Source organism: Peromyscus maniculatus, chromosome 11 (genome assembly GCF_049852395.1).
Source record: "Peromyscus maniculatus bairdii isolate BWxNUB_F1_BW_parent chromosome 11, HU_Pman_BW_mat_3.1, whole genome shotgun sequence".
Classification (NCBI taxonomy): Eukaryota; Metazoa; Chordata; class Mammalia; order Rodentia; family Cricetidae; genus Peromyscus; species Peromyscus maniculatus.
The window spans coordinates 736849-808937 of NC_134862.1; positions in this window are offsets into that span (position 1 = coordinate 736849).

Here is a 72089-nt window from a genome sequence, read left to right on the forward strand (position 1 = left end):
TTCTCTAAAACTGAGTGTTTTTCTTGCATGGCACACTAGGGTTCAATTAAACTTCCTAAACGGAGTGGAATCACGTTGATATTCAAGTTCTAGCAGCAAGTGTTCATTCAGGCTAAGAACAGCACACTTGTGCTATTCTGGCCATATATAGTGCAAATAGCATTCGCGTCTGTTCCCAGCCAGTACAGTGTATTGGACAAAGAGAAGCTCCTGTTTTACTCAGTTTCCAATACTGAGTTGAACTAGATATGCCCCGTTTGTGTAGGAAGCACAGTTCTTTTGTTCTGAGCTAGCACACTGTACGGGCCCTATAGGACCCAGTAGAGTGCAAGAATGCTGTTTTCTCTAAAACAGAGTGTTTTTCTTGCATGGCACACTAGGGTTCAATTAACCTTCCTAAACGGAGTGGAATCCCGTTGAGATTCAAGTTCTAGCAGCAAGTGTTCATTCAGGCTAAGAACAGCACACTTGTGCTTTTCTTGCCATATACAGTGCAAATAGCATTCGCGTCTGTTCCAAGCCAGTACAGTGTATTGGACTGAAGAGAAGCTCCTGTTTTACTCAGTTTCCAATACTGAGTTGAAGTAGATATGCCCCGTTTGTGTAGGAAGCACAGTTCTTTTGTTCTGAGCTAGCTCACTGTACGGGCCCTATAGGAAACACAGTAGAGTGCAAGAATGCTGTTTTATCTAAAACAGAGTGTTTTTCTTGCATGGCACACTAGGGTTCAATTAAACTTCCTAAACGGAGTTGAAACACGTTGAGTTTCAAGTTCTAGCAGCAAGTGTTCATTCAGGTTAAGAACAGCACACATGTGCTATTCTAACCATATACAGTGCAAATAGCATTCGCGACTGTTCCCAGCCAGTACAGTGTATTGTACTGAAGAGAAGCTCCTGTTTAACTCAGATTCCAATACTGAGTTGAACTAGATATGCCCCGTTTGTGTAGGAAGCACAGTTCATTTGTTCTGAGCTACCTCACTGTACGGGCTCTGTAGGAAACACAGTACAGTGCAAGAATGCAGTTTTCTCTAAAACAGAGTGTTTTTCTTGCATGGCACACTAGGGTTCAATTAAACTTCCGAAACGGATTGGAATCACGTTGAGATTCAAGTTCTAGCAGCAAGTGTTCATTCACACTGAAAACAGCACACTTGTGCTATTCTGGCCTAATACAGTGCAAATAGCATTCGCGTCTGTTCCCAGCCAGTACAGTGCATTGGACTGAATAGAAGCTCCTGTTTTACTCAGTTTCCAATACTGAATTGAACTAGATATGCCCTGTTTGTGTAGGAAGCACAGTTCTTTTGTTCTGAGCTAGCTCACTGTACGGGCCCTATAGGAAACACAGTAGAGTGCAAGAATGCTGTTTTCTCTAAAACAGAGTGTTTTTCTTGCATGGCACACTAGGGTTCAATTAAACTTCCTAAACGGAATGCTATCACGTTGAGATTCAAGTTCTAGCAGCAAGTGTTCATTCAGGCTAAGAACAGCACACTTGTGCTATTCTGGCCATATACAGTGCAAATAGCATTCGCGTCTGTTCCCAGCCAGTACAGTGTATTGGACTGAAGAGAAGCTCCTGTTTTACTCAGTTTCCAATAATGAGTTGAACTAGATATGCCCCGTTTGTGTAGGAAGCACAGTTCTTTTGTTCTGAGCTAGCTCACCGTACGGGCCCTATAGGAAACACAGTAGAGTGCAAGAATGCTGTTTTCTCTAAAACAGAGTGTTTTTCTTGCATGGCACACTAGGGTTCAATTAACCTTCCTAAACGGAGTGGAATCACGTTGAGATTCAAAATCTAGCAGCAAGTGTTCATTAGGGCTCAGAACAGCCCACTATTGCTATTCTGGCCATATACAGTGCAAATAGCATTCGCGTCTGTTCCCAGCCAGTACAGTGTATTCGACTGAAGAGAAGCTCCTGTTTTACTCAGTTTCCAATACTGAGTTGAAGTAGATATGCCCCGTTTGTGTAGGAAGCACAGTTCTTTTGTTCTGAGCTAGCTCACTGTAGGGGACCTATGGTAAACACAGTAGAGTGCAAGAATGCTGTTTTCACTAAAAGAGAGTGTATTTCTTGCATGGCACACTAGGGTTCAATTAAACTTCCTAAACGGAGTGGTATCAGGTTGAGATTCAAGTTCTAGCAGCAAGTGTTCATTCAGGCGAAGAACAGCACACTTGTGCTATTCTGGACATATACAGTACAAATAGCATTCCCGTCTGTTCCAGCTAGTATAGTGTATTGGAATGAAGAGAAGCTCCTGTTTTACTCAGTTTCCAATACTGAGTTGAACTAGATATGCCCCGTTTGTGTAGGTAGCACAGTTCTTTTGTTCTGAGCTAGCTCACTGTACGGGCCCTATAGGAAACACAGTAGATTGCAAGAATGCTGTTTTCTCTAAAACAGAGTGTTTTTCTTGCATGGCACACTAGGGTTCAATTAAACTTCCTAAACTGAGTGGTATCACGTTGAGATTCAAGTTCTAGCAGCAAGTGTTCATTCAGGCTAAGAACAGCACACTTGTGCTTTTCTGGCCATATACAGTGCAAATAGCATTCGCATCTGTTCCCAGCCAGTACAGTGTATTGGACTGAAGAGAAGTTCCTGTTTTACTCAGTTTCCAATACTGAGTTGAACTAGATATGCCCTGTTTGTGTAGGAAGCACAGTTCCTTTGTTCTGAGCTAGCTCACTGTACCGGCCCTATAGGAAACACAGTAGAGTGCAGGAATGCTGTTTTCTCTAAAACAGAGTGTTTTTCTTGCATGGCACACTAGGGTTCAATTAACCTTCCTAAACGGAGTGGAATCACGTTGAGATTCAAGTTCTAGCAGCAAGTGTTCATTCAGGCTAAGAACAGCACACTTGTGCTTTTCTGGCCATATACAGTGCAAATAGCATTCGAGTCTGTTTCCAGCCAGTACAATGTATTGGACTGAAGAGAAGCTCCTGTTTTACTCAGTTTCCAATACTGAGTTGAACTAGATATGCCCCGTTTGTGTAGGAAGCACAGTTCTTTTGTTCTGAGCTAGCACACTGTACGGGCCCTATAGGAAACACAGTAGAGTGCAAGAATGCTGTTTTCCCTAAAACAGAGTGTTTTTCTTGCATGGCCCACTAGTGTTCAATTAAACTTCCTAAACGGAGTGGTATCACTTTGAGATTCAAGTTCTAGCAGCAAGTGTTTTTTCAGCCGAAGAACAGCATACTTGTGCTATTCTGACCATATACAGTGCAAATAGCATTCCCGTCTGTTACCAGGTAGTACACTGTATTGGACTGAAGAGAAGCTCCTGTTTTACTCAGTTTCAAATACTGAGTTGAACTAGATATGCCCCGTTTGTGTAGGAAGCACAGTTCTTTTGTTCTGAGCTAGCTCTCTGTACGGGCCCTATAGGAAACACAGTAGAGTGCAAGAATGTTGTTTTCTCTAATACAGAGTGTTTTTCTTGCATGGCACACTAGGGTTCAATTACACGTCCTAAACAGAGTGGTATCACGTTGAGATTCAAGTTCTAGCAGCAAGTGTTCTTTTAGGCTAAGGACAGCACACTTGTGCTATTCTAACCATATACAGTGCAAATAGCATTCGCGTCTGTTCCCAGCCAGTACAGTGTATTGGACTGAAGAGAAGCTCCTGTTTTACTCAGTTTCCAATATTGAGTTGAACTAGATGTGCTCCGTTTGTGTAGGAAGCACAGTTCTTTTGTTCTGAGCTAGCTCACTGTACGGGACCTATAGGAAACACAGTAGAGTGCAAGAATGCTGTTTTCTCTAAAACAGAGTGTTTTTCTTGCATGGCACTCTAGGGTTCAATTAAACTTCCTAAACAGAGTTAAATCACCTTGAGATTCAAGTTCTAGAAGCAAGTGTTCATTCAGGCTAAGAACAGCACACTTGTGCTATTCTGGCCATATACAGTGCAAATAGCATTAGCGACTGTCCCAGCCAGTACAGTGTATTGGACTGAAGAGAAGCTCCTGTTTTACTCAGTTTCTAATACTGAGTTGAACTAGATATGCCCTGTTTGTGTAGGAAGCACAGTTCTTTTGTTCTGAGCTAGCTCTCTGTACGGGCCCTATAGGAAACACAGTAGAGTGCAAGAATGCTGTTTTCTCTAAAACAGAGTGTTTTTCATTCATGACACACTAGGGTTCAATTAAACTTCATAAATGGAGTGGTATCACGTTGAGATTCAAGTTCTAGCAGCAAGTGTTCTTTCAGCCTAAGAACAGCACACTTGTGCTATTCTGGCCATATACAGTGCAAATAGCATTCGCGTCTGTTCCCAGCCAGTACAGTGTATTCGACTGAAGAGAAGCTCCTGTTTTACTCAGTTTCCAATACTGAGTTGAAGTAGATATGCCCCGTTTGTGTAGGAAGCACAGTTCTTTTGTTCTGAGCTAGCTCACTGTAGGGGACCTATGGTAAACACAGTAGAGTGCAAGAATGCTGTTTTCACTAAAAGAGAGTGTATTTCTTGCATGGCACACTAGGGTTCAATTAAACTTCCTAAACGGAGTGGTATCAGGTTGAGATTCAAGTTCTAGCAGCAAGTGTTCATTCAGGCGAAGAACAGCACACTTGTGCTATTCTGGACATATACAGTACAAATAGCATTCCCGTCTGTTCCAGCTAGTATAGTGTATTGGAATGAAGAGAAGCTCCTGTTTTACTCAGTTTCCAATACTGAGTTGAACTAGATATGCCCCGTTTGTGTAGGTAGCACAGTTCTTTTGTTCTGAGCTAGCTCACTGTACGGGCCCTATAGGAAACACAGTAGATTGCAAGAATGCTGTTTTCTCTAAAACAGAGTGTTTTTCTTGCATGGCACACTAGGGTTCAATTAAACTTCCTAAACTGAGTGGTATCACGTTGAGATTCAAGTTCTAGCAGCAAGTGTTCATTCAGGCTAAGAACAGCACACTTGTGCTTTTCTGGCCATATACAGTGCAAATAGCATTCGCATCTGTTCCCAGCCAGTACAGTGTATTCGACTGAAGAGAAGCTCCTGTTTTACTCAGTTTCCAATACTGAGTTGAACTAGATATGCCCCGTTTGTGTAGGAAGCACAGTTCTTTTGTTCTGAGCTAGCTCACTGTAGGGGACCTATAGTAAACACAGTAGAGTACAAGAATGCTGTTTTCTCTAAAACAGAGTGGTTTTTCTTGCATGGCACACTAGGGTTCAATTAAACTTCCTAAACGGAGTGGTATCACGTTGAGATTCAAGTTCTAGCAGCAAGTGTTCATTCAGGCGAAGAACAGCATACTTGTGCTATTCTGGCGATATACAGTGCAAATAGCATTCCCGTCTGTTACCAGGTAGTACACTGTATTGGACTGAAGAGAAGCTCCTGTTTTACTCAGTTTCAAATACTGAGTTGAACTAGATATGCCCCGTTTGTGTAGGAAGCACAGTTCTTTTGTTCTGAGCTAGCACACTGTACGGGCCCTATAGGAAACACAGTAGAGTGCAAGAATGCTGTTTTCTCTAAAACAGAGTGTTTTTCTTGCATGGCACACTAGGGTTCAATTAACCTTCCTAAACGGAGTGGAATCACGTTGAGATTCAAGTTCTAGCAGCAAGTGTTCATTCAGGCTAAGAACAGCACACTTGTGCTTTTCTGGCCATATACACTGCAAATAGCATTCGCGTTTGTTCCCAGCCAGTACAGTGTATTGGACTGAAGAGAAGCTCCTGTTTTACTCAGTTTCCAATACTGAGTTGAACTAGATATGCCCCGTTTGTGTAGGAAGCACAGTTCTTTTGTTCTGAGCTAGCACACTGTACGGGCCCTATAGGAAACACAGTAGAGTGCAAGAATGCTGTTTTCCCTAAAACAGAGTGTTTTTCTTGCATGGCCCACTAGTGTTCAATTAACCTTCCTAAACGGAGTGGAATCACGTTGAGATTCAAAATCTAGCAGCAAGTGTTCATTAGGGCTCAGAACAGCACACTATTGCTATTCTGGCCATATACAGTGCAAATAGCATTCTCGTCTGTTCCCAGCCAGTACAGTGTATTGGACTGAAGAGAAGCTCCTGTTTTACTCAGTTTCCAATACTGAGTTGAACTATATATGCCCCGTTTGTGTAGGAAGCACAGTTCTTTTGTTCTGAGCTAGCTCACTGTAGGGAACCTATAGTAAACACAGTAGAGTGCAAGAATGCTGTTTTCTCTAAAACAGAGTGTTTTTCTTGCATGGCACACTAGGGTTCAATTAAACTTCCTAAACGGAGTGGTATCACGTTGAGATTCATGTTCTAGCTGCAAGTGTTCATTCAGGCGAAGAACAGCATACTTGTGCTATTCTGGCCATATACAGTGCAAATAGCATTCCCGTCTGTTACCAGGTAGTACACTGTATTTGACTGAAGAGAAGCTCCTGTTTTACTCAGTTTCAAATACTGAGTTGAACTAGATATGCCCCGTTTGTGTAGGAAGCACATTTCTTTTGTTCTGAGCTAGCTCTCTGTACGGGCCCTATAGGAAACACAGTAGAGTGCAAGAATGTTGTTTTCTCTAATACAGAGTGTTTTTCTTGCATGGCACACTAGGGTTCAATTACACGTCCTAAACAGAGTGGTATCACGTTGAGATTCAAGTTCTAGCAGCAAGTGTTCTTTTAGGCTAAGGACAGCACACTTGTGCTATTCTAACCATATACAGTGCAAATAGCATTCGCGTCTGTTCCCAGCCAGTACAGTGTATTGGACTGAAGAGAAGCTCCTGTTTTACTCAGTTTCCAATATTGAGTTGAACTAGATGTGCTCCGTTTGTGTAGGAAGCACAGTTCTTTTGTTCTGAGCTAGCTCACTGTACGGGACCTATAGGAAACACAGTAGAGTGCAAGAATGCTGTTTTCTCTAAAACAGAGTGTTTTTCTTGCATGGCACTCTAGGGTTCAATTAAACTTCCTAAACAGAGTTAAATCACCTTGAGATTCAAGTTCTAGAAGCAAGTGTTCATTCAGGCTAAGAACAGCACACTTGTGCTATTCTGGCCATATACAGTGCAAATAGCATTAGCGACTGTCCCAGCCAGTACAGTGTATTGGACTGAAGAGAAGCTCCTGTTTTACTCAGTTTCTAATACTGAGTTGAACTAGATATGCCCTGTTTGTGTAGGAAGCACAGTTCTTTTGTTCTGAGCTAGCTCTCTGTACGGGCCCTATAGGAAACACAGTAGAGTGCAAGAATGCTGTTTTCTCTAAAACAGAGTGTTTTTCATTCATGACACACTAGGGTTCAATTAAACTTCATAAATGGAGTGGTATCACGTTGAGATTCAAGTTCTAGCAGCAAGTGTTCTTTCAGCCTAAGAACAGCACACTTGTGCTATTCTGGCCATATACAGTGCAAATAGCATTCGCGTCTGTTCCCAGCCAGTACAGTGTATTCGACTGAAGAGAAGCTCCTGTTTTACTCAGTTTCCAATACTGAGTTGAAGTAGATATGCCCCGTTTGTGTAGGAAGCACAGTTCTTTTGTTCTGAGCTAGCTCACTGTAGGGGACCTATGGTAAACACAGTAGAGTGCAAGAATGCTGTTTTCACTAAAAGAGAGTGTATTTCTTGCATGGCACACTAGGGTTCAATTAAACTTCCTAAACGGAGTGGTATCAGGTTGAGATTCAAGTTCTAGCAGCAAGTGTTCATTCAGGCGAAGAACAGCACACTTGTGCTATTCTGGACATATACAGTACAAATAGCATTCCCGTCTGTTCCAGCTAGTATAGTGTATTGGAATGAAGAGAAGCTCCTGTTTTACTCAGTTTCCAATACTGAGTTGAACTAGATATGCCCCGTTTGTGTAGGTAGCACAGTTCTTTTGTTCTGAGCTAGCTCACTGTACGGGCCCTATAGGAAACACAGTAGATTGCAAGAATGCTGTTTTCTCTAAAACAGAGTGTTTTTCTTGCATGGCACACTAGGGTTCAATTAAACTTCCTAAACTGAGTGGTATCACGTTGAGATTCAAGTTCTAGCAGCAAGTGTTCATTCAGGCTAAGAACAGCACACTTGTGCTTTTCTGGCCATATACAGTGCAAATAGCATTCGCATCTGTTCCCAGCCAGTACAGTGTATTCGACTGAAGAGAAGCTCCTGTTTTACTCAGTTTCCAATACTGAGTTGAACTAGATATGCCCCGTTTGTGTAGGAAGCACAGTTCTTTTGTTCTGAGCTAGCTCACTGTAGGGGACCTATAGTAAACACAGTAGAGTACAAGAATGCTGTTTTCTCTAAAACAGAGTGGTTTTTCTTGCATGGCACACTAGGGTTCAATTAAACTTCCTAAACGGAGTGGTATCACGTTGAGATTCAAGTTCTAGCAGCAAGTGTTCATTCAGGCGAAGAACAGCATACTTGTGCTATTCTGGCGATATACAGTGCAAATAGCATTCCCGTCTGTTACCAGGTAGTACACTGTATTGGACTGAAGAGAAGCTCCTGTTTTACTCAGTTTCAAATACTGAGTTGAACTAGATATGCCCCGTTTGTGTAGGAAGCACAGTTCTTTTGTTCTGAGCTAGCACACTGTACGGGCCCTATAGGAAACACAGTAGAGTGCAAGAATGCTGTTTTCTCTAAAACAGAGTGTTTTTCTTGCATGGCACACTAGGGTTCAATTAACCTTCCTAAACGGAGTGGAATCACGTTGAGATTCAAGTTCTAGCAGCAAGTGTTCATTCAGGCTAAGAACAGCACACTTGTGCTTTTCTGGCCATATACAGTGCAAATAGCATTCGCGTTTGTTCCCAGCCAGTACAGTGTATTGGACTGAAGAGAAGCTCCTGTTTTACTCAGTTTCCAATACTGAGTTGAACTAGATATGCCCCGTTTGTGTAGGAAGCACAGTTCTTTTGTTCTGAGCTAGCACACTGTACGGGCCCTATAGGAAACACAGTAGAGTGCAAGAATGCTGTTTTCCCTAAAACAGAGTGTTTTTCTTGCATGGCCCACTAGTGTTCAATTAACCTTCCTAAACGGAGTGGAATCACGTTGAGATTCAAAATCTAGCAGCAAGTGTTCATTAGGGCTCAGAACAGCACACTATTGCTATTCTGGCCATATACAGTGCAAATAGCATTCTCGTCTGTTCCCAGCCAGTACAGTGTATTGGACTGAAGAGAAGCTCCTGTTTTACTCAGTTTCCAATACTGAGTTGAACTATATATGCCCCGTTTGTGTAGGAAGCACAGTTCTTTTGTTCTGAGCTAGCTCACTGTAGGGAACCTATAGTAAACACAGTAGAGTGCAAGAATGCTGTTTTCTCTAAAACAGAGTGTTTTTCTTGCATGGCACACTAGGGTTCAATTAAACTTCCTAAACGGAGTGGTATCACGTTGAGATTCATGTTCTAGCAGCAAGTGTTCATTCAGGCGAAGAACAGCATACTTGTGCTATTCTGGCCATATACAGTGCAAATAGCATTCCCGTCTGTTACCAGGTAGTACACTGTATTTGACTGAAGAGAAGCTCCTGTTTTACTCAGTTTCAAATACTGAGTTGAACTAGATATGCCCCGTTTGTGTAGGAAGCACAGTTCTTTTGTTCTGAGCTAGCTCACTGTACGGGCCCTATAGGAAACACAGTAGAGTGCAAGAATGCTGTTTTCTCTAAAACAGAGTGTTTTTCTTGCATGGCACACTAGGGTTCAATTAAACTTCCTAAACGGAGTGGAATCACGTTGAGATTCTAGTTCTAGCAGCAAGTGTTCATTCAGGCTAAGAACAGCACACTTGTGCTTTTCTGGCCATATACAGTGCAAATAGCATTCGCGTCTGTTCCCAGCCAGTACAGTGTATTGGACTGAAGAGAAGCTCCTGTTTTACTGAGTTTCCAATACTGAGTTGAACTAGATATGCCCCGTTTGTGTAGGAAGCACAGTTCTTTTGTGCTGAGCTAGCTCACTGTAGGAGCCCTATAGGAAAGACAGTAGAGTGCAAGAATGCTGTTTTCTCTAAAACAAAGTGTTTATCTTGCATGGCACACAGGGTTCAATTAAACTTCCTTAAAGGAGTGGTATCACGTTGAGATTCAAGTTCTAGCAGCAAGTGTTCATTCAGGTTAAGAACTGCACACTTGTGCTATTCTAACCATAAAAGTGCAAATAGCATTCGCGACTGTTCCCAGCCAGTACAGTGTATTGGACTGAAGAGAAGCTCCTGTTTAACTCAGTTTCCAATACTGAGTTGAACTACATATGCCCCGTTTTTGTAGGAAGCACAGTTCTTTTGTTCTGAGCTACCTCAGTGTACGGGCTCTGTAGGAAACACAGTAGAGTGCAAGAATGCTGTTTTCTCTAAAACAGAGTGTTTTTCTTGCATGGCACACTAGGGTTCAATTAAACTTCCTAAACGGAGTTGAATCACGTTGAGATTCAAGTTCTAGCAGCAAGTGTTCATTCAGGCTAAGAACAGCACACTTGTGCTATTCTGGACATATACAGTACAAATAGCATTCCCGTCTGTTCCAGCTAGTATAGTGTATTGGACTGAAGAGAAGCTCCTGTTTAACTCAGTTTCCAATACTGAGTTGAACTAGATATGCCCCGTTTGTGTAGGTAGCACAGTTCTTTTGTTCTGAGCTAGCTCACTGTACGGGCCCTATAGGAAACACAGTAGATTGCAAGAATGCTGTTTTCTCTAAAACAGAGTGATTTTCTTGCATGGCACACTAGGGTTCAATTAAACTTCCTAAACTGAGTGGTATCACGTTGAGATTCAAGTTCTAGCAGCAAGTGTTCATTCAGGCTAAGAACAGCACACTTGTGCTTTTCTGGCCATATACAGTGCAAATAGCATTCGCATCTGTTCCCAGCCAGTACAGTGTATTGGACTGAAGAGAAGCTCCTGTTTTACTCAGTTTCCAATACTGAGTTGAACTAGATATGCCCCGTTTGTGTAGGAAGCACAGTTCTTTTGTTCTGAGCTAGCTCACTGTAGGGGACCTATAGTAAACACAGTAGAGTACAAGAATGCTGTTTTCTCTAAAACAGAGTGGTTTTTCTTGCATGGCACACTAGGGTTCAATTAAACTTCCTAAACGGAGTGGTATCACGTTGAGATTCAAGTTCTAGCAGCAAGTGTTCATTCAGGCGAAGAACAGCATACTTGTGCTATTCTGGCGATATACAGTGCAAATAGCATTCCCGTCTGTTACCAGGTAGTACACTGTATTGGACTGAAGAGAAGCTCCTGTTTTACTCAGTTTCAAATACTGAGTTGAACTAGATATGCCCCGTTTGTGTAGGAAGCACAGTTCTTTTGTTCTGAGCTAGCACACTGTACGGGCCCTATAGGAAACACAGTAGAGTGCAAGAATGCTGTTTTCTCTAAAACAGAGTGTTTTTCTTGCATGGCACACTAGGGTTCAATTAACCTTCCTAAACGGAGTGGAATCACGTTGAGATTCAAGTTCTAGCAGCAAGTGTTCATTCAGGCTAAGAACAGCACACTTGTGCTTTTCTGGCCATATACACTGCAAATAGCATTCGCGTTTGTTCCCAGCCAGTACAGTGTATTGGACTGAAGAGAAGCTCCTGTTTTACTCAGTTTCCAATACTGAGTTGAACTAGATATGCCCCGTTTGTGTAGGAAGCACAGTTCTTTTGTTCTGAGCTAGCACACTGTACGGGCCCTATAGGAAACCCAGTAGAGTGCAAGAATGCTGTTTTCCCTAAAACAGAGTGTTTTTATTGCATGGCCCACTAGTGTTCAATTAACCTTCCTAAACGGAGTGGAATCACGTTGAGATTCAAAATCTAGCAGCAAGTGTTCATTAGGGCTCAGAACAGCACACTATTGCTATTCTGGCCATATACAGTGCAAATAGCATTCTCGTCTGTTCCCAGCCAGTACAGTGTATTGGACTGAAGAGAAGCTCCTGTTTTACTCAGTTTCCAATACTGAGTTGAACTATATATGCCCCGTTTGTGTAGGAAGCACAGTTCTTTTGTTCTGAGCTAGCTCACTGTAGGGAACCTATAGTAAACACAGTAGAGTGCATGAATGCTGTTTTCTCTAAAACAGAGTGTTTTTCTTGCATGGCACACTAGGGTTCAATTAAACTTCCTAAACGGAGTGGTATCACGTTGAGATTCATGTTCTAGCAGCAAGTGTTCATTCAGGCGAAGAACAGCATACTTGTGCTATTCTGGCCATATACAGTGCAAATAGCATTCCCGTCTGTTACCAGGTAGTACACTGTATTTCACTGAAGAGAAGCTCCTGTTTTACTCAGTTTCAAATACTGAGTTGAACTAGATATGCCCCGTTTGTGTAGGAAGCACAGTTCTTTTGTTCTGAGCTAGCTCACTGTACGGGTCCTATAGGAAAGACAATAGAGTGCAAGAATGCTGTTTTCTCTAATACAGAGTGTTTTTCTTGCATGGCACACTAGGGTTCAATTAAACTTCGTAAACAGAGTGGTATCACGTTGAGATTCAAGTTCTAGCAGCAAGTGTTCATTCAGGCTAAGAACAGCACACTTGTGCTATTCTGGACATATACAGTACAAATAGCATTCCCGTCTGTTCCAGCTAGTATAGTGTATTGGAATGAAGAGAAGCTCCTGTTTTACTCAGTTTCCAATACTGAGTTGAACTAGATATGCCCCGTTTGTGTAGGTAGCACAGTTCTTTTGTTCTGAGCTAGCTCACTCTACGGGCCCTATAGGAAACACAGTAGATTGCAAGAATGCTGTTTTCTCTAAAACAGAGTGTTTTTCTTGCATGGCACACTAGGGTTCAATTAAACTTCCTAAACTGAGTGGTATCACGTTGAGATTCAAGTTCTAGCAGCAAGTGTTCATTCAGGCTAAGAACAGCACACTTGTGCTGTTCTGGCCATATACAGTGCAAATAGCATTCGCATCTGTTCCCAGCCAGTACAGTGTATTGGACTGAAGAGAAATTCCTGTTTTACTCAGTTTCCAATACTGAGTTGAACTAGATATGCCCCGTTTGTGTAGGAAGCACAGTTCTTTTGTTCTGAGCTAGCTCACTGTAGGGGACCTATAGTAAACACAGTAGAGTACAAGAATGCTGTTTTCTCTAAAACAGAGTGGTTTTTCTTGCATGGCACACTAGGGTTCAATTAAACTTCCTAAACGGAGTGGTATCACGTTGAGATTCAAGTTCTAGCAGCAAGTGTTCATTCATGCGAAGAACAGCATACTTGTGCTATTCTGGCCATATACAGTGCAAATAGCATTCCCGTCTGTTACCAGGTAGTACACTGTATTGGACTTAAGAGATGCTCCTGTTTTACTCAGTTTCCAATACTGAGTTGAACTAGATATGCCCCGTTTGTGTAGGAAGCACAGTTGCTTTGTTCTGAGCTAGCTCACTGTACCGGCCCTATAGGAAACACAGTAGAGTGCAGGAATGCTGTTTTCTCTAAAACAGAGTGTTTTTCTTGCATGTTACACTAGGGTTCAATTAACCTTCCTAAACGGAGTGGAATCACGTTGAGATTCAAGTTCTAGCAGCAAGTGTTCATTCAGGCTAAGAACAGCACACTTGTGCTTTTCTGGCCATATACAGTGCAAATAGCATTCGCGTCTGTTCCCAGCCAGTACAATGTATTGGACTGAAGAGAAGCTCCTGTTTTACTCAGTTTCCAATACTGAGTTGAACTAGATATGCCCCGTTTGTGTAGGAAGCACAGTTCTTTTGTTCTGAGCTAGCACACTGTACGGGCCCTATAGGAAACACAGTAGAGTGCAAGAATGCTGTTTTCCCTAAAACAGAGTGTTTTTCTTGCATGGCCCACTAGTGTTCAATTAAACTTCCTAAACGGAGTGGTATCACTTTGAGATTCAAGTTCTAGCAGCAAGTGTTTTTTCAGCCGAAGAACAGCATACTTGTGCTATTCTGACCATATACAGTGCAAATAGCATTCCCGTCTGTTACCAGGTAGTACACTGTATTGGACTGAAGAGAAGCTCCTGTTTTACTCAGTTTCAAATACTGAGTTGAACTAGATATGCCCCGTTTGTGTAGGAAGCACAGTTCTTTTGTTCTGAGCTAGCTCTCTGTACGGGCCCTATAGGAAACACAGTAGAGTGCAAGAATGTTGTTTTCTCTAATACAGAGTGTTTTTCTTGCATGGCACACTAGGGTTCAATTACACGTCCTAAACAGAGTGGTATCACGTTGAGATTCAAGTTCTAGCAGCAAGTGTTCTTTTAGGCTAAGGACAGCACACTTGTGCTATTCTAACCATATACAGTGCAAATAGCATTCGCGTCTGTTCCCAGCCAGTACAGTGTATTGGACTGAAGAGAAGCTCCTGTTTTACTCAGTTTCCAATATTGAGTTGAACTAGATATGCTCCGTTTGTGTAGGAAGCACAGTTCTTTTGTTCTGAGCTAGCTCACTGTACGGGACCTATAGGAAACACAGTAGAGTGCAAGAATGCTGTTTTCTCTAAAACAGAGTGTTTTTCTTGCATGGCACTCTAGGGTTCAATTAAACTTCCTAAACAGAGTTAAATCACCTTGAGATTCAAGTTCTAGAAGCAAGTGTTCATTCAGGCTAAGAACAGCACACTTGTGCTATTCTGGCCATATACAGTGCAAATAGCATTAGCGACTGTCCCAGCCAGTACAGTGTATTGGACTGAAGAGAAGCTCCTGTTTTACTCAGTTTCTAATACTGAGTTGAACTAGATATGCCCTGTTTGTGTAGGAAGCACAGTTCTTTTGTTCTGAGCTAGCTCTCTGTACGGACCCTATAGGAAAAACAGTAGAGTGCAAGAATGCTGTTTTCTCTAAAACAGAGTGTTTTTCATGCATGACACACTAGGGTTCAATTAAACTTCATAAATGGAGTGGTATCACGTTGAGATTCAAGTTCTAGCAGCAAGTGTTCTTTCAGCCTAAGAACAGCACACTTGTGCTATTCTGGCCATATACAGTGCAAATAGCATTCGCGTCTGTTCCCAGCCAGTACAGTGTATTCGACTGAAGAGAAGCTCCTGTTTTACTCAGTTTCCAATACTGAGTTGAAGTAGATATGCCCCGTTTGTGTAGGAAGCACAGTTCTTTTGTTCTGAGCTAGCTCACTGTAGGGGACCTATGGTAAACACAGTAGAGTGCAAGAATGCTGTTTTCTCTAAAAGAGAGTGTATTTCTTGCATGGCACACTAGGGTTCAATTAAACTTCCTAAACGGAGTGGTATCACGTTGAGATTCAAGTTCTAGCAGCAAGTGTTCATTCAGGCGAAGAACAGCATACTTGTGCTATTCTAGCCATATATAGTGCAAATAGCATTCCTGTCTGTTACCAGGTGGTACACTGTATTGGACTGAAGAGAAGCTCCTGTTTTACTCAGTTTCAAATACTGAGTTGAACTAGATATGCCCCGTTTGTGTAGGAAGCACAGTTCTTTTGTTCTGAGCTAGCTCACTGTACGGGCCCTATAGGAAACACAGTAGAGTGCAAGAATGCTGTTTTCTCTAAAACAGAGTGTTTTTCTTGCATGGCACACTAGGGTTCAATTAAACTTCCTAAACTGAGTGGTATCACGTTGAGATTCAAGTTCTAGCAGCAAGTGTTCATTCAGGCTAAGAACAGCACACTTGTGCTTTTCTGGCCATATACAGTGCAAATAGCATTAGCATCTGTTCCCAGCCAGTACAGTGTATTGGACTGAAGAGAAGCTCCTGTTTTACTCAGTTTCCAATACTGAGTTGAACTAGATATGCCCCGTTTGTGTAGGAAGCACAGTTCTTTTGTTCTGAGCTAGCTCACTGTAGGGGACCTATAGTAAACACAGTAGAGTGCAAGAATGCTGTTTTCTCTAAAACAGAGAGTTTTTCTTGCATGGCACACTAGGGTTCAATTAAACTTCCTAAACGGAATGGTATCAAGTTGAGATTCAAGTTCTAGCAGCAAGTGTTCATTCAGGCTAAGAACAGCACACTTGTGCTAATCTGGCCATATACAGTGCAAATAGCATTCGCGTCTGTTCCCAGCCAGTACAGTGTATTGGACTGAAGAGAAGCTCCTGTTTTACTCAGTTTCCAATACTGAATTGAACTAGATATGCCCCGTTTGTGTAGGAAACACAGATCTTTGTTCTGAGCTAGCTCACTCTACGGGCCTTATAGGAAACACAGTAGAGTGCAAGAATGCTGTTTTCTCTAAAACAGAGTGTTTTTCTTGCATGGCACACTAGGGTTCAATTAAACTTCCTAAACGGAGTTGAATCACCTTGAGATTCAAGTTCTTGCAGCAAGTGTTCATTCAGGCGAAGAACAGCACACTTGTGTTATTCTGGCCATATACAGTGCAAATAGCATTCCTGTCTGTTCCCAGCTAGTACAGTATATTGGACTGAAGAGAAGCTCCTGTTTTACTCAGTTTCCAATACTGAGTTGAACTAGATATGCCCCGTTTGTGTAGGAAGCACAGTTCTTTTGTTCTGAGCTAGCTCACTGTAGGGGCACTATAGGAAACACAGTAGAGTGCAAGAATGCTGTTTTCTCTAAAACAGAGTGTTTTACTGGCATGGCACACTAGGGTTCAATTAAACTTCCTAAACGGAGTGGTATCACGTTGAGATTCAAGTTGTAGGAGCAAGTGTTCATTCAGGCTAACAACAGCACACTTGTGCTATTCTGGCCATATACAGTGCAAATAGCATTCGCGTCTGTTCCCAGCCAGTACAGTGTATTGGACTGAAGAGAAGCTCCTGTTTTACTCAGTTTCCAATACTGAGATGAACTAGATATGCCCCGTTTGTGTAGGAAGCACAGTTCTTTTGTTCTGAGCTAGCTCACTGTACGGGCCCTATAGGAAACCCAGTAGATTGCAAAAATGCTGTTTTCTCTAAAACAGAGTGTTTTTCTTGCATGGCACACTAGGGTTCAATTAAACTTCCTAAACGGAGTGGAATCACGTTGAGATTCAAGTTCTAGCAGCAAGTGTTCATTCAGGCTAAGAACAGCACACTTGTGCTATTCTAACCATATACAGTGCAAATAGCATTCGCGTCTGTCCCAGCCAGTACAGTGTATTGGACTGAAGAGAAGCTTCTGTTTTACTCAGTTTCCAATACTGAGTTGAACTAGATATGCCCCGTTTGTGTAGGAAGCACAGTTCTTTTGTTCTGAGCTAGCTCTCTGTACGGGCCCTATAGGAAACACAGTAGAGTGCAAGAATGCTGTTTTCTCTAAAACAGAGTGTTTTTCTGGCATGGCATACTAGGGTTCAATTAAACTTCCTAAACGGAGTGGTATCACGTTGAGATTCAAGTTCTAGCAGCAAGTGTTCAATCAGGCTAAGAATAGCACACTTGTGCTATTCGGGCCATATACAGTACAAATTGCATTCCCGTTTGTTCCCAGCCAGTACAGTGTATTGGACTGAAGAGAAGCTCCTGTTTTACTCAGTTTCCAATACTGAGTTGAACTAGATATGCCCCGTTTGTGTAGGAAGCACAGTTCTTTTGTTCTGAGCTAGCTCACTGTACGGGCCCTATAGGAAACACAGTAGATTGCAAAAATGCTGTTTTCTCTAAAACAGAGTGTTTTTCTTGCATGGCACACTAGGGTTCAATTAAACTTCCTAAACGGAGTGGAATCATGTTGAGATTCAAGTTCTATCAGCAAGTGTTCATTCAGGCTAAGAACAGCACACTTGTGCTATTCTGGACATATACAGTGCAAATAGCATTCCCGTCTGTTCCCAGCCAGTACAGTGTCTGGGACTGAAGAGAAGCTCCTGTTTTACTCAGTTTCCAATACTGAGATGAACTAGATATGCCCCGTTTGTGTAGGAAGCACAGTTCTTTGTTCTGAGCTAGCTCACTGTACGGGCCCTATAGGAAACACAGTAGATTGCAAAAATGCTGTTTTCTCTAAAACAGAGTGTTTTTCTTGCATGGCACACCAGGGTTCAATGATACTTCCTAAACGGAGTGGAATCACGTTGAGATTCAAGTTCTAGCAGCAAGTGTTCATTCAGGCTAAGAACAGCACACTTGTGCTTTTCTGGCCATATACAGTGCAAATAGCATTCGCGTCTGTTCCCAGCCAGTACAGTGTATTGGACTGAAGAGAAGCTCCTGTTTTACTGAGTTTCCAATACTGAGTTGAACTAGATATGCCCCGTTTGTGTAGGAAGCACAGTTCTTTTGTGCTGAGCTAGCTCACTGTACGAGCCCTATAGGAAAGACAGTAGAGTGCAAGAATGCTGTTTTCTCTAAAACAAAGTGTTTATCTTGCATGGCACACAGGGTTCAATTAAACTTCCTTAAAGGAGTGGTATCACGTTGAGATTCAAGTTCTAGCAGCAAGTGTTCATTCAGGTTAAGAACTGCACACTTGTGCTATTCTAACCATAAAAGTGCAAATAGCATTCGCGACTGTTCCCAGCCAGTACAGTGTATTGGACTGAAGAGAAGCTCCTGTTTAACTCAGTTTCCAATACTGAGTTGAACTACATATGCCCCGTTTTTGTAGGAAGCACAGTTCTTTTGTTCTGAGCTACCTCAGTGTACGGGCTCTGTAGGAAACACAGTAGAGTGCAAGAATGCTGTTTTCTCTAAAACAGAGTGTTTTTCTTGCATGGCACACTAGGGTTCAATTAAACTTCCTAAACGGAGTTGAATCACGTTGAGATTCAAGTTCTAGCAGCAAGTGTTCATTCAGGCTAAGAACAGCACACTTGTGCTATTCTGGACATATACAGTACAAATAGCATTCCCGTCTGTTCCAGCTAGTATAGTGTATTGGACTGAAGAGAAGCTCCTGTTTAACTCAGTTTCCAATACTGAGTTGAACTAGATATGCCCCGTTTGTGTAGGTAGCACAGTTCTTTTGTTCTGAGCTAGCTCACTGTACGGGCCCTATAGGAAACACAGTAGATTGCAAGAATGCTGTTTTCTCTAAAACAGAGTGATTTTCTTGCATGGCACACTAGGGTTCAATTAAACTTCCTAAACTGAGTGGTATCACGTTGAGATTCAAGTTCTAGCAGCAAGTGTTCATTCAGGCTAAGAACAGCACACTTGTGCTTTTCTGGCCATATACAGTGCAAATAGCATTCGCATCTGTTCCCAGCCAGTACAGTGTATTGGACTGAAGAGAAGCTCCTGTTTTACTCAGTTTCCAATACTGAGTTGAACTAGATATGCCCCGTTTGTGTAGGAAGCACAGTTCTTTTGTTCTGAGCTAGCTCACTGTAGGGGACCTATAGTAAACACAGTAGAGTACAAGAATGCTGTTTTCTCTAAAACAGAGTGGTTTTTCTTGCATGGCACACTAGGGTTCAATTAAACTTCCTAAACGGAGTGGTATCACGTTGAGATTCAAGTTCTAGCAGCAAGTGTTCATTCAGGCGAAGAACAGCATACTTGTGCTATTCTGGCGATATACAGTGCAAATAGCATTCCCGTCTGTTACCAGGTAGTACACTGTATTGGACTGAAGAGAAGCTCCTGTTTTACTCAGTTTCAAATACTGAGTTGAACTAGATATGCCCCGTTTGTGTAGGAAGCACAGTTCTTTTGTTCTGAGCTAGCACACTGTACGGGCCCTATAGGAAACACAGTAGAGTGCAAGAATGCTGTTTTCTCTAAAACAGAGTGTTTTTCTTGCATGGCACACTAGGGTTCAATTAACCTTCCTAAACGGAGTGGAATCACGTTGAGATTCAAGTTCTAGCAGCAAGTGTTCATTCAGGCTAAGAACAGCACACTTGTGCTTTTCTGGCCATATACACTGCAAATAGCATTCGCGTTTGTTCCCAGCCAGTACAGTGTATTGGACTGAAGAGAAGCTCCTGTTTTACTCAGTTTCCAATACTGAGTTGAACTAGATATGCCCCGTTTGTGTAGGAAGCACAGTTCTTTTGTTCTGAGCTAGCACACTGTACGGGCCCTATAGGAAACCCAGTAGAGTGCAAGAATGCTGTTTTCCCTAAAACAGAGTGTTTTTATTGCATGGCCCACTAGTGTTCAATTAACCTTCCTAAACGGAGTGGAATCACGTTGAGATTCAAAATCTAGCAGCAAGTGTTCATTAGGGCTCAGAACAGCACACTATTGCTATTCTGGCCATATACAGTGCAAATAGCATTCTCGTCTGTTCCCAGCCAGTACAGTGTATTGGACTGAAGAGAAGCTCCTGTTTTACTCAGTTTCCAATACTGAGTTGAACTATATATGCCCCGTTTGTGTAGGAAGCACAGTTCTTTTGTTCTGAGCTAGCTCACTGTAGGGAACCTATAGTAAACACAGTAGAGTGCATGAATGCTGTTTTCTCTAAAACAGAGTGTTTTTCTTGCATGGCACACTAGGGTTCAATTAAACTTCCTAAACGGAGTGGTATCACGTTGAGATTCATGTTCTAGCAGCAAGTGTTCATTCAGGCGAAGAACAGCATACTTGTGCTATTCTGGCCATATACAGTGCAAATAGCATTCCCGTCTGTTACCAGGTAGTACACTGTATTTCACTGAAGAGAAGCTCCTGTTTTACTCAGTTTCAAATACTGAGTTGAACTAGATATGCCCCGTTTGTGTAGGAAGCACAGTTCTTTTGTTCTGAGCTAGCTCACTGTACGGGTCCTATAGGAAAGACAATAGAGTGCAAGAATGCTGTTTTCTCTAATACAGAGTGTTTTTCTTGCATGGCACACTAGGGTTCAATTAAACTTCGTAAACAGAGTGGTATCACGTTGAGATTCAAGTTCTAGCAGCAAGTGTTCATTCAGGCTAAGAACAGCACACTTGTGCTATTCTGGACATATACAGTACAAATAGCATTCCCGTCTGTTCCAGCTAGTATAGTGTATTGGAATGAAGAGAAGCTCCTGTTTTACTCAGTTTCCAATACTGAGTTGAACTAGATATGCCCCGTTTGTGTAGGTAGCACAGTTCTTTTGTTCTGAGCTAGCTCACTCTACGGGCCCTATAGGAAACACAGTAGATTGCAAGAATGCTGTTTTCTCTAAAACAGAGTGTTTTTCTTGCATGGCACACTAGGGTTCAATTAAACTTCCTAAACTGAGTGGTATCACGTTGAGATTCAAGTTCTAGCAGCAAGTGTTCATTCAGGCTAAGAACAGCACACTTGTGCTGTTCTGGCCATATACAGTGCAAATAGCATTCGCATCTGTTCCCAGCCAGTACAGTGTATTGGACTGAAGAGAAATTCCTGTTTTACTCAGTTTCCAATACTGAGTTGAACTAGATATGCCCCGTTTGTGTAGGAAGCACAGTTCTTTTGTTCTGAGCTAGCTCACTGTAGGGGACCTATAGTAAACACAGTAGAGTACAAGAATGCTGTTTTCTCTAAAACAGAGTGGTTTTTCTTGCATGGCACACTAGGGTTCAATTAAACTTCCTAAACGGAGTGGTATCACGTTGAGATTCAAGTTCTAGCAGCAAGTGTTCATTCATGCGAAGAACAGCATACTTGTGCTATTCTGGCCATATACAGTGCAAATAGCATTCCCGTCTGTTACCAGGTAGTACACTGTATTGGACTTAAGAGATGCTCCTGTTTTACTCAGTTTCCAATACTGAGTTGAACTAGATATGCCCCGTTTGTGTAGGAAGCACAGTTCCTTTGTTCTGAGCTAGCTCACTGTACCGGCCCTATAGGAAACACAGTAGAGTGCAGGAATGCTGTTTTCTCTAAAACAGAGTGTTTTTCTTGCATGGCACACTAGGGTTCAATTAACCTTCCTAAACGGAGTGGAATCACGTTGAGATTCAAGTTCTAGCAGCAAGTGTTCATTCAGGCTAAGAACAGCACACTTGTGCTTTTCTGGCCATATACAGTGCAAATAGCATTCGCGTCTGTTCCCAGCCAGTACAATGTATTGGACTGAAGAGAAGCTCCTGTTTTACTCAGTTTCCAATACTGAGTTGAACTAGATATGCCCCGTTTGTGTAGGAAGCACAGTTCTTTTGTTCTGAGCTAGCACACTGTACGGGCCCTATAGGAAACACAGTAGAGTGCAAGAATGCTGTTTTCCCTAAAACAGAGTGTTTTTCTTGCATGGCCCACTAGTGTTCAATTAAACTTCCTAAACGGAGTGGTATCACTTTGAGATTCAAGTTCTAGCAGCAAGTGTTTTTTCAGCCGAAGAACAGCATACTTGTGCTATTCTGACCATATACAGTGCAAATAGCATTCCCGTCTGTTACCAGGTAGTACACTGTATTGGACTGAAGAGAAGCTCCTGTTTTACTCAGTTTCAAATACTGAGTTGAACTAGATATGCCCCGTTTGTGTAGGAAGCACAGTTCTTTTGTTCTGAGCTAGCTCTCTGTACGGGCCCTATAGGAAACACAGTAGAGTGCAAGAATGTTGTTTTCTCTAATACAGAGTGTTTTTCTTGCATGGCACACTAGGGTTCAATTACACGTCCTAAACAGAGTGGTATCACGTTGAGATTCAAGTTCTAGCAGCAAGTGTTCTTTTAGGCTAAGGACAGCACACTTGTGCTATTCTAACCATATACAGTGCAAATAGCATTCGCGTCTGTTCCCAGCCAGTACAGTGTATTGGACTGAAGAGAAGCTCCTGTTTTACTCAGTTTCCAATATTGAGTTGAACTAGATATGCTCCGTTTGTGTAGGAAGCACAGTTCTTTTGTTCTGAGCTAGCTCACTGTACGGGACCTATAGGAAACACAGTAGAGTGCAAGAATGCTGTTTTCTCTAAAACAGAGTGTTTTTCTTGCATGGCACTCTAGGGTTCAATTAAACTTCCTAAACAGAGTTAAATCACCTTGAGATTCAAGTTCTAGAAGCAAGTGTTCATTCAGGTTAAGAACAGCACACTTGTGCTATTCTGGCCATATACAGTGCAAATAGCATTAGCGACTGTCCCAGCCAGTACAGTGTATTGGACTGAAGAGAAGCTCCTGTTTTACTCAGTTTCTAATACTGAGTTGAACTAGATATGCCCTGTTTGTGTAGGAAGCACAGTTCTTTTGTTCTGAGCTAGCTCTCTGTACGGACCCTATAGGAAAAACAGTAGAGTGCAAGAATGCTGTTTTCTCTAAAACAGAGTGTTTTTCATGCATGACACACTAGGGTTCAATTAAACTTCATAAATGGAGTGGTATCACGTTGAGATTCAAGTTCTAGCAGCAAGTGTTCTTTCAGCCTAAGAACAGCACACTTGTGCTATTCTGGCCATATACAGTGCAAATAGCATTCGCGTCTGTTCCCAGCCAGTACAGTGTATTCGACTGAAGAGAAGCTCCTGTTTTACTCAGTTTCCAATACTGAGTTGAAGTAGATATGCCCCGTTTGTGTAGGAAGCACAGTTCTTTTGTTCTGAGCTAGCTCACTGTAGGGGACCTATGGTAAACACAGTAGAGTGCAAGAATGCTGTTTTCTCTAAAAGAGAGTGTATTTCTTGCATGGCACACTAGGGTTCAATTAAACTTCCTAAACGGAGTGGTATCACGTTGAGATTCAAGTTCTAGCAGCAAGTGTTCATTCAGGCGAAGAACAGCATACTTGTGCTATTCTAGCCATATATAGTGCAAATAGCATTCCTGTCTGTTACCAGGTGGTACACTGTATTGGACTGAAGAGAAGCTCCTGTTTTACTCAGTTTCAAATACTGAGTTGAACTAGATATGCCCCGTTTGTGTAGGAAGCACAGTTCTTTTGTTCTGAGCTAGCTCACTGTACGGGCCCTATAGGAAACACAGTAGAGTGCAAGAATGCTGTTTTCTCTAAAACAGAGTGTTTTTCTTGCATGGCACACTAGGGTTCAATTAAACTTCCTAAACTGAGTGGTATCACGTTGAGATTCAAGTTCTAGCAGCAAGTGTTCATTCAGGCTAAGAACAGCACACTTGTGCTTTTCTGGCCATATACAGTGCAAATAGCATTAGCATCTGTTCCCAGCCAGTACAGTGTATTGGACTGAAGAGAAGCTCCTGTTTTACTCAGTTTCCAATACTGAGTTGAACTAGATATGCCCCGTTTGTGTAGGAAGCACAGTTCTTTTGTTCTGAGCTAGCTCACTGTAGGGGACCTATAGTAAACACAGTAGAGTGCAAGAATGCTGTTTTCTCTAAAACAGAGAGTTTTTCTTGCATGGCACACTAGGGTTCAATTAAACTTCCTAAACGGAATGGTATCAAGTTGAGATTCAAGTTCTAGCAGCAAGTGTTCATTCAGGCTAAGAACAGCACACTTGTGCTAATCTGGCCATATACAGTGCAAATAGCATTCGCGTCTGTTCCCAGCCAGTACAGTGTATTGGACTGAAGAGAAGCTCCTGTTTTACTCAGTTTCCAATACTGAATTGAACTAGATATGCCCCGTTTGTGTAGGAAACACAGATCTTTGTTCTGAGCTAGCTCACTCTACGGGCCTTATAGGAAACACAGTAGAGTGCAAGAATGCTGTTTTCTCTAAAACAGAGTGTTTTTCTTGCATGGCACACTAGGGTTCAATTAAACTTCCTAAACGGAGTTGAATCACCTTGAGATTCAAGTTCTTGCAGCAAGTGTTCATTCAGGCGAAGAACAGCACACTTGTGTTATTCTGGCCATATACAGTGCAAATAGCATTCCTGTCTGTTCCCAGCTAGTACAGTATATTGGACTGAAGAGAAGCTCCTGTTTTACTCAGTTTCCAATACTGAGTTGAACTAGATATGCCCCGTTTGTGTAGGAAGCACAGTTCTTTTGTTCTGAGCTAGCTCACTGTAGGGGCACTATAGGAAACACAGTAGAGTGCAAGAATGCTGTTTTCTCTAAAACAGAGTGTTTTTCTGGCATGGCACACTAGGGTTCAATTAAACTTCCTAAACGGAGTGGTATCACGTTGAGATTCAAGTTGTAGGAGCAAGTGTTCATTCAGGCTAACAACAGCACACTTGTGCTATTCTGGCCATATACAGTGCAAATAGCATTCGCGTCTGTTCCCAGCCAGTACAGTGTATTGGACTGAAGAGAAGCTCCTGTTTTACTCAGTTTCCAATACTGAGATGAACTAGATATGCCCCGTTTGTGTAGGAAGCACAGTTCTTTTGTTCTGAGCTAGCTCACTGTACGGGCCCTATAGGAAACACAGTAGATTGCAAAAATGCTGTTTTCTCTAAAACAGAGTGTTTTTCTTGCATGGCACACTAGGGTTCAATTAAACTTCCTAAACGGAGTGGAATCACGTTGAGATTCAAGTTCTAGCAGCAAGTGTTCATTCAGGCTAAGAACAGCACACTTGTGCTATTCTAACCATATACAGTGCAAATAGCATTCGCGTCTGTCCCAGCCAGTACAGTGTATTGGACTGAAGAGAAGCTTCTGTTTTACTCAGTTTCCAATACTGAGTTGAACTAGATATGCCCCGTTTGTGTAGGAAGCACAGTTCTTTTGTTCTGAGCTAGCTCTCTGTACGGGCCCTATAGGAAACACAGTAGAGTGCAAGAATGCTGTTTTCTCTAAAACAGAGTGTTTTTCTGGCATGGCATACTAGGGTTCAATTAAACTTCCTAAACGGAGTGGTATCACGTTGAGATTCAAGTTCTAGCAGCAAGTGTTCAATCAGGCTAAGAATAGCACACTTGTGCTATTCGGGCCATATACAGTACAAATTGCATTCCCGTTTGTTCCCAGCCAGTACAGTGTATTGGACTGAAGAGAAGCTCCTGTTTTACTCAGTTTCCAATACTGAGTTGAACTAGATATGCCCCGTTTGTGTAGGAAGCACAGTTCTTTTGTTCTGAGCTAGCTCACTGTACGGGCCCTATAGGAAACACAGTAGATTGCAAAAATGCTGTTTTCTCTAAAACAGAGTGTTTTTCTTGCATGGCACACTAGGGTTCAATTAAACTTCCTAAACGGAGTGGAATCATGTTGAGATTCAAGTTCTATCAGCAAGTGTTCATTCAGGCTAAGAACAGCACACTTGTGCTATTCTGGACATATACAGTGCAAATAGCATTCCCGTCTGTTCCCAGCCAGTACAGTGTCTGGGACTGAAGAGAAGCTCCTGTTTTACTCAGTTTCCAATACTGAGATGAACTAGATATGCCCCGTTTGTGTAGGAAGCACAGTTCTTTGTTCTGAGCTAGCTCACTGTACGGGCCCTATAGGAAACACAGTAGATTGCAAAAATGCTGTTTTCTCTAAAACAGAGTGTTTTTCTTGCATGGCACACCAGGGTTCAATGATACTTCCTAAACGGAGTGGAATCACGTTGAGATTCAAGTTCTAGCAGCAAGTGTTCATTCAGGCTAAGAACAGCACACTTGTGCTATTCTGGCCACATACAGTGCAAATAGCATTCGCGTCTGTTCCCAGCCAGTACAGTGTATTGGACTGAAGAGAAGCTCCTGTTTTACTCAGTTTCCAATATTGAGTTGAACTAAATATGCCCCGTTTGTGTAGGAAGCACAGTTCTTTTGTTCTCAGCTACCTCACTGTACGGGCCCTATAGGAAACACTGTAGAGTGCAAGAATGCTGTTTTTTCTAAAACAGAGTGTTTTTCTTGCATGGCACACTAGGGTTCAATTAAACTTCCTAAACGGATTGGAATCACGTTGAGATTCAAGTTCTAGCAGCTAGTGTTCATTCAGGCTAAGAACAGCACACTTGTGCTATTCTGGCCATATACAGTGCAAATAGCATTCCTGTCTGTTCCCAGCCAGTACAGTGTCTGGGACTGAAGAGAAGCTCCTGTTTTACTCAGTTTCCAATACTGAGTTGAACTAGATATTCCCCGTTTGTGTAGGAAGCACAGTTCTTTTGTTCTGAGCTAGCTCACTGTACGGGCACTATAGGAAACACAGTAGAGTGCAAGAATGCTGTTTTTTCTAAAACAGAGTGTTTTTCTTGCATGGCACACTAGGGTTCAATTAAACTTCCTAAACGGAATGGTATCACGTTGAAATTCAAGTTCTAGCAGCAAGTGTTCATTCAGGCTAAGAACAGCACACTTGTGCTATTCTAACCATATACATTGCAAATAGAATTCGCGTCTGTTCCCAGCCAGTACAGTGTATTGGACGGAAGAGAAGCTCCTGTTTTACTCAGTTTCCAATACTGAGTTGAACTAGATATGCCCCGTTTGTGTAGGAAGTACAGTTCTTTTGTTCTGAGCTAGCTCACTTTACGGGCCTTATAGGAAACACAGTAGAGGGCAAAATGCTGCTTTCTCTAAAACAGAGTGTTTTTCTTGCATGGCACACTAGGGTTCAATTAAACTTCCTAAACGGAGTGGAATCACGTTGAGATTCAAGTTCTAGCAGCAAGTGTTCATTCAGGCTAAGAACAGCACACTTGTGCTATTCTGGCCATATACAGTGCAAATAGCATTCCCGTCTATTCCCAGCTAGTACAGTGTATTGGACTGAAGAGAAGCTACTGTTTTATTCAGTTTCCAATACTGAGTTGAACTAGATATGCCCCGTTTGTGTAGGAAGCACAGTTCTTTTGTTCTGAGCTAGCTCACTGTACGGGCCCTATTGAAACACAGTAGAGTGCAAGAATGCTGTTTTCTCTAAAACAGAGTGTTTTTCTTGCATGGCACACTAGGGTTCAATTAAACGTCCTCAACGGAGTGGTATCACGTTGAGATTCAAGTTCTAGCAGCAAGTGTTCATTGAGGATAAGAACAGCACACTTGTGGTATTCTAACCATAAAAGTGGAAATAGCATTCCCGTCTGTTCCCAGCCAGTACAGTGTATTGGACTGAAGAGTAGCTCCTATTTTACTCAGTTTCCAATACTGAGTTGAACTAGATATGCCCCGTTTGTGTAGGAAGCACAGTTCTTTTGTTCTGAGCTAGGTCACTGTACGGGCCTTATAGGAAACACAGTAGAGTGCAAGAATGCTGTTTTCTCTAAAACAGAGTGTTTTTCTTGCATGGCACACTAGGGTTCAATTAAACTTCCTAAACGGAGTGGAATCACGTTGACATTCAAGTTCTAGCAGCAAGTGTTCATTCAGGCTAAGAACAGCACACTTGTGCTATTCTAACCATATACAGTGCAAATAGAATTCGCGTCTGTTCCCAGTCAGTACGTGTATTGGACTGAAGAGAAGCTCCTGTTTTACACAGTTTCCAAGACTGAGTTGAAGTAGATATGCCCCGTTTGTGTAGGAAGCACAGTCTTTTGTTCTGAGCTAGCTAACTGTACGGGCCTTATAGGAAACACAGTAGAGGGCAAGAATGCTGTTTTCTGTAAAACAGAGTGTTTTTCTTCCATGGCACACTAGGGTTCAATTAAACTTCCTAAACGGAGTGGAATCACGTTGAGATTCAAGTTCTAGCAGCAAGTGTTCATTCAGGCTAAGAGCAGCACACTTGTGCTATTCTGGCCATATACAGTACAAAGAGCATTCACGTCTGTTCCCAGCCAGTACAGTGTATTGGACTGAAGAGAAGCTCCTGTTTTACTCAGTTTCCAATACTGAGTTGAACTAGATATGCCCCGTTTGTGTAGGAAGCACAGTTCTTTTGTTCTGAGCTAGCTCACTGTACGGGCCCTATAGGAAACACAGTAGAGTGCAAGAATGCTGTTTTCTCTAAAACAGAGTGTTTTTCTTGCATGGCAGACTAGGGTTCAATTAAGCTTCCTAAACGGAGTGGAATCACGTTGACATTCAAGTTCTAGCAGCAAGTGTTCATTTAGGATAAGAACAGCACACTTGTGCGATTCTAACTATATACAGTGCAAATAGAATTTGCGTCTGTTCCCAGGCAGTACGTGTATTGGACAGAAGAGAAGCTCCTGTTTTACTCAGTTTCCAATACTGAGTTGAACTAGATATGCCCCGTTTGTGTAGGAAGCACAGTCTTTTGTTCTGAGCTACCTCACTGTACGGGACCTATAGGAAACACAGTAGAGTGCAAGAATGCTGTTTTATCTAAAACAGAGTGTTTTTCTTTCATGGCACACTAGGGTTCAATTAAACTTCCTAAACGGAGTGGAATCACGTTGAGATTCAAGTTCTAGCAGCAAGTGTTCATTCAGGCTAAGAACAGCACACTTGTGCTATTCTGACCATATACAGTGCAAATAGCATTCCCGTCTGTTACCAGCTAGTACAGTGTATTGGACTGAAGAGAAGCTCCTGTTTTACTCAGTTTCAAATACTGAGTTGAACTAGATATGCCCCGTTTGTGTAGGAAGCACAGTTCTTTTGTTCTGAGCTAGCTCACTGTACGGGCATTATAGGAAACACAGTAGAGTGCAAGAATGCTGTTTTCTCTAAAACAGAGTTTTTTTCTTCCATGGCACACTAGGGTTCAATTAAACTTCCTAAATGGAGTGGAATCACGTTGAGATTCAAGTTCTAGCAGCAAGTGTTCATTCAGGCTAAGAACAGCACACTCGTCCTATTCTGGCCATATACAGTGCAAGTAGCATTCCCGTCTGTTCCCAGCTAGTACAGTGTATTGGACTGAACAGAAGCTCCTGTTTTACTCAGTTTCCAATACTGAGTTTCCTAGATATGCCCCGTTTGTGTAGGAAGCACAGTTCTTTTGTTCGGAGCTAGCTCACTGTACGGGCACTATAGGAAACACAGTAGAGTGAAAGAATGCTGTTTCTCTAAAACAGAGTATTTTCTTGCATGGCACACTAGGGTTCAATTAAACTTCCTAAACGGAGTGGAATCACGTTGAGATTCAAGTTCTAGCAGCAAGTGTTCATTCAGGCTAAGAACAGCACACTTGTGCTATTCTGGCCATATACAGTGTATATAGCTTTCACGTCTGTTCCCAGCCAGTACAGTGTATTGGACTGAAGAGAAGCTCCTGTTTTACTCAGTTTCCAATACTGAGTTGAACTAGATATGCCCCGTTTGTGTAGGAAGCACAGTTCCTTTATCTGAGCTAGCTCACTGTACGGGCCTTATAGGAAACACAGTAGAGGGCAAGAATGCTGTTTTCTCTAAAACAGAGTGTTTTTCTTGCATGGCACACTAGGGTTCAATTAAACTTCCTAAACAGAGTGGAATCACGTTGAGATTCAAGTTCTAGCAGCAAGTGTTCATTCAGGCTAAGAACAGCACACTTGTGCTATTCTGGCCATATACAGTGCAAATAGCATTCCCGTCTGTTCCCAGCTAGTACAGTGTATTGGACTGAAGAGAAGCTACTGTTTTACTCAGTTTCCAATACTGAGTTGAACTAGATATGCCCCGTTTGTGTAGGAAGCACAGTTCTTTTGTTCTGAGCTAGCTCATTGTACGGGCCCTATAGGAAACACAGTAGAGTGCAAGAATGCTGTTTTCTCTGAAACAGAGTGTTTTTCTTGCATGGCACACTAGGGTTCAATTAAACTTCCTAAACGGAGTGGAATCACGTTGACATTCAAGTTCTAGCTGCAAGTGTTCATTCAGGATAAGAACAGCACACTTGTGCTATTGTAACTATATACAGTGCAAATAGAATTCGCGTCTGTTCCCAGGCAGTACGTGTATTGGACTGAAGAGAAGCTCCTGTTTAACTCAGTTTCCAATACTGAGTTGAACTAGATATGCCCCGTTTGTGTAGGAAGCACAGTCTTTTGTTCTGAGCTACCTCACTGTACGGGCCCTATAGGAAACACAGTAGAGTGCAAGAATGCTGTTTTCTCTAAAACAGAGTGCTTTTCTTGCATGGCACACTAGGGTACAATTGAACATCCTAAACGGAGTGGAATCACGTTGAGATTCAAGTTCTTGCAGCAAGTGTTCATTCAGGCTAAGAACAGCACACTTGTGCTATTCTGGCCATATACAGTGCTAATAGCATTCCCGTCTGTTACGAGCTAGTACAGTGTATTGGACTGAAGAGAAGCTCCTGTTTTACTCAGTTTCAAATACTGAGTTGAACTAGATATGCCCCGTTTGTGTAGGAAGTACGGTTCTTTTGTTCTGAGCTAGCTCACTGTACGGGCCTTATAGGAAACACAGTAGAGGGCAAGAGTGCTGTTTTCTCTAAAACAGAGTGTTTTTCTTCCATGGCACACTAGGGTTCAATTAAACTTCCTAAACGGAGTGGAATCACGTTGAGATTCAAGTTCTAGCAGCAAGTGTTCATTCAGGCTAAGAGCAGCACACTTGTGCTTTTCTGGCCATATACAGTGCAAATAGCATTCACGTCTGTTCCCAGCCAGTACAGTGTATTGGACTGAAGAGAAGCTCCTGTTTTACTCAGTTTCCAATACTGAGTTGAACTAGATATGCCCCGTTTGTGTAGGAAGCACAGTTCTTTTGTTTTGAGCTAGCTAACTATACGGGCCCTATAGGAAACACAGTAGAGTACAAGAATGCTGTTTTCTCTAAAACAGAGTGTTTTTCTTGCATGGCACACTAGGGTTCAATTAAACTTCCTAAACGCAGTGGAATCACTTTGACATTCAAGTTCTAGCAGCAAGTGTTCATTCAGGATAAGAACAGCACACTTGTGCTATTCTAACTATATACAGTGCAAATAGAATTCGCGTTTGTTCCCAGTCAGTACGTGTATTGGACTGAAGAGAAGCTCCTGTTTTACTCAGTTTCCAAGACTGAGTTGAAGTAGATATGCCCCGTTTGTGTAGGAAGCACAGTCTTTTGTTCTGAGCTAGCTAACTGTACGGGCCTTATAGGAAACACAGTAGAGGGCAAGAATGCTGTTTTCTCTAAAACAGAGTGTTTTTCTTCCATGGCACACTAGGGTTCAATTAAACTTCCTAAACGGAGTGGAATCACGTTGAGATTCAAGTTCTAGCAGCAAGTGTTCATTCAGGCTAAGAGCAGCACACTTGTGCTATTCTGGCCATATACAGTACAAAGAGCATTCACGTCTGTTCCCAGCCAGTACAGTGTATTGGACTGAAGAGAAGCTCCTGTTTTACTCAGTTTCCAATACTGAGTTGAACTAGATATGCCCCGTTTGTGTAGGAAGCACAGTTCTTTTGTTCTGAGCTAGCTCACTGTATGGGCCCTATAGGAAACACAGTAGAGTGCAAGAATGCTGTTTTCTCTAAAACAGAGTGTTTTTCTTGCATGGCACACTAGGGTTCAATGAAGCTTCCTAAACGGAGTGGAATCACGTTGACATTCAAGTTCTAGCAGCAAGTGTTCATTCAGGATAAGAACAGCACACTTGTGCTATTCTAACTATATACAGTGCAAATAGAATTTGCGTCTGTTCCCAGGCAGTACGTGTATTGGACTGAAGAGAAGCTCCTGTTTTACTCAGTTTCCAATACTGAGTTGAACTAGATATGCCCCGTTTGTGTAGGAAGCACAGTCTTTTGTTCTGAGCTACCTCACTGTACGGGACCTATAGGAAACACAGTAGAGTGCAAGAATGCTGTTTTATCTAAAACAGAGTGTTTTTCTTGCATGGCACACTAGGGTTCAATTAAACTTCCTAAACGGAGTGGAATCACGTTGAGATTCAAGTTCTAGCAGCAAGTGTTCATTCAGGCTAAGAACAGCACACTTGTGCTATTCTGGCCATATACAGTGCAAATAGCATTCCCGTCTGTTACCAGCTAGTACAGTGTATTGGACTGAAGAGAAGCTCCTGTTTTACTCAGTTTCAAATACTGAGTTGAACTAGATATGCCCCGTTTGTGTAGGAAGCACAGTTCTTTTTTTCTGAGCTAGCTCACTGTACGGGCCTTATAGGAAACACAGTAGAGGGCAAGAATGCTGTTTTCTCTAAAACAGAGTGTTTTTCTTGCATGGCACACTAGGGTTCAATTAAACTTCCTAAACGGAGTTGAATCACGTTGAGATTCAAGTTCTAGCAGCAAGTGTTCATTCAGGCTAAGAACAGCACACTTGTGCTATTCTGGCCATATACAGTACAAATAGCATTCACGTCTGTTCCCAGCCAGTACAGTGTATTGGACTGAAGAGAAGCTCCTGTTTTACTCAATTTCCAATACTGAGTTGAACTAGATATGTCCCGTTTGTGTAGGAAGCACAGTTCTTTTGTTCTGAGCTAGCTCACTGTAAGGGCCCTATAGGAAACACACTAGAGGGAAAGAATGCTGTTTTCTCTAAAACAGATTGTTTTTCTTCCATGGCACACTAGGCTTCAATTAAACTTCCTAAACGGAGTGGAATCACGTTGAGATTCAAGTTCTAGCAGCAAGTGTTCATTCACGCTAAGAACAGCACACTTGTGCTATTCTGGCCATATACAGTACAAATAGCATTCACGTCTGTTCCCAGACAGTACAGTGTATTGGACTGAAGAGAAGCTCCTGTTTTACTCAGTTTCCAATACTGAGTTGAACTAGATATGGCCCGTTTGTGTAGGAAGCACAGTCTTTTGTTCTGAGCTACCTAACTGTACGGGACCTATAGGAAACACAGTAGAGTGCAAGAATGCTGTTTTCTCTAAAACAGAGTGTTTTTCTTGCATGGCACACTAGGGTTCAATTAAACTTCCTAAACGGAATGGAATCACGTTGAGATTCAAGTTCTAGCAGCAAGTGTTCATTCAGGCTAAGAACAGCACCCTTGTGCTATTCTGGCCATATACAGTGCAAATAGCATTCCCGTCTGTTACCAGCTAGTACAGTGTATTGGACTGAAGAGAAGCTCCTGTTTTACTCAGTTTCAAATACTGAGTTGAACTAGATATGCCCCGTTTGTGTAGGAAGTACAGTTCTTTTGTTCTGAGCTAGCTCACTGTACGGGCCCTATAGGAAACACAGTAGAGTGCAAGAATGCTGTTTTCTCTAATACAGAGTGTTTTTCTTGCATGGCACACTAGGGTTCAATTAAACTTCCTAAACAGAGTGGTATCACGGTGAGATTCAAGTTCTAGCAGCAAGTGTTCATTCAGGCTAAGAACAGCACACTTGTGCTAATCTGGCCATATACAGTGCGAATAGCATTCCCGTCTGTTCCCAGCTAGTACAGTGTATTGGACTGAAGAGAAGCTACTGTTTTACTCAGTTTCCAATACTGAGTTGAACTAGATATGCCCCGTTTGTGTAGGAAGCACAGTTCTTTTGTTCTGAGCTAGCTCACTGTACGGGCCCTATTGAAACACAGTAGAGTGCAAGAATGCTGTTTTCTCTAAAACAGAGTGTTTTTCTTGCATGGCACACTAGGGTTCAATTAAACTTCCTAAACGGAGTGGTATCACGTTGAGATTCAAGTTCTAGCAGCAAGTGTTCATTCAGGAGAAGAACAGCACACTTGTGCTATTCTAACCATAAAAGTGCAAATAGCGTTCGCGTCTGTTCCCAGCCAGTACAGTGTATTGGACTGAAGAGAAGCTCCTGTTTTACTCACTTTCCAATACTGAGTTGAACTAGATATGCCCCGTTTGTGTAGGAAGTACAGTTCTTTTGTTCTGAGCTAGCTCACTGAACGGGCCCTATAGGAAACACAGTAGAGTGCAAGAATGCTGTTTTCTCTAATACAGAGTGTTTTTCTTGCATGGCACACTAGGGTTCAATTAAACTTCCTAAACGGAGTGGTATCACGTTGAGATTCAAGTTCTAGCAGCAAGTGTTCATTCAGGCTAAGAACAGCACACTTGTGCTAATCTGGCCATATACAGTGCGAATATCATTCCCGTCTGTTCCCAGCTAGTACAGTGTATTGGACTGAAGAGAAGCTACTGTTTTACTCAGTTTCCAATACTGAGTTGAACTAGATATGCCCCGTTTGTGTAGGAAGCACAGTTCTTTTGTTCTGAGCTAGCTCACTGTACGGGCCCTATAGGAAACACAGTAGAGTGCAAGAATGCTGTTTTCTCTAAAACAGAGTGTTTTTCTTGCATGGCACACTAGGGTTCAATTAAACGTCCTCAACGGAGTGGTATCACGTTGAGATTCAAGTTCTAGCAGCAAGTGTTCATTGAGGATAAGAACAGCACACTTGTGGTATTCTAACCATAAAAGTGGAAATAGCATTCCCGTCTGTTCCCAGCCAGTACAGTGTATTGGACTGAAGAGTAGCTCCTGTTTTACTCAGTTTCCAATACTGAGTTGAACTAGATATGCCCCGTTTGTGTAGGAAGCACAGTTCTTTTGTTCTGAGCTAGGTCACTGTACGGGCCTTATAGGAAACACAGTAGAGTGCAAGAATGCTGTTTTCTCTAAAACAGAGTGTTTTTCTTGCATGGCACACTAGGGTTCAATTAAACTTCCTAAACGGAGTGGAATCACGTTGACATTCAAGTTCTAGCAGCAAGTGTTCATTCAGGCTAAGAACAGCACACTTGTGCTATTCTAACCATATACAGTGCAAATAGAATTCGCGAATGTTCCCAGTCAGTACGTGTATTGGACTGAAGAGAAGCTCCTGTTTTACACAGTTTCCAAGACTGAGTTGAAGTAGATATGCCCCGTTTGTGTAGGAAGCACAGTCTTTTGTTCTGAGCTAGCTAACTGTACGGGCCTTATAGGAAACACAGTAGAGGGCAAGAATGCTGTTTTCTGTAAAACAGAGTGTTTTTCTTCCATGGCACACTAGGGTTCAATTAAACTTCCTAAACGGAGTGGAATCACGTTGAGATTCAAGTTCTAGCAGCAAGTGTTCATTCAGGCTAAGAGCAGCACACTTGTGCTATTCTGGCCATATACAGTACAAAGAGCATTCACGTCTGTTCCCAGCCAGTACAGTGTATTGGACTGAAGAGAAGCTCCTGTTTTACTCAGTTTCCAATACTGAGTTGAACTAGATATGCCCCGTTTGTGTAGGAAGCACAGTTCTTTTGTTCTGAGCTAGCTCACTGTACGGGCCCTATAGGAAACACAGTAGAGTGCAAGAATGCTGTTTTCTCTAAAACAGAGTGTTTTTCTTGCATGGCAGACTAGGGTTCAATTAAGCTTCCTAAACGGAGTGGAATCACGTTGACATTCAAGTTCTAGCAGCAAGTGTTCATTTAGGATAAGAACAGCACACTTGTGCTATTCTAACTATATACAGTGCAAATAGAATTTGCGTCTGTTCCCAGGCAGTACGTGTATTGGACAGAAGAGAAGCTCCTGTTTTACTCAGTTTCCAATACTGAGTTGAACTAGATATGCCCCGTTTGTGTAGGAAGCACAGTCTTTTGTTCTGAGCTACCTCACTGTACAGGACCTATAGGAAACACAGTAGAGTGCAAGAATGCTGTTTTATCTAAAACCGAGTGTTTTTCTTTCATGGCACACTAGGGTTCAATTAAACTTCCTAAACGGAGTGGAATCACGTTGAGATTCAAGTTCTAGCAGCAAGTGTTCATTCAGGCTAAGAACGGCACACTTGTGCTATTCTGACCATATACAGTGCAAATAGCATTCCCGTCTGTTACCAGCTAGTACAGTGTATTGGACTGAAGAGAAGCTCCTGTTTTACTCAGTTTCAAATACTGAGTTGAACTAGATATGCCCCGTTTGTGTAGGAAGCACAGTTCTTTTGTTCTGAGCTAGCTCACTGTACGGGCATTATAGGAAACACAGTAGAGTGCAAGAATGCTGTTTTCTCTAAAACAGAGTGTTTTTCTTCCATGGCACACTAGGGTTCAATTAAACTTCCTAAATGGAGTGGAATCACGTTGAGATTCAAGTTCTAGCAGCAAGTGTTCATTCAGGCTAAGAACAGCACACTCGTGCTATTCTGGCCATATACAGTGCAAGTAGCATTCCCGTCTGTTCCCAGCTAGTACAGTGTATTGGACTGAACAGAAGCTCCTGTTTTACTCAGTTTCCAATACTGAGTTTCCTAGATATGCCCCGTTTGTGTAGGAAGCACAGTTCTTTTGTTCTGAGCTAGCTCACTGTACGGGCACTATAGGAAACACAGTAGAGTGAAAGAATGCTGTTTCTCTAAAACAGAGTATTTTTCTTGCTAGGCCCACTAGGGTTCAATTAAACTTCCTAAACGGAGTGGAATCACGTTGAGATTCAAGTTCTAGCAGCAAGTGTTCATTCAGGCTAAGAACAGCACACTTGTGCTATTCTGGCCATATACAGTGTAAATAGCTTTCACGTCTGTTCCCAGCCAGTACAGTGTATTGGACTGAAGAGAAGCTCCTGTTTTACTCAGTTTCCAAGACTGAGTTGAAGTAGATATGCCCCGTTTGTGTAGGAAGCACAGTCTTTTGTTCTGAGCTAGCTAACTGTACGGGCCTTATAGGAAACACAGTAGAGGGCAAGAATGCTGTTTTCTCTAAAACAGAGTGTTTTTCTTCCATGGCACACTAGGGTTCAATTAAACTTCCTAAACGGAGTGGAATCACGTTGAGATTCAAGTTCTAGCAGCAAGTGTTCATTCAGGCTAAGAGCAGCACACTTGTGCTATTCTGGCCATATACAGTACAAAGAGCATTCACGTCTGTTCCCAGCCAGTACAGTGTATTGGACTGAAGAGAAACTCCTGTTTTACTCAGTTTCCAATACTGAGTTGAACTAGATATGCCCCGTTTGTGTAGGAAGCACAGTTCTTTTGTTCTGAGCTAGCTCACTGTATGGGCCCTATAGGAAACACAGTAGAGTGCAAGAATGCTGTTTTCTCTAAAACAGAGTGTTTTTCTTGCATGGCACACTAGGGTTCAATTAAGCTTCCTAAACGGAGTGGAATCACGTTGACATTCAAGTTCTAGCAGCAAGTGTTCATTCAGGATAAGAACAGCACACGTGTGCTATTCTAACTATATACAGTGCAAATAGAATTTGCGTCTGTTCCCAGGCAGTACGTGTATTGGACTGAAGAGAAGCTCCTGTTTTACTCAGTTTCCAATACTGAGTTGAACTAGATATGCCCCGTTTGTGTAGGAAGCACAGTCTTTTGTTCTGAGCTACCTCACTGTACGGGACCTATAGGAAACACAGTAGAGTGCAAGAATGCTGTTTTATCTAAAACAGAGTGTTTTTCTTGCATGGCACACTAGGGTTCAATTAAACTTCCTAAACGGAGTGGAATCACGTTGAGATTCAAGTTCTAGCAGCAAGTGTTCATTCAGGCTAAGAACAGCACACTTGTGCTATTCTGGCCATATACAGTGCAAATAGCATTCCCGTCTGTTACCAGCTAGTACAGTGTATTGGACTGAAGAGAAGCTCCTGTTTTACTCAGTTTCAAATACTGAGTTGAACTAGATATGCCCCGTTTGTGTAGGAAGCACAGTTCTTTTTTTCTGAGCTAGCTCACTGTACGGGCCTTATAGGAAACACAGTAGAGGGCAAGAATGCTGTTTTCTCTAAAACAGAGTGTTTTTCTTGCATGGCACACTAGGGTTCAATTAAACTTCCTAAACGGAGTTGAATCACGTTGAGATTCAAGTTCTAGCAGCAAGTGTTCATTCAGGCTAAGAACAGCACACTTGTGCTATTCTGGCCATATACAGTACAAATAGCATTCACGTCTGTTCCCAGCCAGTACAGTGTATTGGACTGAAGAGAAGCTCCTGTTTTACTCAATTTCCAATACTGAGTTGAACTAGATATGTCCCGTTTGTGTAGGAAGCACAGTTCTTTTGTTCTGAGCTAGCTCACTGTAAGGGCCCTATAGGAAACACACTAGAGGGAAAGAATGCTGTTTTCTCTAAAACAGATTGTTTTTCTTCCATGGCACACTAGGCTTCAATTAAACTTCCTAAACGGAGTGGAATCACGTTGAGATTCAAGTTCTAGCAGCAAGTGTTCATTCAGGCTAAGAACAGCACACTTGTGCTATTCTGGCCATATACAGTACAAATAGCATTCACGTCTGTTCCCAGACAGTACAGTGTATTGGACTGAAGAGAAGCTCCTGTTTTACTCAGTTTCCAATACTGAGTTGAACTAGATATGCCCCGTTTGTGTAGGAAGCACAGTCTTTTGTTCTGAGCTACCTAACTGTACGGGACCTATAGGAAACACAGTAGAGTGCAAGAATGCTGTTTTCTCTAAAACAGAGTGTTTTTCTTGCATGGCACACTAGGGTTCAATTAAACTTCCTAAACGGAATGGAATCACGTTGAGATTCAAGTTCTAGCAGCAAGTGTTCATTCAGGCTAAGAACAGCACCCTTGTGCTATTCTGGCCATATACAGTGCAAATAGCATTCCCGTCTGTTACCAGCTAGTACAGTGTATTGGACTGAAGAGAAGCTCCTGTTTTACTCAGTTTCAAATACTGAGTTGAACTAGATATGCCCCGTTTGTGTAGGAAGTACAGTTCTTTTGTTCTGAGCTAGCTCACTGTACGGGCCCTATAGGAAACACAGTAGAGTGCAAGAATGCTGTTTTCTCTAATACAGAGTGTTTTTCTTGCATGGCACACTAGGGTTCAATTAAACTTCCTAAACAGAGTGGTATCACGGTGAGATTCAAGTTCTAGCAGCAAGTGTTCATTCAGGCTAAGAACAGCACACTTGTGCTAATCTGGCCATATACAGTGCGAATAGCATTCCCGTCTGTTCCCAGCTAGTACAGTGTATTGGACTGAAGAGAAGCTACTGTTTTACTCAGTTTCCAATACTGAGTTGAACTAGATATGCCCCGTTTGTGTAGGAAGCACAGTTCTTTTGTTCTGAGCTAGCTCACTGTACGGGCCCTATTGAAACACAGTAGAGTGCAAGAATGCTGTTTTCTCTAAAACAGAGTGTTTTTCTTGCATGGCACACTAGGGTTCAATTAAACTTCCTAAACGGAGTGGTATCACGTTGAGATTCAAGTTCTAGCAGCAAGTGTTCATTCAGGAGAAGAACAGCAGACTTGTGCTATTCTAACCATAAAAGTGCAAATAGCGTTCGCGTCTGTTCCCAGCCAGTACAGTGTATTGGACTGAAGAGAAGCTCCTGTTTTACTCAGTTTCCAATACTGAGTTGAACTAGATATGCCCCGTTTGTGTAGGAAGTACAGTTCTTTTGTTCTGTGCTATCTCACTGTACGGGCCCTATAGGAAACACAGTAGAGTGCAAGAATGCTGTTTTCTCTAATACAGAGTGTTTTTCTTGCATGGCACACTAGGGTTCAATTAAACTTCCTAAACGGAGTGGTATCACGTTGAGATTCAAGTTCTAGCAGCAAGTGTTCATTCAGGCTAAGAACAGCACACTTGTGCTAATCTGGCCATATACAGTGCGAATAGCATTCCCGTCTGTTCCCAGGTAGTACAGTGTATTGGACTGAAGAGAAGCTACTGTTTTACTCAGTTTCCAATACTGAGTTGAACTAGATATGCCCCGTTTGTGTAGGAAGCACAGTCTTTTGTTCTGAGCTACCTCACTGTACGGGACCTATAGGAAACACAGTAGAGTGCAAGAATGCTGTTTTATCTAAAACAGAGTGTTTTTCTTGCATGGCACACTAGGGTTCAATTAAACTTCCTAAACGGAGTGGAATCACGTTGAGATTCAAGTTCTAGCAGCAAGTGTTCATTCAGGCTAAGAACAGCACACTTGTGCTATTCTGGCCATATACAGTGCAAATAGCATTCCCGTCTGTTACCAGCTAGTACAGTGTATTGGACTGAAAAGAAGCTCCTGTTTTACTCAGTTTCAAATACTGAGTTGAACTAGATATGCCCCGTTTGTGTAGGAAGCACAGTTCTTTTTTTCTGAGCTAGCTCACTGTACGGGCCTTATAGGAAACACAGTAGAGGGCAAGAATGCTGTTTTCTCTAAAACAGAGTGTTTTTCTTGCATGGCACACTAGGGTTCAATTAAACTTCCTAAACGGAGTTGAATCACGTTGAGATTCAAGTTCTAGCAGCAAGTGTTCATTCAGGCTAAGAACAGCACACTTGTGCTATTCTGGCCATATACAGTACAAATAGCATTCACGTCTGTTCCCAGCCAGTACAGTGTATTGGACTGAAGAGAAGCTCCTGTTTTACTCAATTTCCAATACTGAGTTGAACTAGATATGTCCCGTTTGTGTAGGAAGCACAGTTCTTTTGTTCTGAGCTAGCTCACTGTAAGGGCCCTATAGGAAACACACTAGAGGGAAAGAATGCTGTTTTCTCTAAAACAGATTGTTTTTCTTCCATGGCACACTAGGCTTCAATTAAACTTCCTAAACGGAGTGGAATCACGTTGAGATTCAAGTTCTAGCAGCAAGTGTTCATTCACGCTAAGAACAGCACACTTGTGCTATTCTGGCCATATACAGTACAAATAGCATTCACGTCTGTTCCCAGACAGTACAGTGTATTGGACTGAAGAGAAGCTCCTGTTTTACTCAGTTTCCAATACTGAGTTGAACTAGATATGCCCCGTTTGTGTAGGAAGCACAGTCTTTTGTTCTGAGCTACCTAACTGTACGGGACCTATAGGAAACACAGTAGAGTGCAAGAATGCTGTTTTCTCTAAAACAGAGTGTTTTTCTTGCATGGCACACTAGGGTTCAATTAAACTTCCTAAACGGAATGGAATCACGTTGAGATTCAAGTTCTAGCAGCAAGTGTTCATTCAGGCTAAGAACAGCACCCTTGTGCTATTCTGGCCATATACAGTGCAAATAGCATTCCCGTCTGTTACCAGCTAGTACAGTGTATTGGACTGAAGAGAAGCTCCTGTTTTACTCAGTTTCAAATACTGAGTTGAACTAGATATGCCCCGTTTGTGTAGGAAGTACAGTTCTTTTGTTCTGAGCTAGCTCACTGTACGGGCCCTATAGGAAACACAGTAGAGTGCAAGAATGCTGTTTTCTCTAATACAGAGTGTTTTTCTTGCATGGCACACTAGGGTTCAATTAAACTTCCTAAACAGAGTGGTATCACGGTGAGATTCAAGTTCTAGCAGCAAGTGTTCATTCAGGCTAAGAACAGCACACTTGTGCTAATCTGGCCATATACAGTGCGAATAGCATTCCCGTCTGTTCCCAGCTAGTACAGTGTATTGGACTGAAGAGAAGCTACTGTTTTACTCAGTTTCCAATACTGAGTTGAACTAGATATGACCCGTTTGTGTAGGAAGCACAGTTCTTTTGTTCTGAGCTAGCTCACTGTACGGGCCCTATTGAAACACAGTAGAGTGCAAGAATGCTGTTTTCTCTAAAACAGAGTGTTTTTCTTGCATGGCACACTAGGGTTCAATTAAACTTCCTAAACGGAGTGGTATCACGTTGAGATTCAAGTTCTAGCAGCAAGTGTTCATTCAGGAGAAGAACAGCACACTTGTGCTATTCTAACCATAAAAGTGCAAATAGCGTTCGCGTCTGTTCCCAGCCAGTACAGTGTATTGGACTGAAGAGAAGCTCCTGTTTTACTCAGATTCCAATACTGAGTTGAACTAGATATGCCCCGTTTGTGTAGGAAGTACAGTTCTTTTGTTCTGAGCTAGCTCACTGTACGGGCCCTATAGGAAACACAGTAGAGTGCAAGAATGCTGTTTTCTCTAATACAGAGTGTTTTTCTTGCATGGCACACTAGGGTTCAATTAAACTTCCTAAACGGAGTGGTATCACGTTGAGATTCAAGTTCTAGCAGCAAGTGTTCATTCAGGCTAAGAACAGCACACTTGTGCTAATCTGGCCATATACAGTGCGAATAGCATTCCCGTCTGTTCCCAGCTAGTACAGTGTATTGGACTGAAGAGAAGCTCCTGTTTTACTCAGTTTCCAATACTGAGTGGAACTAGATATGCCCCGTTTGTGTAGGAAGCACAGTTCTTTTGTTCTGAGCTAGCTCACTGTACGGGCCTTATAGGAAACACAGTAGAGGGCAAGAATGCTGTTTTCTCTAAAACAGAGTGTTTTTCTTGCATGGCACACTAGGGTTCAATTAAACTTCCTAAACGGAGTGGAATCACGTTGAGATTCAAGTTCTAGCAGCAAGTGTTCATTCAGGCTAAGAGCAGCACACTTGTGCTATTCTGGCCATATACAGTGCAAATAGCATTCCCGTCTGTTCCCAGCTAGTACAGTGTATTGGACTGAAGAGAAGCTCCTGTTTTACTCAGTTTCCAATACTGAGTTGAACTAGATATGCCCCGTTTGTGTAGGAAGCACAGTCTTTTGTTCTGAGCTACCTCACTGTACGGGACCTATAGGAAACACAGTAGAGTGCAAGAATGCTGTTTTCTCTAAAACAGAGTGTTTTTCTTGCATGGCACACTAGGGTTCAATTAAACTTCCTAAACAGAGTGGTATCACGGTGAGATTCAAGTTCTAGCAGCAAGTGTTCATTCAGGCTAAGAACAGCACACTTGTGCTAATCTGGCCATATACAGTGCGAATAGCATTCCCGTCTGTTCCCAGCTAGTACAGTGTATTGGACTGAAGAGAAGCTACTGTTTTACTCAGTTTCCAATACTGAGTTGAACTAGATATGCCCCGTTTGTGTAGGAAGCACAGTTCTTTTGTTCTGAGCTAGCTCACTGTACGGGCCCTATTGAAACACAGTAGAGTGCAAGAATGCTGTTTTCTCTAAAACAGAGTGTTTTTCTTGCATGGCACACTAGGGTTCAATTAAACTTCCTAAACGGAGTGGTATCACGTTGAGATTCAAGTTCTAGCAGCAAGTGTTCATTCAGGATTAGAACAGCACACTTGTGCTATTCTAACCATAAAAGTGCAAATAGCATTCCCGTCTGTTCCCAGCCAGTACAGTGTATTGGACTGAAGAGAAGCTCCTGTTTTACTCAGTTTCCAATACTGAGTTGAAGTAGATATGCCCCGTTTGTGTAGGAAGCACAGTTCTTTTGTTCTGAGCTAGCTCACTGTACGGGCCTTATAGGAAACACAGTAGAGGGCAAGAATGCTGTTTTCTCTAAAACAGAGTGTTTTTCTTCCATTGCACACTAGGGTTCAATTAAACTTCCTAAACGGAGTGGAATCACGTTGAGATTCAAGTTCTAGCAGCAAGTGTTCATTCAGGCTAAGAGCAGCACACTTGTGCTATTCTGGCCATATACAGTGCAAATAGCATTCGCGTCTGGTCCCAGCCAGTACAGTATATTGGACTGAAGAGAAGCTCCTGTTTTACTCAGTTTCCAATACTGAGTTGAACTAGATATGCCCCGTTTGTGTAGGAAGCACAGTTCTTTTGTTCTGAGCTAGCTCACTGTACGGGCCCTATAGGAAACACAGTAGAGTGCAAGAATGCTGTTTTCTCTAAAACAGAGTGTTTTTCTTGCATGGCACACTAGGGTTCAATTAAACTTCCTAAACGGAGTGGAATCACGTTGACATTCAAGTTCTAGCAGCAAGTGTTCATTCAGGATAAGAATAGCACACTTGTGCTATTCTAACTATATACAGTGCAAATAGAATTCGCGTCTGTTCCCAGGCAGTACGTGTATTGGACTGAAGAGAAGCTCCTGTTTAACTCAGTTTCCAACACTGAGTTGAAGTCGATATGCCCCGTTTGTGTAGGAAGCACAGTCTTTTGTTCTGAGCTACCTCACTGTACGGGCCATATAGGAAACACAGTAGAGTGCAAGAATGCTGTTTTCTCTAAAACAGAGTGTTTTTCTTGCATGGCACACTAGGGTTCAATTAAACTTCCTAAACGGAGTGGAATCACGTTGAGATTCAAGTTCTAGCAGCAAGTGTTCATTCAGGTGAAGAACAGCACACTTGTGCTATTCTAACCATATACAGTGCAAATAGCATTCGCGACTGTTCCCAGCCAGTACAGTGTATTGGACTGAAGAGAAGCTCCTGTTTTACTCAGTTTCCAATACTGAGTTGAACTAGATATGCCCCGTTTGTGTAGGAAGCACAGTTCTTTTGTTCTGAGCTAGCTCACTGTACGGCCCTATAGGAAACACAGTAGAGTGCAAGAATGTTGTTTTCTCTAAAACAGAGTGTTTTTCTTGCATGGCACACTAGGGTTCAATTAAGCTTCCTAAACGGAGTGGAATCACGTTGACATTCAAGTTCTAGCAGCAAGTGTTCATTCAGGATAAGAACAGCACACTTGTGCTATTCTAACTATATACAGTGCAAATAGAATTCGCGTCTGTTCCCAGGCAGTACGTGTATTGGACTGAAGAGAAGCTAATGTTTTACTCAGTTTCCAATACTGAGTTGAACTAGATATGCCCCGTTTGTGTAGGAAGCACAGTCTTTTGTTCTAGGCTACCTCACTGTACGGGACCTATAGGAAACACAGTAGAGTTCAAGAATGCTGTTTTCTCTAAAACAGAGTGTTTTTCTTGCATGGCACACTAGGGTTCAATTAAACTTCCTAAACGGAGTGGAATCACGTTGAGATTCAAGGTATAGCATCAAGTGTTCATTCTGGCTAAGAACAGAACACTTGTGCTATTCTGGCCATATACAGTGCAAATAGCATTCCCGTCTGTTACCAGCTAGTACAGTGTATTGGACTGAAGAGAAGCTCCTGTTTTACTCAGTTTCCAATACTGAGTTGAACTAGATATGCCCCGTTTGTGTAGGAGATAGAGTTCTTTTGTTCTGAGCTAGCTCACTGTACGGGCCCTATAGGAAACACAGTAGAGTGCAAGAATGCTGTTTTCTCTAAAACAGAGTGTTTTTCTTTCATGGCACACTAGGGTTCAATTAAACTTCCTAAACGGAGTTGAAACACGTTGAGATTCAAGTTCTAGCAGGAAGTGTTCATTCAGGCTAAGAACAGCACACTTGTGCTAATCTGGCCATATACAGTGCAAATAGCATTCCCGTCTGTTACCAGCTAGTACAGTGTATTGGAATGAAGAGAAGCTACTGTTTTACTCAGTTTCCAATACTGAGTTGAACTAGATATGCCCCGTTTGTGTAGGAAGCACAGTTCTTTTGTTCTGAGCTAGCTCACTGTACGGGCCCTATAGGAAACACAGTAGAGTGCAAGAATGCTGTTTTCTCTAAAACAGAGTGTTTTTCTTGCATGGCACACTAGGGTTCAATTAAACTTCCTCAACGGAGTGGTATCACGTTGAGATTCAAGTTCTAGCAGCAAGTGTTCATTCAGGATAAGAACAGCACACTTGCGCTATTCTAACCATAAAAGTGCAAATACCATTCGCGTGTGATCCCAGCCAGTACAGTGTATTGGACTGAAGAGAAGCTCCTGTTTTTCTCAGTTTCCAATACTGAGTTGAAGTAGATATGCCCCATTTGTGTAGGAAGCACAGTTCTTTTGTTCTGAGCTAGCTCACTGTACGGGCCTTATAGGAAACACAGTAGAGGGCAAGAATGCTGTTTTCTCTAAAACAGAGTGTTTTTCTTCCATGGCACACTAGGGTTCAATTAAACTTCCTAAACGGAGTGGAATCACGTTGAGATTCAATTTCTTGCAGTAAGTGTTCATTCAGGCTAAGAGCAGAACACTTGTGCTTTTCTGGCCATATACAGTGCAAATAGCATTCGCGTCTGGTCCCAGCCAGTACAGTGTATTGGACTGAAGTGAAGCTCCTGTTTTACTCATTTTCCAATACTGAGTTGAACTAGATATGCCCCGTTTGTGTAGGAAGCACAGTTCTTTTGTTCTGAGCTAGCTCACTGTACGGGCCCTATAGGAAACACAGTAGAGTGCAAGAATGCTGTTTTCTCTAAAATAGAGTGTTTTTCTTGCATGGCACACTAGGGTTCAATTAAACTTCCTAAACGGAGTGGTATCACGTTGAGATTCAAGTTCTAGCAGCAAGTGTTCATTCAGGATAAGAACAGCACACTTGTGCTATTCTAACCATATAAAGTGCAAATAGCATTCATGTCTGTTCCCAGCCAGTAAAGTGAATTGGACGGAAGAGAAGCTCCTGTTTTACTCAGTTTCCAATACTGAGTTGAACTAGATATGCCCCGTTTGTGTAGGAAGCACAGTTCTTTTGTTCTGCGCTAGCTCACTGTATGGGCCTTATAGGAAACACCGTAGAGGGCAAGAATGCTGTTTTCTCTAAGACAGAGTGTTTTTCTTGCATGGCACACTAGGGTTCAATTAAACTTCCTAAACGGGGTGGTATCACGTTGAGATTCAAGTTCTAGCAGCAAGTGTTCATTCAGGCTGAGAACAGCACACTTGTGCTTCTCTGGCCATATACAGTGCAAATAACATTCCTGTCTGTTCCCAGCTAGTACAGTGTATTGGACTGAAGAGAAGCCCCTGTTTTACTCAGTTTCAAATACTGAGTTGAACTAGATATGCCCCGATTGTTTAGGAAGTACAGTTCTTTTGTTCTGAGCTAGCTCACTGTATGGGCCCTATAGGAAACACAGTAGAGTGCAAGAATGCTGTTTTCTCTAATACAGCATGTTTTTCTTGCATGGCACACTAGGGTTCAATTAAACTTCCTAAACGGAGTGGTATCACGTTGAGATTCAAGTTCTAGCAGCAAGTGTTCATTCAGGCTAAGAACAGCACACTTGTGCTAATCTGGCCATATACAGTGCAAATAGCATTCCTGTCTGTTCCCAGCAAGTACAGTGTATTGGACTGAAGAGAAGCTACTCTTTTACTCAGTTTCCAATACTGAGTTGAAGTCGATATGCCCCGTTTGTGTAGGAAGCACAGTTCTTTTGTTCTGAGCTAGCTCACTGTACGGGCCCTATAGGAAACACAGTAGAGTGCAAGAATGCTGTTTTCTCTAAAACAGAGTGTTTTTCTTGCATGGCACACTAGGGTTCAATTAAACTTCCTCAACGGAGTGGAATCACGTTGACATTGAAGTTCTAGCAGCAAGTGTTCATTCAGGATAAGAACAGCACAGTTGTGCTATTCTAACTATATACAGTGCAAATAGAATTCGTGTCTGTTCCCAGGCAGTACGTGTATTGGACTGAAGAGAAGCTCCTGTTTTACTCAGTTTCCAAGACTGAGTTGAAGTAGATATGCCCCGTTTGTGTAGGAAGCACAGTCTTTTGTTCTGAGCTACCTCACTGTACGGGACCTATAGGAAACACAGTAGAGTGCAAGAATGCTGTTTTCTCTAAAACAGAGTGTTTTTCTTGCATGGCACACTAGGGTTCAATTAAACTTCCTAAACGGAGTGGAATCACGTTGAGATTCAAGTTCTAGCAGCAAGTGTTCATTCAGGCTAAGAACAGCACACTTGTGCTATTCTGGCCATATACAGTGCAAATAGCATTCCCGTCTGTTATCAGCTAGTACAGTGTATTGGACTGAAGAGAAGCTCCTGTTTTACTCAGTTTCCAATACTGAGTTGAACTAGATATGCCCCGTTTGTGTAGGAAGCACAGTTTTTTTATTATGAGAAGCTCACTTACGGGCCCTATAGTTAACACAGCAGAGTGAAAGAATGCTGTTTTCTCTTAAACAGAGTGTTTTTCTTGCATGGCACACTAGGGTTTAATTAAACTTCCTAAACGGAGTTGAATCACGTTGAGATTCAAGTTCTAGCAGCAAGTGTTCATTCAGGCTAAGAACAGCACACTTGTTCTATTCTGGCCATAAACAGTGCAAATAGCATTCGCGTCTCTTCCTAGCCAGTACAGTGTATTGGACTGAAGAGAAGCTCCTGTTTTACTCAGTTTCCAATACTGAGTTGAACTAGATATGCCCCGTTTGTGTAGGAAGCACAGTTCTGTTGTTCTGAGCTAGCTCACTTACGGGCCCTATAGGAAACACAGTAGAGTGAAAGAATGCTGTTTTCTCTAAAACAGAGTGTTTTTCTTGCATGGCACTTTAGGGTTCAATTAAACTTCCTAAACGGAGTTGAATCACGTTGAGATTCAAGTTCTACCAGCAATTGTTCATTCAGGCTAAGAACAGCACACTTGTGCTATTCTGGCCATATACAGAGCAAATAGCATTCGCATCTGTTCCCAGCCAGTACAGTGTATTGGACTGATGAGAAGCTCCTGTTTTACTCAGTTTCCAATACTGAGTTGAACTAGATATGCCCCGTTTGTGTAGGAAGCACAGTTCTTTTGTTCTGAGCTAGCTCACTTACGGGCCCTATAGGAAACACAGTAGAGGGAAAGAATGCTGTTTCCTCTAAAACAGAGTGTTTTTCTTGCATGGCACACTAGGGTTCAATTAATCTTCCTAAACGGAGTTGAATCACGTTGAGATTCAAGTTCTAGCAGCAAGTGTTCATTCAGGCTAAGAACAGCACACTTTTGCTATTCTGGCCATATACAGAGCAAATAGCATTCGCGTCTGTTCCCAGCCAGTACAGTGTATTGGACTGATGAGAAGCTCCTGTTTTACTCAGTTTCCAATACTGAGTTGAACTAGATATGCCCCGTTTTTGTAGTATGCACAGTTCTTTTGTTCTGAGCTAGCTCACTGTACGGGCCCTATAGGAAACACAGTAGAGGGAAAGAATGCTGTTTTCTCTAAAACAGAGTGTTTTTCTTGCATGGCCCACTAGGGTTCAATTAATCTTCCTAAACGGAGTTGAATCACGTTGAGATTCAAGTTCTAGCAGCAAGTGTTCTTTCAGGCTAAGAACAGCACACTTGTGCTATTCTGGCCATATACAGTGCAAATAGCATTCGCGTCTGTTCCCAACCAGTTCAGTGTATTGGACTGAAGAGAAGCTCCTGTTTTACTCAGTTTCCAATACTGAGTTGAACTAGATATGCCCCGTTTGTGTAGGAAGCACAGTTCTTTTGTTCTGAGCTAGCTCACTTACGTGCCCTATAGGAAACACAGTAGAGTGAAAGAATGCTGTTTTCTCTAAAACAGAGCATTTTTCTTGCATGGCACACTAGGGTTCAATTAAACTTCCTAAACGGAGTTGAATCACGTTGAGATTCAAGTTCTAGCAGCAAGTGTTCATTCAGGCTAAGAACAGCACACTTGTGCTATTCTGGCCATATACAGTGCAAATAGCATTCCCGTCTGTTCCCAGCCAGTACAGTGTATTGGACTGATGAGAAGCTCCTGTTTTACTCAGTTTCCAATACTGAGTTGAACTAGATATGCCCCGTTTGTGTAGGAAGCACAGTTCTTTTATTCTGAGAAGCTCACTTACGGGCCCTATAGGAAACACAGTAGAGGGAAAGAATGCGGTTTTCTCTAAAACAGAGTGTTTTTCTTGCATGGCACACTAGGGTTCAATAAAACTTCCTAAACGGAGAGGAATCACGTTGAGATTCAAGTTCTAGCAGCAAGTGTTCATTCAGGCTAAGAACACCACACTTGTGCTATTCTGGCCATATACTGTGCAAATAACATTCGCGTCTGTTCCCAGCCAGTACAGTGTATTGGACTGAAGAGAAGCTCCTGTTTTACTCAGTTTCCAATACTGAGTTGAACTAGATATGCCCCGTTTGTGTAGGAAGCACAGTTCTTTTGTTCTGAGCTAGCTCACTTACGGGCCCTATAGGAAACACAGTAGAGTGAAAGAATGCTGTTTTCTCTAAAACAGAGTGTTTTTCTTGCGTGGCACATTAGGGTTCAATTAAACTTCCTAAACGGAGTGGAATCACGTTGAGATTCAAGTTCTTAGCAGCAAGTGTTCATTCAGGCTAAGAACAGCACACTTGTGGTATTCTGGCCATACACAGTTCAAATAGCATTCGCGTCTGTTCCCAGCCAGTACAGTGTATTGGACTGAAGAGAAGCTCCTGTTTTACTCAGTTTCCAATACTGAGTTGAACTAGATATGCCCCGTTTGTGTAGGAAGCACAGTTCTTTTGTTCTGAGCTAGCTCACTGTATGTGCCCTATAGGAAACACAGTAGAGTGAAAGAATGCTGTTTTCTCTAAAACAGAGCGTTTTTCTTGCATGGCATACTAGGATTCAATTAAACTTTCTAAACGGAGTTGAAACACGTTGAGATTCAAGTTCTAGCAGCAAGTGTTCATTCAGGCTAAGAACAGCACACTTGTGCTATTCTGGCCATATACAGTGCAAATAGCATTCGCGTCTGTTTCCAGCCAGTACAGTGTATTGGACTGAAGAGAAGCTCCTGTTTTACTCAGTTTCCAATACTGAGTTGAACTAGATATGCCCCGTTTGTGTAGGAAGCACAGTTCTTTTGTTCTGAGCTAGCTCACTTACGGGCCCTATAAGAAACACAGTAGTGTGAAAGAATGCTGTTTTCTCTAAAACAGAGTGTTTTTCTTGCATGCCACACTAGGGTTCAATTAAACTTCCTAAACGGAGTGGAATCATGGTGAGATTCAAGTTCTAGCAGCAAGTGTTCATTCAGGCTAAGAACAGCACACTTGTGCGTTTCTGGCCATATACAGTGCAAATAGCATTCGCGTCTGTTCCCAGACAGTACAGTGTTTTGAACTGAAGAGAAGCTCCTGTTTTACTCAGTTTCCAATACTGAGTTGAACTAGATATGCCCTGTTTGTGTAGGAAGCACAGTTCTTTTGTTCTGAAGTAGCTCACTGTACGTGCCCTATAGTTAACACAGCAGAGTGAAAGAATGCTGTTTTCTCTAAAACAGAGTGTTTTTCTTGCATGGCACAATAGGGTTTAATTAAACTTCCTAAACGGAGTTGAATCACGTTGAGATTCAAGTTCTAGCAGCAAGTGTTCATTCAGGGTAAGAACAGCACACTTGTACTTTTCTGGCCATATACAGTGCAAATAGCATTCGCGTCTGTTCCCAGCCAGTACAGTGTATTGGACTGAAGAGAAGCTCCTGTTTTACTCAGTTTCCAATACTGAGTTGAACTAGATATGCCCCGTTTGTGTAGGAAGCACAGTTCTTTTGTTCTGAGCTAGAGCACTGTACGTGCCATATAGGAAACACAGTAGAGTGAAAGAATGCTGTTTTCTCTAAAACAGAGTGTTTTTCTTGCATGGAACACTAGGGTTCAATTAAACTTCCTAAACGGAATTGAATCAGGTTGAGATTCAAGTTCTAGCAGCAAGTGTTCATTCAGGCTAAGAACAGCACACTTGTGCTTTTCTGGCCATATACAGTGCAAATAGCATTCGCGTCTGTTCCCAGACAGAACAGTGTTTTGGAGTGAAGAGAAGCTCCTGTTTTACTGTGTTTCCAATACTGAGTTGAACTAGATATGCCCTGTTTGTGTAGGAAGCACAGTTCTTTTGTTCTGAAGTAGCTCACTGTACGTGCCCTATAGTTAACATAGCAGAGTGAAAGAATGCTGTTTTCTCTAAAACAGAGTGTTTTTCTTGCATGGCACACTATGGTTTAATTAAACTTCCTAAACGGAGTTGAATCACGTTGAGATTCAAGTTCTAGCAGCAAGTGTTCATTCAGGCTAAGAACAGCACACTTGTGCTATTCTGGCCATATACAGTGCAAATATCATTCGCGTCTGTTCCCAGCCAGTACAGTGTATTGGACTGAAGAGAAGCTCCTGTTTTACTCAGTTTCCAATACTGAGTTGAACTAGATATGCCCCGTTTGTGTAGGAAGCACAGTTCTTTTGTTCTGAGCTAGCTCACTGTATGTGCCCTATAGGAAACACAGTAGAGTGAAAGAATGCTGTTTTCTCTAAAACAGAGCGTTTTTCTTGCATGGCATACTAGGATTCAATTAAACTTCCTAAACGGAGTTGAAACACGTTGAGATTCAAGTTCTAGCAGCAAGTGTTCATTCAGGCTAAGAACAGCACACTTGTGCTATTCTGGCCATATACAGTGCAAATAGCATTCGCGTCTGTTTCCAGCTAGTACAGTTTATTGGACTGAAGAGAAGCTCCTGTTTTACTCAGTTTCCAATACTGAGTTGAACTAGATATGCCCCGTTTGTGTAGGAAGCACAGTTCTTTTGTTCTGAGCTAGCTCACTTACGGGCCCTATAGGAAACACAGTAGAGTGAAAGAATGCTGTTTTCTCTAAAACAGAGTGTTTTTCTTGCATGGCACACTAGGGTTCAATTAAACTTCCTAAACGGAGTTGAATCACGTTGAGATTCAAGTTCTAGCACCAAGTGTTCATTCAGGCTAAGAACAGCACACTTCTGCTATTCTGGCCATGTACAGTGCAAATAGCATTCGCGTCTGTTCCCAGCCAGTAGAGTGTATTAGATTGAAGAGAAGCTCCTGTTTTACTCAGTTTCCAATACTGAGTTGAGCTAGATATGCCCCGTTTGTGTAGGAAGCACAGTTCTTTTGTTCTGAGCTAGCTCACTGTACGTGCCCTATAGGAAACACAGTAGAGTGAAAGAATGCTGTTTTCTCTAAAACAGAGTGTTTTTCTTGCATGGCACACGAGGGTTCAATTAAACTCCTAAACGGAGTTGAATCACGTTGAGATTCAAGTTCTAGCAGCAAGTGTTCATTCAGGCTAAGAACAGCACACTTGTGCTTTTCTGGCCATATACAGTGCAAATAGCATTCGCGTCTGTTCCCAACCAGTGCAGTGTATTGAACTGAAGAGAAGCTCCTGTTTTACTCAGTTTCCAATACTGAGTTGAACTAGATATGCCCCGTTTGTGTAGGAAGCACAGTTCTTTTATTCTGAGCTAGCTCACTGTACGTGCCCTATAGTTAACACAGCAGAGTGAAAGAATGCTGTTTTGTCTAAAACAGAGTGTTTTTCTTGCATGGCACACTAGGGTTTAATTAAACTTCCTAAACAGAGTTGAATCACGTTGAGATTCAAGTTCTAGCAGCAAGTGTTCATTCAGGCTAAGAACAGCACACTTGTGCTATTCTGGCCCTAAACAGTGCAAATAGCATTCGCGTCTGTTCCCAGCCAGTACAGTGTATTGGACTGAAGAGAAGCTCCTGTTTTACTCAGTTTCCAATACTGAGTTGAACTAGATATGCCCCGTTTGTGTAGGAAGCACAGTTCTTTTGTTTTGAGCTAGCACACTGTTCGTGCCCTATAGGAAACACAGTAGAGTGAAAGAATGCTGTTTTCTCTAAAACAGAGTGTTTTTCTTTCATGGCACACTAGGGTTCAATTAAACTTCCTAAACGGAGTTGAATCACGTTGAGATTCAAGTTCTAGCAGCAAGTGTTCATTCAGGCTAAGAACAGCACACTTGTGCTTCTCTGGCCATATAGAGTGCAAATAGCATTCGCGTCTGTTTCCAGCCAGTACAGTGTATTGGACTGAAGAGAAGCTCCTGTTTTACTCAGTTTCCAATACTGAGTTGAACTAGATATGCCCCGTTTGTGTAGGAAGCACAGTTCTTTTGTTCTGAGCTAGGTCACTTAAGGGCCCTATAGGAAACACATTAGAGTGAAAGAATGCTGTTTTCTCTAAAACAGAGTGTTTTTCTTGCATAGCACACTAGGGTTCAATTAAACTTCCTAAACGGAGTTGAATCACGTTGAGATTCAAGTTCTAGCAGCAAGTGTTCATTCAGGCTAAGAACAGCACACTTGTGCTATTCTGGCCTTATACAGTGCAAATATCATTCGCGTCTGTTCCCAGCCAGTACAGTGTATTGGACTGAAGAGAAACTCCTGTTTTACTCAGTTTTCAATACTGAGTTGAACTAGATATGCCCCGTTTGTGTAGGAAGCACAGTTCTTTTGTTCTGAGCTAGCTCACTGTATGTGCCCTATAGGAAACACAGTAGAGTGAAAGAATGCTGTTTTCTCTAAAACAGAGCGTTTTTCTTGCATGGCATACTAGGATTCAATTAAACTTCCTAAACGGAGTTGAAACACGTTGAGATTCAAGTTCTAGCAGCAAGTGTTCATTCAGGCTAATAACAGCACCCTTGTGCTATTCTGGCCATATACAGTGCAAATAGCATTCGCGTCTGTTCCCAGCCAGTATAGTGTATTGGACTGAAGAGAAGCTCCAGTTTTACTTAGTTTCCAATACTGAGTTGAACTAGATATGCCCCGTTTGTGTAGGAAGCACAGTTCTTTTGTTCTGAGCTAGCTCACTGTACGTGCCCTCTAGGAAACACAGTAGAGTGAAAGAATGCTGTTTTCTCTAAAACAGAGTGTTTTTCTTGCATGGCAAACTAGGATTCAATTATACTTCCTAAACGGAGTTGAATCACGTTGAGATTCAAGTTCTAGCAGCAAGTGTTCATTCAGGCTAAGAACAGCACACTTCTGCGTTTCTGGCCATATACAGTGCAAATAGCATTCGCGTCTGTTCCCAGCCAGTACAGTGTATTGGACTGAAGAGAAGCTCCTGTTTTACTCAGTTTCCAATACTGAGTTGAACTAGATATGCCCCGTTTGTGTAGGAAGCACAGTTCTTTTGTTCTGAGCTAGCTCACTTACGGGCCCTATAGGAAACACAGTAGAGTGAAAGAATGCTGTTTTCTCTAAAACAGAGTGTTTTTCTTGCATGGCACACTAGGGTTCAATTAAACTTCCTAAACGGAGTTGAATCACGTTGAGATTCAAGTTCTAGCACCAAGTGTTCATTCAGGCTAAGAACAGCACACTTCTGCTATTCTGGCCATGTACAGTGCAAATAGCATTCGCGTCTGTTCCCAGCCAGTAGAGTGTATTGGATTGAAGAGAAGCTCCTGTTTTACTCAGTTTCCAATACTGAGTTGAGCTAGATATGCCCCGTTTGTGTAGGAAGCACAGTTCTTTTGTTCTGAGCTAGCTCACTGTACGTGCCCTATAGGAAACACAGTAGAGTGAAAGAATGCTGTTTTCTCTAAAACAGAGTGTTTTTCTTGCATGGCACACGAGGGTTCAATTAAACTCCTAAACGGAGTTGAATCACGTTGAGATTCAAGTTCTAGCAGCAAGTGTTCATTCAGGCTAAGAACAGCACACTTGTGCTTTTCTGGCCATATACAGTGCAAATAGCATTCGCGTCTGTTCCCAACCAGTGCAGTGTATTGAACTGAAGAGAAGCTCCTGTTTTACTCAGTTTCCAATACTGAGTTGAACTAGATATGCCCCGTTTGTGTAGGAAGCACAGTTCTTTTATTCTGAGCTAGCTCACTGTACGTGCCCTATAGTTAACACAGCAGAGTGAAAGAATGCTGTTTTGTCTAAAACAGAGTGTTTTTCTTGCATGGCACACTAGGGTTTAATTAAACTTCCTAAACAGAGTTGAATCACGTTGAGATTCAAGTTCTAGCAGCAAGTGTTCATTCAGGCTAAGAACAGCACACTTGTGCTATTCTGGCCCTAAACAGTGCAAATAGCATTCGCGTCTGTTCCCAGCCAGTACAGTGTATTGGACTGAAGAGAAGCTCCTGTTTTACTCAGTTTCCAATACTGAGTTGAACTAGATATGCCCCGTTTGTGTAGGAAGCACAGTTCTTTTGTTTTGAGCTAGCACACTGTTCGTGCCCTATAGGAAACACAGTAGAGTGAAAGAATGCTGTTTTCTCTAAAACAGAGTGTTTTTCTTTCATGGCACACTAGGGTTCAATTAAACTTCCTAAACGGAGTTGAATCACGTTGAGATTCAAGTTCTAGCAGCAAGTGTTCATTCAGGCTAAGAACAGCACACTTGTGCTTCTCTGGCCATATAGAGTGCAAATAGCATTCGCGTCTGTTTCCAGCCAGTACAGTGTATTGGACTGAAGAGAAGCTCCTGTTTTACTCAGTTTCCAATACTGAGTTGAACTAGATATGCCCCGTTTGTGTAGGAAGCACAGTTCTTTTGTTCTGAGCTAGGTCACTTAAGGGCCCTATAGGAAACACATTAGAGTGAAAGAATGCTGTTTTCTCTAAAACAGAGTGTTTTTCTTGCATGGCACACTAGGGTTCAATTAAACTTCCTAAACGGAGTTGAATCACGTTGAGATTCAAGTTCTAGCAGCAAGTGTTCATTCAGGCTAAGAACAGCACACTTGTGCTATTCTGGCCTTATACAGTGCAAATATCATTCGCGTCTGTTCCCAGCCAGTACAGTGTATTGGACTGAAGAGAAACTCCTGTTTTACTCAGTTTTCAATACTGAGTTGAACTAGATATGCCCCGTTTGTGTAGGAAGCACAGTTCTTTTGTTCTGAGCTAGCTCACTGTATGTGCCCTATAGGAAACACAGTAGAGTGAAAGAATGCTGTTTTCTCTAAAACAGAGCGTTTTTCTTGCATGGCATACTAGGATTCAATTAAACTTCCTAAACGGAGTTGAAACACGTTGAGATTCAAGTTCTAGCAGCAAGTGTTCATTCAGGCTAATAACAGAACCCTTGTGCTATTCTGGCCATATACAGTGCAAATAGCATTCGCGTCTGTTCCCAGCCAGTATAGTGTATTGGACTGAAGAGAAGCTCCAGTTTTACTTAGTTTCCAATACTGAGTTGAACTAGATATGCCCCGTTTGTGTAGGAAGCACAGTTCTTTTGTTCTGAGCTAGCTCACTGTACGTGCCCTCTAGGAAACACAGTAGAGTGAAAGAATGCTGTTTTCTCTAAAACAGAGTGTTTTTCTTGCATGGCAAACTAGGATTCAATTATACTTCCTAAACGGAGTTGAATCACGTTGAGATTCAAGTTCTAGCAGCAAGTGTTCATTCAGGCTAAGAACAGCACACTTCTGCGTTTCTGGCCATATACAGTGCAAATAGCATTCGCGTCTGTTCCCAGCCAGTACAGTGTATTGGACTGATGAGAAGCTCCTGTTTTACTCAGTTTCCAATACTGAGTTGAACTAGATATGCCCTGTTTGTGTAGGAAGCACAGTTCTTTTGTTCTGAGCTAGGTCACTTACGGGCCCTATAGGAAACACAGTAGAGTGAAAGAATGCTGTTTTCTCTAAAACAGAGTGTTTTTCTTGCATGGCACACTTGGGTTCAATTAAACTTCCTAAACGGAGTTGAATCACGTTGAGATTCAAGTTCTAGCAGCAAGTGTTCATTCAGGCTAAGAACAGCACACTTGTGCGTTTCTGGCCATATACAGTGCAAATAGCATTCGCGTCTGTTCCCAGACAGTACAGTGTTTTGGACTGAAGAGAAGCTCCTGTTTTACTCAGTTTCCAATACTGAGTTGAACTAGATATGCCCTGTTTGTGTAGGAAGCACAGTTCTTTTGTTCTGAAGTAGCTCACTGTACGTGCCCTATAGTTAACACAGCAGAGTGAAAGAATGCTGTTTTCTCTAAAACAGAGTGTTTTTCTTGCATGGCACACTAGGGTTTAATTAAACTTCCTAAACGGAGTTGAATCACATTGAGATTCAAGTTCTAGCAGCAAGTGTTCATTCAGGCTAAGAACAGCACATTTGTACTTTTCTGGCCATATACAGTGCAAATAGCATTCGCGTCTGTTGCCAGCCAGTACAGTGTATTGGACTGAAGAGAAGCTTCTGTTTTACTCAGTTTCCAATACTGAGTTGAACTAGATATGCCGCGTTTGTGTAGGAAGCACAGTTCTTTTGTTCTGAGCTAGCGCACTGTACGTGCCCTATAGGAAACACAGTAGAGTGAAAGAATGCTGTTTTCTCTAAAACAGAGTGTTTTTCTTGCATGGCACACTAGGGTTCAATTAAACTCCTAAACGGAGTTGAATCACGTTGAGATTCAAGTTCTAGCAGCAAGTGTTCATTCAGGCTAAGAACAGCACACTTGTGCTTTTCTGGCCATATACAGTGCAAATAGCATTCGCGTCTGTTCCCAACCAGTGCAGTGTATTGAACTGAAGAGAAGCTCCTGTTTTACTCAGTTTCCAATACTGAGTTGAACTAGATATGCCCCGTTTGTGTAGGAAGCACAGTTCTTTTATTCTGAGCTAGCTCACTGTACGTGCCCTATAGTTAACACAGCAGAGTGAAAGAATGCTGTTTTGTCTAAAACAGAGTGTTTTTCTTGCATGGCACACTAGGGTTTAATTAAACTTCCTAAACAGAGTTGAATTACCTTGAGATTCAAGTTCTAGCAGCAAGTGTTCATTCAGGCTAAGAACAGCACACTTGTGCTATTCTAGCCATAAACAGTGCAAATAGCATTCGCGTCTGTTCCCAGACAGTACAGTGTATTGGACTGAAGAGAAGCTCCTGTTTTACTCAGTTTCCAACACTGAATTTAACTAGATACACCCCGTTTGTGTAGGAAGCACAATTCTTTTGTTCTGAACTAGCTCACTGTATGTGCCCTATAGGAAACACAGTCGAGTGAAAGAATGCTGTTTTCTCTAAAACAGAGCGTTTTTCTTGCATGGCATACTAGGATTCAATTAAACTTTCTAAACGGAGTTGAAACACGTTGAGATTCAAGTTCTAGCAGCAAGTGTTCATTCAGTCTAAGAACAGCACACTTGTGCTATTATGGCCATATACAGTGCAAATAGCATTCGCGTCTGTTTCCAGCCAGTACAGTGTATTGGACTGAAGAGAAGCTCCTGTTTTACTCAGTTTCCAATACTGAGTTGAACTAGATATGCCCCGTTTGTGTAGGAAGCACAGTTCTTTTGTTCTGAGCTAGCTCACTTACGGGCCCTATAGGAAACACAGTAGAGTGAAAGAATGCTGTTTTCTCTAAAACAGAGTGTTTTTCTTGCACGGCACACGAGGTTTCAATTAAAATTCCTAAACGGAGTTGAATCACGTTGAGATTCAAGTTCTAGCAGCAAGTGTTCATTCAGGCTAAGAACAGCACACTTGTGCTTTTCTGGCCATATACAGTGCAAATAGCATTCGCGTCTGTTCCCAACCAGTACAGTGTATTGGACTGAAGAGAAGCTCCTGTTTTACTCAGTTTCCAATACTGAGTTGAACTAGATATGCCCTGTTTGTGTAGGAAGCACAGTTCTTTTGTTCTGAGCTAGGTCACTTACGGGCCCTATAGGAAACACAGTAGAGTGAAAGAATGCTGTTTTCTCTAAAACAGAGTGTTTTTCTTGCATGGCACACTAGGATTCAATTAAACTTCCTAAACGGAGTTGAATCACGTTGAGATTCAAGTTCTAGCAGCAAGTGTTCATTCAGGCTAAGAACAGCACACTTGTGCTATTCTGGCCTTATACAGTGCAAATATCATTCGCGTCTGTTCCCAGCCAGTACAGTGTATTGGACTGAAGAGAAACTCCTGTTTTACTCAGTTTTCAATACTGAGTTGAACTAGATATGCGCCGTTTGTGTAGGAAGCACAGTTCTTTTGTTCTGAGCTAGCTCACTGTATGTGCCCTATAGGAAACACAGTAGAGTGAAAGAATGCTGTTTTCTCTAAAACAGAGCATTTTTCTTGCATGGCATACTAGGATTCAATTAAACTTCCTAAACGGAGTTGAAACACGTTGAGATTCAAGTTCTAGCAGCAAGTGTTCATTCAGGCTAATAACAGCACCCTTGTGCTATTCTGGCCATATACAGTGCAAATAGCATTCGCGTCTGTTCCCAGCCAGTATAGTGTATTGGACTGAAGAGAAGCTCCAGTTTTACTTAGTTTCCAATACTGAGTTGAACTAGATATGCCCCGTTTGTGTAGGAAGCACAGTTCTTTTGTTCTGAGCTAGCTCACTGTACGTGCCCTCTAGGAAACACAGTAGAGTGAAAGAATGCTGTTTTCTCTAAAACAGAGTGTTTTTTTGCATGGCAAACTAGGATTCAATTATACTTCCTAAACGGAGTTGAATCACGTTGAGATTCAAGTTCTAGCAGCAAGTGTTCATTCAGGCTAAGAACAGCACACTTCTGCGTTTCTGGCCATATACAGTGCAAATAGCATTCGCGTCTGTTCCCAGCCAGTACAGTGTATTGGACTGATGAGAAGCTCCTGTTTTACTCAGTTTCCAATACTGAGTTGAACTAGATATGCCCTGTTTGTGTAGGAAGCACAGTTCTTTTGTTCTGAGCTAGGTCACTTACGGGCCCTATAGGAAACACAGTAGAGTGAAAGAATGCTGTTTTCTCTAAAACAGAGTGTTTTTCTTGCATGGCACACTTGGGTTCAATTAAACTTCCTAAACGGAGTTGAATCACGTTGAGATTCAAGTTCTAGCAGCAAGTGTTCATTCAGGCTAAGAACAGCACACTTGTGCGTTTCTGGCCATATACAGTGCAAATAGCATTCGCGTCTGTTCCCAGACAGTACAGTGTTTTGGACTGAAGAGAAGCTCCTGTTTTACTCAGTTTCCAATACTGAGTTGAACTAGATATGCCCTGTTTGTGTAGGAAGCACAGTTCTTTTGTTCTGAAATAGCTCACTGTACGTGCCCTATAGTTAACACAGCAGAGTGAAAGAATGCTGTTTTCTCTAAAACAGAGTGTTTTTCTTGCATGGCACACTAGGGTTTAATTAAACTTCCTAAACGGAGTTGAATCACATTGAGATTCAAGTTCTAGCAGCAAGTGTTCATTCAGGCTAAGAACAGCACATTTGTACTTTTCTGGCCATATACAGTGCAAATAGCATTCTCGTCTGTTGCCAGCCAGTACAGTGTATTGGACTGAAGAGAAGCTCCTGTTTTACTCAGTTTCCAATACTGAGTTGAACTAGATATGCCGCGTTTGTGTAGGAAGCACAGTTCTTTTGTTCTGAGCTAGCGCACTGTACGTGCCATATAGGAAACACAGTAGAGTGAAAGAATGCTGTTTTCTCTAAAACAGAGTGTTTTCCTTGCATGGAACACTAGGGTTCAATTAAACTTCCTAAATGGAGTTGAATCACGTTGAGATTCAAGTTCTAGCAGGAAGTGTTCATTCAGGCTAAGAACAGCACACTTGTGCTTTTCTGGCCATATACAGTGCAAATAGCATTCGCGTCTGTTCCCAGACAGTACAGTGTTTTGGAGTGAAGAGAAGCTCCTGTTTTACTGTGTTTCAAATACTGAGTTGAACTAGATATGCCCTGTTTGTGTAGGAAGCACAGTTCTTTTGTTCTGAAGTAGCTCACTGTACGTGCCCTATAGTTAACACAGCAGAGTGAAAGAATGCAGTTTTCTCTAAAACAGAGTGTTTTTCTTGCATGGCACACTAGGGTTTAATTAAACTTCCTAAACGGAGTTGAATCAAGTTGAGATTCAAGTTCTAGAAGCAAGTGTTCATTCAGGCTAAGAACAGCACATTTGTACTTTTCTGGCCATATACAGTGCAAATAGCATTCGCGTCTGTTCCCAGCCAGTACAGTGTATTGGACTGAAGAGAAGCTCCTGTTTTACTCAGTTTCCAATACTGAGTTGAACTAGATATGCCCCGTTTGTGTAGGAAGCACAGTTCTTTTGTTCTGAGCTAGCGCACTGTACGTGCCATATAGGAAACACAGTAGAGTGAAAGAATGCTGTTTTCTCTAAAACAGAGTGTTTTTCTTGCATGGCACACTAGGGTTCAATTAAACTTCCTAAACGGAGTTGAATCACGTTGAGATTCAAGTTCTAGCAGCAAGTGTTCATTCAGGCTAAGAACAGCACACTTGTGCTTTTCTGGCCATATACAGTGCAAATAGCATTCGCGTCTGTTCCCAGACAGTACAGTGTATTGGACTGAAGAGAAGCTCCTGTTTTACTCAGTTTCCAATACTGAGTAGAACTAGATATGCCCCGTTTGTGTAGGAAGCACAGTTCTTTTGTTCTGAGCTAGCTCACTGTACGTGCCCTATAGGAAACACAGTAGAGTGAAAGAATGCAGTTTTCTCTAAAACAGAGTGTTTTTCTTTCATGGCACACTAGTGTTCAATTAAACTTCCTAAACGGAGTTGAATCACGTTGAGATTCAAGTTCTAGGAGCAAGTGGTCATTCAGGCTAAGAACAGCACACTTGTGCGTTTCTGGCCATATACAGTGCAAATAGAATTCGCGTCTGTTCCCAGACAGTACAGTGTTTTGGACTGAAGAGAAGCTCCTGTTTTACTCAGTTTCCAATACTGAGTTGTACTAGATATGCCCCGTTTGTGTAGGAAGCACAGTTCTTTTGTTCTGAGCTAGCTCACTGTACGTGCCCTATAGGAAACACAGTAGAGTGAAAGAATGCTGTTTTCTCTAAAACAGAGTGTTTTTCTTGCATGGCACACGAGGGTTCAATTAAACTCCTAAACGGAGTTGAATCACGTTGAGATTCAAGTTCTAGCAGCAAGTGTTCATTCAGGCTAAGAACAGCACACTTGTGCTTTTCTGGCCATATACAGTGCAAATAGCATTCGCGTCTGTTCCCAACCAGTGCAGTGTATTGAACTGAAGAGAAGCTCCTGTTTTACTCAGGTTCCAATACTGAGTTGAACTAGATATGCCCCGTTTGTGTAGGAAGCACAGTTCTTTTATTCTGAGCTAGCTCACTGTACGTGCCCTATAGTTAACACAGCAGAGTGAAAGAATGCTGTTTTGTCTAAAACAGAGTGTTTTTCTTGCATGGCACACTAGGGTTTAATTAAACTTCCTAAACAGAGTTGAATTACCTTGAGATTCAAGTTCTAGCAGCAAGTGTTCATTCAGGCTAAGAACAGCACACTTGTGCTATTCTAGCCATAAACAGTGCAAATATCATTCGCGTCTGTTCCCAGACAGTACAGTGTATTGGACTGAAGAGAAGCTCCTGTTTTACTCAGTTTCCAACACTGAATTTAACTAGATACACCCCGTTTGTGTAGGAAGCACAGTTCTTTTGTTCTGAACTAGCTCACTGTATGTGCCCTATAGGAAACACAGTCGAGTGAAAGAATGCTGTTTTCTCTAAAACAGAGCGTTTTTCTTGCATGGCATACTAGGATTCAATTAAACTTTCTAAACGGAGTTGAAACACGTTGAGATTCAAGTTCTAGCAGCAAGTGTTCATTCAGTCTAAGAACAGCACACTTGTGCTATTATGGCCATATACAGTGCAAATAGCATTCGCGTCTGTTCCCAGCCAGTACAGTGTATTGGACTGAAGAGAAGCTCCTGTTTTACTCAGTTTCCAATACTGAGTTGAACTAGATATGCCCCGTTTGTGTAGGAAGCACAGTTCTTTTGTTCTGAGCTAGCTCACTTACGGGCCCTATAGGAAACACAGTAGAGTGAAAGAATGCTGTTTTCTCTAAAACAGAGTGTTTTTCTTGCACGGCACACGAGGTTTCAATTAAAATTCCTAAACGGAGTTGAATCACGTTGAGATTCAAGTTCTAGCAGCAAGTGTTCATTCAGGCTAAGAACAGCACACTTGTGCTATTCTGGCCTTATACAGTGCAAATATCATTCGCGTCTGTTCCCAGCCAGTACAGTGTATTGGACTGAAGAGAAGCTCCTGTTTTACTCAGTTTCCAATACTGAGTTGAACTAGATATGCCCCGTTTGTGTAGGAAGCACAGTTCTTTTGTTCTGAGCTAGCTCACTTACGGGCCCTATAGGAAACACAGTAGAGTGAAAGAATGCTGTTTTCTCTAAAACAGAGTGTTTTTCTTGCACGGCACACGAGGTTTCAATTAAAATTCGTAAACGGAGTTGAATCACGTTGAGATTCAAGTTCTAGCAGCAAGTGTTCATTCAGGCTAAGAACAGCACACTTGTGCTATTCTGGCCTTATACAGTGCAAATATCATTCGCGTCTGTTCCCAGCCAGTACAGTGTATTGGACTGAAGAGAAGCTCCTGTTTTACTCAGTTTCCAATACTGAGTTGAACTAGATATGCCCCGTTTGTGTAGGAAGCACAGTTCTTTTGTTCTGAGCTAGCTCACTTACGGGCCCTATAGGAAACACAGTAGAGTGAAAGAATGCTGTTTTCTCTAAAACAGAGTGTTTTTCTTGCACGGCACACGAGGTTTCAATTAAAATTCCTAAACGGAGTTGAATCACGTTGAGATTCAAGTTCTAGCAGCAAGTGTTCATTCAGGCTAAGAACAGCACACTTGTGCTATTCTGGCCTTATACAGTGCAAATATCATTCGCGTCTGTTCCCAGCCAGTACAGTGTATTGGACTGAAGAGAAGCTCCTGTTTTACTCAGTTTTCAATACTGAGTTGAACTAGATATGCCCCGTTTGTGTAGGAAGCACAGTTCTTTTGTTCTGAGCTAGCTCACTGTATGTGCCCTATAGGAAACACAGTAGAGTGAAAGAATGCTGTTTTCTCTAAAACAGAGCGTTTTTCTTGCATGGCATACTAGGATTCAATTAAACTTCCTAAACGGAGTTGAAACACGTTGAGATTCAAGTTCTAGCAGCAAGTGTTCATTCAGGCTAATAACAGCACCCTTATGCTATTCTGGCCATATACAGTGCAAATAGCATTCGCGTCTGTTCCCAGCCAGTATAGTGTATTGGACTGAAGAGAAGCTCCAGTTTTACTCAGTTTCCAATACTGAGTTGAACTAGATATGCCCCGTTTGTGTAGGAAGCACAGTTCTTTTGTTCTGAGCTAGCTCACTGTACGTGCCCTCTAGGAAACACAGTAGAGTGAAAGAATGCTGTTTTCTCTAAAACAGAGTGTTTTTCTTGCATGGCAAACTAGGATTCAATTATACTTCTTAAACGGAGTTGAATCACGTTGAGATTCAAGTTCTAGCAGCAAGTGTTCATTCAGGCTAAGAACAGCACACTTCTGCGTTTCTGGCCATATACAGTGCAAATAGCATTCGCGTCTGTTCCCAGCCAGTACAGTGTATTGGACTGATGAGAAGCTCCTGTTTTACTCAGTTTCCAATACTGAGTTGAACTAGATATGCCCTGTTTGTGTAGGAAGCACAGTTCTTTTGTTCTGAGCTAGGTCACTTACGGGCCCTATAGGAAACACAGTAGAGTGAAAGAATGCTGTTTTCTCTAAAACAGAGTGTTTTTCTTGCATGGCACACTAGGGTTCAATTAAACTTCCTAAACGGAGTTGAATCACGTTGAGATTCAAGTTCTAGCAGCAAGTGTTCATTCAGGCTAAGAACAGCACACTTGTGCGTTTCTGGCCATATACAGTGCAAATAGCATTCGCGTCTGTTCCCAGACAGTACAGTGTTTTGGACTGAAGAGAAGCTCCTGTTTTACTCAGTTTCCAATACTGAGTTGAACTAGATATGCCCTGTTTGTGTAGGAAGCACAGTTCTTTTGTTCTGAAGTAGCTCACTGTACGTGCCCTATAGTTAACACAGCAGAGTGAAAGAATGCTGTTTTCTCTAAAACAGAGTGTTTTTCTTGCATGGCACACTAGGGTTTAATTAAACTTCCTAAACGGAGTTGAATCACATTGAGATTCAAGTTCTAGCAGCAAGTGTTCATTCAGGCTAAGAACAGCACATTTGTACTTTTCTGGCCATATACAGTGCAAATAGCATTCGCGTCTGTTGCCAGCCAGTACAGTGTATTGGACTGAAGAGAAGCTCCTGTTTTACTCAGTTTCCAATACTGAGTTGAACTAGATATGCCGCGTTTGTGTAGGAAGCACAGTTCTTTTGTTCTGAGCTAGCGCACTGTACGTGCCATATAGGAAACACAGTAGAGTGAAAGAATGCTGTTTTCTCTAAAACAGAGTGTTTTTCTTGCATGGAACACTAGGGTTCAATTAAACTTCCTAAACGGAGTTGAATCACGTTGAGATTCAAGTTCTTGCAGGAAGTGTTCATTCAGGCTAAGAACAGCACACTTGTGCTTTTCTGGCCATATACAGTGCAAATAGCATTCGCGTCTGTTCCCAGACAGTACAGTGTTTTGGAGTGAAGAGAAGGTCCTGTTTTACTGTGTTTCAAATACTGAGTTGAACTAGATATGCCCTGTTTGTGTAGGAAGCACAGTTCTTTTGTTCTGAAGTAGCTCACTGTACGTGCCCTATAGTTAACACAGCAGAGTGAAAGAATGCTGTTTTCTCTAAAACAGAGTGTTTTTCTTGCATGGCACACTAGGGTTTAATTAAACTTCCTAAACGGAGTTGAATCAAGTTGAGATTCAAGTTCTAGAAGCAAGTGTTCATTCAGGCTAAGAACAGCACATTTGTACTTTTCTGGCCATATACAGTGCAAATAGCATTCGCGTCTGTTCCCAGCCAGTACAGTGTATTGGACTGAAGAGAAGCTCCTGTTTTACTCAGTTTCCAATACTGAGTTGAACTAGATATGCCCCGTTTGTGTAGGAAGCACAGTTCTTTTGTTCTGAGCTAGCGCACTGTACGTGCCATATAGGAAACACAGTAGAGTGAAAGAATGCTGTTTTCTCTAAAACAGAGTGTTTTTCTTGCATGGCACACTAGGGTTCAATTAAACTTCCTAAACGGAGTTGAATCACGTTGAGATTCAAGTTCTAGCAGCAAGTGTTCATTCAGGCTAAGAACAGCTCACTTGTGCTTTTCTGGCCATATACAGTGCAAATAGCATTCGCGTCTGTTCCCAGACAGTACAGTGTATTGGACTGAAGAGAAGCTCCTGTTTTACTCAGTTTCCAATACTGAGTAGAACTAGATATGCCCCGTTTGTGTAGGAAGCACAGTTCTTTTGTTCTGAGCTAGCTCACTGTACGTGCCCTATAGGAAACACAGTAGAGTGAAAGAATGCAGTTTTCTCTAAAACAGAGTGTTTTTCTTTCATGGCACACTAGTGTTCAATTACACTTCCTAAACGGAGTTGAATCACGTTGAGATTCAAGTTCTAGGAGCAAGTGGTCATTCAGGCTAAGAACAGCACACTTGTGCGTTTCTGGCCATATACAGTGCAAATAGAATTCGCGTCAGTTCCCAGATAGTACAGTGTTTTGGACTGAAGAGAAGCTCCTGTTTTACTCAGTTTCCAATACTGAGTTGTACTAGATATGCCCCGTTTGTGTAGGAAGCACAGTTCTTTTGTTCTGAGCTAGCTCACTGTACTTGCCCTATAGGAAACACAGTAGAGTGAAAGAATGCTGTTTTCTCTAAAACAGAGTGTTTTTCTTTCATGGCACACTAGGGTTCAATTAAACTTCCTAAACGGAGTTGAATCACGTTGAGATTCAAGTTCTAGCAGCAAGTGGTCATTCAGGCTAAGAACAGCACACTTGTGCGTTTCTGGCCATATACAGTGCAAATAGCATTCGCGTCTGTTCCCAGACAGTACAGTGTATTGGACTGAAGAGAAGCTCCTGTTTTACTCAGTTTCCAATACTGAGTTGTACTAGATATGCCCCGTTTGTGTAGGAAGCACAGTTCTTTTGTTCTGAGCTAGCTCACTTATGGGCCCTATAGGAAACACAGTAGAGGGAAAGAAGGCTGTTTTCTCTAAAACAGAGTGTTTTTCTTGCATGGCACACTAGGGTTCAACTAAACTTCCTAAACGGAGTTGAAACACGTTGAGATTCAAGTTCTAGAAGCAAGTGTTCATTCAGGCTAAGAACAGCACACTTGTGCGTTTCTGGCCATATACAGTGCAAATAGCATTTGCGTCTGTCTCCAGACAGTACAGTGTTTTGGACTGAAGAGAAGCTCCCGTTTTACTCAGTTTCCAATACTGAGTTGAACTAGATATGCCCTGTTTGTGTAGGAAGCACAGTTCTTTTGTTCTGAGCTAGGTCACTGTATGTGCCCTATAGGAAACACAGCAGAGTGAAAGAATGCTTTTTTCTCTAAAACAGAGTGTTCTTCTTGCATGGCACACTAGGGTTCAATTAAACTTCCTAAACGGAGTGGAATCACGTTGAGATTCAAGTTCTAGCAGCAAGTGTTCATTCAGGCTAAGAACAGCACACTTGTGCTATTCTGGCCATATACAGTGCAAATAGCATTCGCGTCTGTTCCCAACCAGTACAGTGTATTGGACTGAAGAGAAGCGCCTGTTTCACTCAGTTTCCAATACGGAGTTGAGATAGATATGCCCCGTTTGTGTAGGAAGCACAGTTCTTTTGTTCTGAGCTAGGTCACTGTATGTGCCCTATAGGAAACACAGTGGAGTGAAAGAATGCTGTTTTCTCAAAAACAGAGCGTTTTTCTTGCATGGCACACTAGGGTTCAATTAAACTTCCTAAATGGAGTTGATTCACGTTGAGATTCAAGTTCTAGCAGCAAGTGTTCATTCAGGCTAAGAACAGCACACTTGTGCTATTCTGGCCATATACAGTGCAAATAGCATTCGCGTCTGTTCCCAGCCAGTACAGTGTATTGGACTGATGTGAAGCTCCTGTTTTACTCAGTTTCCAATACTGAGTTGAACTAGATATGCCCCGTTTGTCTAGGAAGCACAGTTCTTTTGTTCTGAGCTAGCTCACTGTACGTGCCCTATAGGAAACACAGTAGAGTGAAAGAATGCTGTTTTCTCTAAAACAGAGTGTTTTTCTTGCATGGCACACTAGGGTTCAATTAAACTTCCTAAACGGAGTTGAATCACGTTGAGATTCAAGTTCTAGCAGCAAGTGTTCATTCAGGCTAAGAACAGAACACTTGTGCGTTTCTGGCCATATACAGTGCAAATAGCATTCGCATCTGTTCCCAGACAGTACAGTGTTTTGGACTGAAGAGAAGCTCCTGTTTTACTCAGTTTCCAATACTGAGTTGAACTAGATATGCCCCGTTTGTGTAGGAAGCACAGTTCTTTTGTTCCGAAGAGGCCTACTGTACGTGTCCTATAGGAAACACAGTAGAGTGAAAGAATGCTTTTTTCTCTAAAACAGAGTGTTTTTCTTGCATGGCACACTAGGATTCAATTAAACTTCCTAAACGGAGTTGAATCACGTTGAGATTCAAGTTCTAGCAGCAAGTGTTCATTCAGGCTAAGAACAATACACTTGTGCTATTCTGGCCATATACAGTGCAAATAGCATTCGCGTCTGTTCCCAGCCAGTACAGTGTATTGGACTGAAGAGAAGCTCCTGTTTTACTCAGTTTCCAATACTGAGTTTAACTAGATATGCCCCGTTTGTGTAGAAAGCACACTTCTTTTGTTCTGAGCTAGCTCACTTACGGGCCCTATAGGAAACACAGTAGAGTGAAAGAATGCTGTTTTCTCTAAAACAGAGTGTTTTTCTTGCATGGCACACTAGGGTTCAATTAAACTTCCTAAACAGAGTTGAATCACGTTGAGATTCCAGTTCTAGCAGCAAGTGTTCATTCAGGCTAAGAACAGCACACTTGTGCTATTCTGGCCATATACAGTGCAAATAGCATTCGCGTCTGTTCCCAGCCAGTACAGTGTATTGGACTGATGAGAAGCTCCTGTTTTACTCAGTTTCCAATACTGAGTTGAACTAGATATACCCCGTTTGTGTAGGAAGCACAGTTCTTTTGTTCTGAGCTAGCTCACTGTACGTGCCCTATAGGAAACACAGTAGAGTGAAAGAATGCTGTTTTCTCTAAAACAGAGTGTTTTTCTTGCATGGCACATTAGGGTTCAATTAAACTTCCTAAACGGAGTTGAATCACGTTGAGATTCAAGTTCTAGCAGCAAGTGTTCATTCAGGCTAAGAACAGCACACTTGTGCGTTTCTGCCCATATACAGTGCAAATAGCTTTCGCGTCTGTTCCCAGACAGTACAGTGTTTTGGACTGAAGAGAAGCTCCTGTTTTACTCAGTTTCCAATACTGTGTTGAACTAGATATGCCCCGTTTGTGTAGGAAGCACAGTTCTTTTGTTCTGAGCTAGCTCACTGTATGTGCCCTATAGGAAACACAGTAGAGTGAAAGAATGCTGTTTTCTCTAAAATAGAGTGTTTTTCTTGCATGGCACACTAGGGTTCAATTAAACTTCCTAAACGGAGTTGAATCACGTTGAGATTCAAGTTCTAGCAGCAAGTGTTCATTCATGCTAAGAACAAAACACTTGTGCTATTCTGGCATATACAGTGCAAATAGCATTCACGTCTGTTCCCAGCCAGTAGAGTGTATTGGACTGAAGAGAAGCTCCTGTTTTACTCAGTTTCCAATCTGAGTTGAACTAGATATGCCCCGTTTGTGTAGGAAGCACAGTTCTTTTGTTCTGAGCTAGCTCACTTACGGGCCCTATAGGAAACAGAGTAGAGGGAAAGAATGCTGTTTTCTCTAAAACAGAGTGTTTTTCTTGCATGGCACACTAGGGTTCAATTAAACTTCCTAAACGGAGTTGAAACACGTTGAGATTCAAGTTCTAGCAGGAAGTGTTCATTCAGGCTAAGAACGGCACACTTGTGCTATTCTGGCCATATACAGTGCAAATAGCATTCGCGTCTGTTCCCAGCCAGTACAGTGTATTGGACTGATGAGAAGCTCCTGTTTTACTCAGTTTCCAATACTGAGTTGAACTAGATATGCCCCGTTTGTGTAGGAAGCACAGTTCTTTTGTTCTGAGCTAGCTCACTGTACGTGCCCTATAGGAAACCCAGTAGAGTGAAAGAATGCTGTTTTCTCTAAAACAGAGTGTTTTTCTTGCATGGCACACTAGGGTTCAATTAAACTTCCTAAACGGAGTTGAATCACGTTGAGATTCAAGTTCTAGCAGCAAGTGTTCATTCAGGCTAAGAACAGAACACTTGTGCGTTTCTGGCCATATACAGTGCAAATAGCATTCGCATCTGTTCCCAGAAAGTACAGTGTTTTGGACTGAAGAGAAGCTCCTGTTTTACTCAGTTTCCAATAGTGAGTTGAACTAGATATGCCCCGTTGTGTAGGAAGCACAGTTCTTTTTTTACGAAGTAGCTCACTGTACGTGTCCTATAGGAAACACAGTAGAGTGCAAGAATGCTTTTTTCTCTAAAACAGAGTGTTTTTCTTGCATGGCACACTAGTGTTCAATTAAACATCCTAAACGGAGTTGAATCACGTTGAGATTCAAGTTCTAGCAGCAAGTGTTCATTCAGGCTAAGAACAATACACTTGTGCTATTCTGGCCATATACAGTGCAAATAGCATTCGCGTCTGTTCCCAGCCAGTACAGTGTATTGGACTGAAGAGAAGCTCCTGTTTTACTCAGTTTCCAATAGTGAGTTGAACTAGATATGCCCCGTTTGTGTAGGAAGCACACTTCTTTTGTTCTGAGCTAGCTCACTTACGGGCCCTATAGGAAACACAGTAGAGTGAAAGAATGCTGTTTTATCTAAAACAGAGTGTTTTTCTTGCATGGCACACTAGGGTTCAATTAAACTTCCTAAACGGAGTTGAATCACGTTGAGATTCAAGTTCTAGCAGCAAGTGTTCATTCAGGCTAAGAACAGCACACTTGTGCTATTCTGGCCATATACAGTGCAAATAGCATTCGCGTCTGTTCCCAGCAAGTACAGTGTATTGGACTGATGAGAAGCTCCTGTTTTACTCAGTTTCCAATACTGAGTTGAACTAGATATACCCCGTTTGTGTAGGAAGCACAGTTCTTTTGTTCTGAGCTAGCTCACTGTACGTGCCCTATAGGAAACACATTAGAGTGAAAGAATGCTGTTTTCTCTAAAACAGAGTGTTTTTCTTGCATGGCACATTAGGGTTCAATTAAACTTCCTAAACGGAGTTGAATCACGTTGAGATTCAAGTTCTAGCAGCAAGTGTTCATTCAGGCTAAGAACAGCACACTTGTGCGTTTCTGCCCATATACAGTGCAAATAGCTTTCGCGTCTGTTCCCAGACAGTACAGTGTTTTGGACTGAAGAGAAGCTCCTGTTTTACTCAGTTTCCAATACTGTGTTGAACTAGATATGCCCCGTTTGTGTAGGAAGCACAGTTCTTTTGTTCTGAGC